Source organism: Silurus meridionalis, chromosome 24, assembly GCF_014805685.1.
Source record: "Silurus meridionalis isolate SWU-2019-XX chromosome 24, ASM1480568v1, whole genome shotgun sequence".
NCBI lineage: Eukaryota > Metazoa > Chordata > Actinopteri > Siluriformes > Siluridae > Silurus > Silurus meridionalis.
In genome coordinates, this window is record NC_060907.1 from 63,643 (window position 1) to 135,184 (window position 71,542).

A 71,542-nucleotide genomic window follows, 5' to 3' on the forward strand; every position below is an offset into this window, starting at 1 on the left:
CCGTGGAGCCCTCTCAGCCTGTGCTGTACGAGGAGCTCCTCGAGGTCGTGACACGAGCCGTTGCTAAGCTGGATCTAGCTTGGCGGTGGAGCAGCAGAGACAGCGCGCGCAGTAAGCTGGATGGCGTTTTCTGCGTCCTGTGTCGCTTCCTCGGCGCGGGGCCTGCCGTTTTCCTGATCTGCCGCCGGTGTCCAGTTCTTGGGAAACCCCATACTCAGCGCGTGCTTCGCCACACCACTCCTCGATTTATGCGAATGTGGTTGGGGCTAAGGCGTGCGGCTATGGGGCGATGCGGCGTGTCGAAGAGGCTAGCTAGCTACCTCTCTCCTAGCGTGGCATCGTCGCTAAAGGCTCCGGTGTTCCCTACTAAACCGCTCGTGCTACATCGGCTTTAGTGGGGAAGGCTTCTGTGACAGCGGGTCAGGCTGCGGGATGTCTCCACACCATGGGTGTGTTGCAGGCATACCAGGCTGACCTGCTGCGTGACAGATGAGGACTTAGCTCCGGGGCCACCGACATTAAGGAGTTACGTCGCGCTGCCGACCTAACCCTTCGGACCACGAAGCACCGGCGCGGGCCGTTGGTCGGTCCATGGCGGCCCTGGTAGCCACAGAGCGGCATCTGTGGCTCACCCTGTCCGACCTCCCGGACAAGGATCGAGCTGTGCTCTTGAGCGCACCGATGGCTCCTCCTGGTCTGTTTGGTGGCGCCGTGGCGGCGGTCGTGAACAGGTTTCAGGAGTCTAAGAAGCAGTCGGCGGCGTTTCAGCAGTACCTCCCTCGCCGGTCACGTGGGGCTGGTCGGCGGCAGCCCCAGCCTGGTCCTTCCGGGCACCGCGAAGCTCAGAAACAGAGCGTCGCCACCCGGTCTCCGCGGGCGGGTCCTAAAGGTCCCAGGCGTCGCTCTGGGCCCAGAAGGAGGCGGGCTGACCTGAGGTCACCCTCGGCTCCAGCAAACGGGCCGTGGTGCGGAAATCCTGACGATTTTCGGTCGAGGGGGCGGAGTTCGCCTCACGCTACGGTGCCCGTCCCTCCCCCGCACCACCAGGAGGCCGGGCCGTGGACTCTGCCACAGGATGTGCTTCAGAGCGCGGCCGCCCTCCAGCGGGTGCCTCCCTCCACTTCTGCCCAAAGTCTCGGTACGGATGGGGGAGCCCCGCCGCCTCTTCGAGGTGTCTTCAGCTGCAGGGCCCGCCCCAGCTGCTCTGAGTGGGTCAGAGGCCAGTCCCGAGGGGCTGGTTCCCCTGAGGAACTTTCTGGCAGCTTGGGAGGTGCTGCCAGGAGTCTCCCAGTGGGTCCTGCGGACCGTAGAAGGGGGTTACGCACTGCAGTTCGCGTCCTCTCCTCCCCGTTTCAGCGGGTGTGTCCCACCCTGGTGGGTCCCGAGCAGGCTCTGGTCCTGGAACAGGAAGTGCGCACGCTCCTGGGGAAAGGGGCCATCGAGGTGGTTCCCCCCTCGGTTCGAGAGTCAGGCTTCTACAGCCCGTGCCCGTTGTTCGAAGAAGGATGGGGGGTTGCGTCCCATTCTGGATCTTCGCTCCTTGAACCGCTCTCTCAGGAGACTCAGGTTCAGGATGCTCACCCTCAAGGGGGTCGTGACGCTTATCAGGTCCGGGGACTGGTTCGTCACTGTAGATCTGAAGGACGTACTTTCACATCTCCATCCTTCCTGCACACAGGAGGTTCCTGAGGTTTGCTTTCGGGGGCGTAGCATACCAATATCGGGTCCTCCCGTTCGGTCTGGCACTCTCACCCCGCACCTTCACGTTGTGCGTCGATGCTGCACTGGCCCCGCTGCGGCTTCAGGGCATCCGCATTGTGAATTACATCGACGATTGGTTGATCATGGCTCCCTCGGAGCACCAGGCGATTCGGCATCGAGATGTCGTCCTCTCCTGCATGAAGGTGCTTGGGTTTCGGCTAAACGCCAGGAAGAGCGTGCTTTCTCCTGCACAGAGAACCACCTTTTTGGGCGTGGTATGGGACGCGGCCAGGATGCAGGCACAGTTGTCGCCTGCTCGGGTCGAAGTCATCCTTACGGCCGTCAGGAGGGTGCGGGAAGGCCAGCCACTCACTGTACGGCAGTTCCAGAGGCTGCTGGGGCTCATGGCGGCGGCATCCAGCATAGTTCCGCTCGGGCTCCTGCACATGAGGCCCCTCCAGTGGTGGCTCCGGGGCAGGGGGTTCTCCCTCAAGGGAAACCCGCATCGCACTATCAAGGTCTCGCGGCGTGCCCTTCGAGCCTTGGATGTCTGGAGAGACCGGACATTCCTGTCCCGTGGCCCGGTGTTGGGGGTTCCGTGTCGTCGCGTGACGCTTACGACGGACGCCTCCCTCACAGGGTGGGGAGCGGTCATGGGTGGCCACTCCGCCCAGGGTTTGTGGAGCGGCCCACGTCTCTCGTGGCACATAAATTGCCTGGAGATGATGGCGGTGTTTTTGGGGTTAAAACACTTTCTCCCGGACCTGAGAGATCGCCATGTGTTGGTCCGTACGGACAACACAGCGGTAGTCTCCTACATCAACCACCAGGGGGGTCTCCGATCTCGCCCCTTGTACAAGCTAGCACGGGCGGTCCTCTTGTGGTCTCAGGACAGGTTCCTGTCCCTGAGGCCATTACATCCAGGTCGGTTGAATGTCAGAGCAGACGCCCTGTCGAGGCAGGGGCCGAGGCCTGGGGAATGGCGTCTCCACCCCGAGGTGGTGGAGCTGGTATGGCGGAGGTTCTACAGAGCCCAAGTGGATCTTTTTGCGACCCAGGAGACCTCGCATTGTCCCTCTGGTTCTCTCTCTCACCCAGCCCGTTAGGGCTGGATGCCATGGTGCAGTCGTGGCCGAGGCTACGTCTGTCGCCTTCCCCGATCGCTCTGCTCCCAGGAGTTCTGGAAAGGGTTCGCCGGGAGGGAGTCCGTCTCCTCCTGGTGGCGCCTCGATGGCCGAGCAAGCCGTGGTTTGCGGATCTGGTGCCCCTACTCGAGGGCCCTCCGTGGGAGATTCCACCCAGGAGGGATCTTCTCTCTCAGGCGGGCGGGACCCTGGTTCACCCCGCCCAGAGTTGTGGAGGCTGTGGCTGTGGCCCCTGAAGGCGCGGTTCGTGGCAGCCGGTCTCTCCACCAGTGGTAGAGACCCTTCTCCACTCAGAGCTCCCTCCACGAGGAGGTCGTCGCCACGCGCTGGCGACTGTTCACGTCTTGGTGCGAGCACCGTGGCCTGGATCCTGTTAACTGCCGGTTGGGTCCGTTCTGGGGTTCCTACAGGAACAGTTTTCAGCAGGGTTAACCCCCTCGACCCTGAAGGTTTACGTGTCGGCCATCGCGGCATATGGCTCCCCGCCTGCGGGGCAGTCGCTGGGTAGACACCCACTGGTAACACGTTTCCTCCGTGGCACCCGGAGGCTGCGGCCCGGGACGCGACCCAGAGTGCCTGTCTGGGATCTGGCTGTTGTGCTGGCGGCTCTTTCTGAGCCCCCCTTCGAGCCGTTGGCCGATGTGGCCCTTAGGTTTCTGTCGGTTAAGACCACCTTTCTGTTGGCGATTTCCTCCCTGAAGAGGATTGGGGATCTGCAGGCTCTGTCCATGGCCCGTCTCGCCTGGGTTTGCCCTGGCATGGCCAAGGTGTTTCTCTACCGAAACCTGGAGTGCGTGCCTAAGGTGCCTCGGCCCCTCACGCCCTGTCGTGTTGCAGGCATTCTGCCCTCCTCCGTTTACTGCCCCGACCAGGGCGACAGCACCGACTGTGTCGGTGCGAGCACTGGATACTTACCTCCGCGGGGCGAGTCCTTGGAGGAAGTCGAACAGCTGCTTGTCTGCTATGGCCCTAATAGGAAAGGTTTCCGGCCAATAAGCAGACATTGAGCAGATGGGTTGTGGATGCGATTGTGTCGGCTCACGAGTCCTCTGGCCTCCCGCACCGCTTGGGGTTCGAGCTCACTCCACCGGTGTGGCGGCCTCTCGGCCTGGTCTGCTGGGGTCCCACTCCAGGACATCTGTGTGTGGCGGGTTGGTCCACCCGCTGACCTTCGTCAGGTTCTCGACCTTGACCTCAGAGCCACCCGGGCTCCTCTGTTTTGCGTGCTGGTGCGAGGCCCTCACTCTCTAGGCAGGGTCTGGTCAGTGTGGCGTGATTGGACACTCGTTCCCATAGCGTTTCGGCGCAGCTCGAGTTCCTGAAGGGGCGTCTCTGGGTTCGACCGTAACCCTAGTTCCCGAGGGCGAGGCGCTGCGTCTCCGTGCCACACTTCCTGCATCCCTGCGGCGCTTACCTTCTCTCGCAGGAGCTAGCGTCTGGTCCATCTCGCAGCCATTTGTAGCTTCCTGTTTCTGGCGGCGTCGCCCGCTGATGGCGTCACGTTCCAAACGCCTATTGGTCAGATTACACACGTGGTTCAGGCGGCGGTCACGCGGGGCGTTCCCATAGCGTTTCGGCGCGGCGTCTCGTTCCTCGGGAACTAGGGTTACGGTCGTAACCTAGAGACGATCATGTTCATGACACGAGATATGAGTGCTTTGTGACTGGGAGGTAGGCCAGTGCACAATGTGGATACTCGGCAGCGGCTCTGCACAATTTATCCCACTCAACCCCAACCTTAACCCTAACCCTAACACTCTAACTCTAACCCCTAACCATAACTCCTAGCCCTAACCCTCTAACCCTAAACCTAACCTTTTTTACCCTCCAAACCCAATACCCTTCCCTTAACCATAATCCCCTCCCTCATCTTTGGTGGGGATACGAGTGATTCTGGTGTTGCGGTCCCCTAACCTAACCCTAAACCCTAACCCTAACCCTCTAATTCTAACCCCAACACATAACCCTAAACCCAACACCTAACCCTAACTTCTAACCCTAACCACTACCTTAACCCCAAACCTAACCCTAAATCCCAACCCTAGCCCTAAAACCTAACCCTAACCCCAATAGCTAGTCCCAACCCCAAATCCTAACCCTAAATCCTAACCCTAACTGCTAACCTTAACCCCAACCCTAACCCTAACCCTAACCCTAACCCTAACCTGAAACCTCTAACCAAATAATAGCAGCAGTCAAAAAACTTATACTTTAAGGCTCTTCTCTGTTCTGGCACCGAGATGGTGGAATGAACTTCCCTTAGATGTCCGTACAGCGGAGTCTTTAAGCGAGGGTTGAAGATCTACCTCTTCCTGAAACACTTAAATTAGCACTTTCCAACTTTGCTTTGTAGAATTCAATAGTTATATTTATATTCAGTTTGTAATATAGCATACCAGTGTAGATTTATTCATCGCTAGAGACTCAAAGCACTTTTGTACGTTGCTCTGGAAAAGGAAGGGGGTTAAATGCCGCAAAATGTAAATGTTTAGTTAGTCATTGTTACTTTGCTCCCTTTTTATTTAATCTATTTCTAAACATTAACACCTGAGAAGAATGGAATATCGGTCACGCTGGTGCGGCGCTGAAACCTAATCGGTTAAAAATGGTATTCGCTTCTATTGCTATTCTGATGATACAATTAAAAATAAACTAAATTAAATTCATTTTTATTTGTATAGCACTTTTAACAATGAACATTGTCTTAAAGCAGCTTTACACAGATAAAGTGGTGATAACAAATTAATATGTTCTTTCTAAAAGTAAGTTTGTCCCTGGTGGCAAGGAAAACCTGCCCAAAATGGCATAAGAAAGAAACCTTGAGAGGAACCAGATTTAAAAGGGAACCCATCCTCATCTGGGTTGCACTGAATGTCCATTTATTGCAGGTATACGATGTTGCGGGGTACAGTGATGGTGATCAAAAGCAAACTGTAGTCTGGAGTCAATGTAGCAGTCTGTTGACATTAACTGCAATCCAAATCCATCTTCAAAGCTCCTGTTCTTACTCCGGAATTTTATGGAACCACCCAAGGCGTTGATGAGAAACCGTCCCCAGCTGCACAGAGTGGCCTCCAAATGAAGAGAACACTATCCAGAGGCAGGCCTGGATGAAGTGGGAAGATCCGCCGATGGAAGAGGGGCAGGAACAGTGGTCACTGGACCCTCAGGAGCATGTTTAACACAACCGAGAGAGAGAGAGAGAGAGAGAGAGAGGGTGACAGGAATAGAAGGATATGGATTATTATGTGTCCTTATTGTTGTATGAAATTTAAGGTCACTGTGCAGTTGGGATTCCGGCAAGACCTGTATGGCAGCATAACTAAAAGGGAGAACCAGAAGGTAACACAGACATGAGGATCTCTGGGATAAGAGAAGACCCACCACACCACCATCAACAAACCTAAATGAACGTGTGAAAATGAGGGGACGACAGCATACAAATATCCCAGTTCACCAAACACTCTATATCTTCATGATCCCTCCAGATCTGCTCCTTTACCTAAGAAAAATCTTCAGATGAAAGGCTTGACTAAATAAATACGTTTTCATCCTCAACTTGAACACTTAAAACTTTGAGGCAAAATAAGAAGTGCACTGTTTTGCTTAGTTTGCAGCAAAGTAATTAATTATGCATTGTTAGTTTAGGTCAGTTACTATTTTTAGCCTTGTGAACTAAATTTCCAGGTAGAAACATGGGACTAAACAAGTGCATTATAGGTTTCACTTCTGGAGAAAGAATGGAACAAAAGAAATAAAATTAAAGAAAAAATAAATTATAAAAGTAAATGTAAAAATGTCTAGGGTTAGGGTTACTCAAATAATAACAGAATATAGTAACAATATTTAAAATTTTAATTAATATAATCATATTCATAAATATATAGCAAAGACAAATTGCAATTTTGGTTTTGAAAATCATACTGAAGAAATAATGGAGAAGTAAACGATTTTTAACAATTTATTATTCGAAATATATTATTTTATCTATAATCATTAAGAGATTTAATATGAATGGCCTTAAATTAATTATAGCCCAAACATTTACAAGCATAAAGAAACAACATACATTCACCGAAAATCTATAATAATAATTCATTTAAATATGCTAAAGAATATATTTATTCCACTAGCATACTGAGACATGAGTTTATGAGTACATGAGATGCATAGTGAATAAAACATTATACATGATTATAAAAATTATTAATAGTATGAAAAATATTATGTTGTGCTAAGAGTTTGTGTGAAAGTCAGGAGTCCTACACAGAGAAGGTATTGTGCTCCTGCATGTAATATAGGTGCACTTGAACCTGAAAAACACACACACACACACACACACACACACACACACACACACACACACATACACACACAGACAAACAATTGGACCAAAGCATCTGTTTTCTTGTTATTACAAGAAGACTATGAAACATATAATTTTTAATACAACTTTTAGTATTTAAATTATTCATTGGTTTATTTTCTTTCCACTTTACTGGTGTTTATAATTACAACAAAATCAGAATGTTAGCCAAAACTTCTCTATCCCAAGCAACAGATTCCAGTTTTTCAAGAGATATTCTTAAACCCACAACCCAAATTATATTCAAGGATTGAGCAAGCAATGTGTAGATCAATTATTTTGTGGCAGTAGCCACTTATGTCTCGTGTTTTTTGCGAATGTGAAAGGATTCAATGAGAAACCTGTTATTTCTTCCCCTGAACCAATGGCTCTCCTACACTAATTATCATAATAACATGGCTGATACCATAAAAGATGTGTATGATAATGTCAATTAAACAATTGTATATACTTGATATATTGTGTGAAAATGCAGCAAATGCACAATTAAACATCACTGGTTATAGTGTTAACTCTGGCTTACTTTAGTAATGTGCTATCTCATTAACTGAGTTCTTACCCTGAGTTGTGGTATTAGAAGAAGTTGTTTGGTTTGTCTGACTGGTGGTGACAGTGGTGACTGATGATTGAGAGGTCACAGAGGGGGGGTTGCCCCCAGTCAGGCCAATGCTCAAAATGTTCAAATCCTGCTGGTACTGCTGAGCCACCCAGGACCGAACCACAGTGGAGTTCTCAAATAACTTCAGATCAGCCACATTCACCCCAAGTAGACCTTGCACTGTGCTCACATTTAGGGCCTAGATAGATATGAACAAAGATATAAACAAAAACAAATCAAATTAAAATTTATGGCATTTGGCAGTCACCCCCTGATCCAGAGCGATTTATATTTATCCAATTTAGAAAGCAGTGGCAGAGTGGTGAAGTTGGGATTTGAGAAAACGATGTTTCATTTCAATTAAAATTTTAGAGAAGTTAAAAAAAGAATGCAGGCAGGGCGGAGTGGAATGATAGCTGAATTGATTTGTGATAGAAAGGTATGTGCAAGAGTGCAAGGAAAAGTTTATAAGATGGTGGTGAGACCTGCTATGTTGTATTGTTTTAGAGATAGTGGCATTTGCAAAAAAGACAGAAGGCAGAGCTGGAGAATTTGAAGAGGCTGAGATTTTCTTTGGAAGTGATGAGTATATACAGGATTAGAAATGAGTTTATTAGAGGGAGCACACATGTAGGTCGTTCAGGACACAAGGTGAAAGAGTCTAGATTGAGATGGTTTGGTCATATGGAGAGAAAGGACATGGGCCATATCAGTAGAAGAATGCTGAGTATGGAGTATGGAAACACCATTCAGGATATAAAGAGGAAGGCCAAGAAGTAGGTTTATAAATGTGTTAAGGGAAGACATGCAGGCAGATAATTTGAAAGAGGCAGATGTAGAGGACAGGGTGGTGTGGAGATGGGCGATCTGCTGTGGTGAGCTGAAATAAGAAGAATATGCTTTAATCAAGCATATCTGAGCAGATCTGTCCAATTAGTTGCATTGGTGTTTCATACCATGATAACAGCTGGGTCTAGATTCAATAAGGTGGTGATGTCCATGCTGACATTTTGGGAAGAAAGAAATTGTATATCCTGTACAGGAGCACCACCTGCAAACAACACACACCCTCATATATTTTAGTTATAGTTAGCACCTTTGAGTAATAAAGGACTATAATAGAGCTTGACTTTATGGTTTTATGATTGTGACTAGTAGGAAGATTAATTATTATATATATTTTTTTGTTGATCCTATTTGTTTACAACATTGCCAATTCCCACCCATTAATTAGTCATTTAGACACAAAAGACAATTCCAAATTGCTGCTCAAGCTGCAATACATGGCTGTGAACTCAAAGAAGAGCACTATCTGCCTTTTCCAAATACATAAGCTGTCAGCTAGTCGCACGTACACTTCTGGGGTTGCCACTTTCAATTTTTTACAGTATAAATAGACGCCAACCACATGCGTTCGTCACCAAATTGTCTCGTTTGGCTCAGTGATTGTTAGAGACCTTCCAGCCTTTCTTTTCTCCTTGTGGAAAGTTTATATTTGGCTTTGGTTTTCCCTGGCTTCTCAGACTCTTGCTTTCTCTTGCCCTCAGATTAGCTTTCCTCCATTTACTCTGTATGCCGACTCACTGCCTCGGACTGTGTTTAGACAATCTTTCTCTCTCTCTGTCCCGCCCCTTGCTTCATGCTCCTGGCATCTCAGTTTGTTGGATTTAACCCTGTGTGTGACAGGACCTGTTCATAAGTGTTGATTAATATTTGGACAGACTCTTTACTCAGCCTGTTTGCATTTTCTATTGGACTTGCGTTCATCTTCTGGTGGCATCCTGCTTTTGGTTCCTTCCTGCCAGCCAGTCCTGACATAAGCCCATGATTTGCTGAAATTGTCCTGTTTGATAAAGTAATCCCTTCATACATTCACAGTGTTTCACTTTGTTTGGAAATCATGTTACCCAGATAAGGCCTGATGAGTTGGTAAGTGTTGTTTTGTCCGCTGAATGAGGATTTGGCAATGATGTACAAAGCAGATTTCTGTTGAATGGAACATGAGGACAGGTCCAAAGTGAATGCATTCCTGCACAGAAAAAAGGGACTTGAGAATGCATCAATAAAAAAAAACAAAAAAAACATTTGTATTACTGAGTACAGGCCTGAAGAGGTATTACCTTCTCCTGCAGTACTTAAATTCACATGTTTAGAAAAATGTACTTTTCTACATGTTTTAGAATGGTGTTATTCTTTGTGTCCTATTTAACCAGCATCAGAATGTATTATTGATAGACACTTCAAAGCGCTTTTGTAAGTCACTGTGGATAAGGGCATCTGCCAATTGCCATTAATGGAAATGCAATTTTCATTTGCCAGTAATGGCAAGACACAAACTTAAGAGGGTACAAGGCTTACAATTCTATAATAATTGCAAATTGAGGAGCACTAAATCCACTTTAGTGGACATATATTTTGGAGATGGTCAAATAAATTTTTTTTTTTGCCTTTTATCTCTCATGGTCTGCAGAATGACATATCAGGTAGAGAGCTAGGATTTGTTTTGTCCCAGGGGTTGTGAAAATAAATTGGCATTGCCTGCAAGTAGGAATGCTCCCTGGTTTGATAAAATGGAGGTATGTGACATTGGGTGAGTGGTAAAGTCTATGAATGGAGAGGAGTTGGATGGAACTTGCAGTTAATGTTTGATAATTCTAACCTGATCACAGCAAAGTTTTCTATGTATGGTTTATTTGTCTTTAGGGAATGGTGAAAATTCCCTTTCACTCATATGTTTTACAGAGTACACTCCAAAACTGAAGATTCAAATTTAAAAATAAGTGTACTTACTTTAAGCTCTCAGGAGTGATATTTTCCAGTACACTGACATCCAAAGAACAAATGTTGGAACCAACTGCATTTATTTCAGCACTTCCCAGAGTGTGATTAGCCATGTTCAGATACCCCATAATCACCGCTTTACTCTACAAAAACATGCAATTAAATCATTTAGCAAATACATTTAACTATAAGCATTACTGGCATGTTAGTTTCTTAATGATGCTCTCTCTCTCTCTCTCTCTCTCTCTCTTTTCTATCTATCTAACACACACACACACACACACACACACACACACACACACACACACACACACACACACACACACACACACACACTTCTTTATTACTTCTTTATTCTTTAATCTTTATTACCATCTCTGATGCCCAGTTTCCATTATCTGACTTCATCAAAGAGGACAGTGTGTCAATTACTGTAATCTTCCAATTGCTGATATCACTGATAGTTGCCACACGAGAAGTGGGACCCATTAGCTGTAGCACCCTATCAGTAAGGCCTGATGGGTAGATCTACAACACAAATACACACACTCATATTTAACAAATGTTCAGAGAAATTCTTCTCTGTCTTACACTGTTTATAAATCCAACGTTCACTGCTGCTGACCTGGTTTAACTTGTTTAAAATGATAGTCAGGAAACTGGGGTCCACCACTTTTTCGGTGATTGCTGCCAGGTTGTCTTGAAGGACAGTTACATTTAAACACAAATCAAACTGAGTGGAGTCATATCCCACAGGAAATGATGCATCTGCAATTATCATGTTTGTGATGTAGCCAGTAGTGCATTCTGTTAAAACCAAAAAAGGGAAATTACATGAAACATGGACTGTAACCACTATTAATAAAGATATCACCTTGTTGTGTCTGAGTTTTGTCTTTATGTTTTAAGCACTGTTACCTGCAGCACGACGGACTTTGGACACTTTGGAATTACATTCCATAAAAAAGTTCCTCCGTTTCTGTATTGGGGTCTTTCGATCCCTCAGGAAGGGCATAAATGACTTTAAAAATTTCTTTTTTAGATCCTACAAGGCAGACAAATAGAAATTGTCTAATTGTCTAAAATGCTTAATTAACACAGGAAAAACAACTAAACAAAAAAAACCAAATAAGCATAAAATATAAAAGGCATTTAGGCATTATATAGGAAAAGATTTACATACAAAATTGAACTGTCCCCAGAAGTCTGATTTGAAATAGAGAGGCAGGATGCCGAGTTGCCCCAGAGTCTGTGCATTCCACTTCGACGGATTGCTGATTAATATCAAACAATACTTATGAGTTTTTCAAAAATACTATACAATACAATGCGCACACACACACACACACACACACACACACACTTTAATGTACTTAAAGTTTACAAACTATTAAAACAGCAATGTACAAAAAAATGTCCTTAAATTATCTAGTAAAAAGTTGATCTTTGTACTAAATTAGGAGGATTAGGAGAGTAGTCTCTTCATGGTCATGATAACTGAGCATGTACTCTAATCTGACAAAACATTAAAATCACTTGCCCAATATTGTTTAGGCCTCTTTTGTATTTTGAATACACAAGACCTCTAAAGGTGTATGATATCTGCCACAGCTACACAGCTATGTAGCTCCATACAGAGCAACCTCTGCTGCTCTGTGTTCTTCCTCCTTTCTGTCAAACCCAGGATCAAAATTTTTTTATCAATTTTGGGCTACAGTAGCTTTTCTGTGGTATTAAACCAGGCAGGAAATTCTTTTCTACAGATATGCATAATTGGGAGCCCATGTCCCTGTCACTGGTTCACCAGCTATCCTTCCTTGGAACAGTTTTGGTGAATATTAACCACTGCATACTGGAATTAACCCCACAATGAATACTCTGACCCAATAATCTAGTCATTAAATTTGCCCTTAACCCTAACCCACTTAAATCTCTAGACCTGCCAACTTTTCCTGTTTTTACTAAATCATCCTCCTGACTGTTTACTTGTTGCCTTAAATGTATCATCTCATAACAGGTGTCAATTTAACAAATAATCATGTTATTTGTGTCACCTCTTAGAGTTATGGCTTGTGGCTTAATACCTTATAAAAAAAAATAGTAAAACTGAAATTAATTAATAAATTCAGATCAAAGAAATTGTGCAATATATTGAATAGTAAAATATTGCACATTTACTTTTTTAAGATCATAAAAAGGTTTTTTTTTTTTCAATAGGAAATAAACTGTCAGGGAGCACCCTGCATCTTCACCCGCACCAGCCCTGCCAGCACGGAGCTGCTCGCCTGATTACTAACATAAACAAAGTATTATTTTTTTTATTTCTGCAAAAGTATTAATCTATAATAATCTTTTTTCATCAATTTTAATTACATCTTAAGTATTTGTGCTGCACCCAACATTCAGCACGATTTATTTAATTATTTAGTTAATAATTTAGTTTATGGTTTAGTATACATGTTATGGTTAAATAGTATATGGTTTAGTATAGCTTAGAATAGCCCATTCAGCTAGTAAAACTGACCCTTAAATTGTTTGTTTTTTTCTGTTTCTGTTGCATATTTCGTTTAAAGTTCTGTCTCACCCATAAGCAGTGTTTCCACTGAGGAGCAATGACTGTACACTGTTGATCTGAGAATCTGAAAGATCTCCACAATTCTTCAGATTCTCCAAAATGACAGGGTCAGAGTTATAGATATAGGAGGAGTCCAGTGTGCAGGCCATATTCCCCAGAACCTCCACATGATCCCTGGTCAGACTCATACCAGATATACCCTATAAAGAAAAATCATAAAGCATAAAGGAAATTCATGCAGAAATATAATTTATGATGTAATTAGGCAAGTATGTTTGTTTCAAGTTTATTTCTATAGCGCTTTTCACAATGGACATTATCTCAAAGCAGCTACACAGAATAAAAAAATTAAAGTGAATGATGTGTGTATAACCCAGTAATTAGTGTTGCACAAGTGAATGTACTCTTAGTGCTGGTCCCAAACCCGTATATATAGGGAGGGTTGTGTTATGTAGGGCATCCAGCGTAAAACATGCTAAATCAAATATGCGGATCATGAATCAGAATTTTATACCGGATCGGTCGAAGCCTGGGTTACCAATGACCACCACAGGTATTGTTAGAGAGGAGTAGGAGAGGACAAAGACATCTACAGAGTCAGCAGGTAAAGGAGAAATGTAGGAGAGTGGAGGTTTGGGTTGGTACTTTAAATGATGGTACTATGACTGGTAAAGGGAGAGAGGGAGCTGATATGATCGAAAGGAGAAAGGTAGATATATTGTGTGTTCAGGAGACCAAGTGGAAGGGAAGTAGGGCCAGGAACATTGAAGGTGTTTAAACTGTTCTTTTATGGTGTGGATGGAAAGAAAAATGGTGTAGGGGTGATTCTGAAGGAAGAGTACAGTAAGAGTGTAGTGGAGGTAAAGAGAGTTTCAGTGATAACCGAGAAGCTGGAAGTTGAAGGCGTGATGATAAATGTCATCAGTGCTTATGCTCCACAAAGGGGTTTATGTGGAAAGGACACTTAGTCCTTGCTCTGTGTTCTGTTATGTAGCTTTATATTGTGTTGTAGCTATATGTTGTTTAATGTAGCACCAGGGTTCTGGAGGAATGTTGTCTCATTTCACTGTGTACTGCGTCAGCTATATATCGTAGAAATGACAATAAAAGCTTTTTGACTTGACTTTAATGGCCATGTTGGTGAAGGTAACAGAGTTGAAGGGTAGGTATGGTCTTATGGAGAGGAATGCAGATGGTGGTAGATTTTGCTTAAAGGATGGAAATGGTAGTGGTGAACACGTTGTTTTAAGAAGAAGGAGGATCATAGGGTGACTTATAAGAGTGGAGAAAGGTGCACACAGGTGGACTATGTTCTATGTAGGAGATGCAACCTGAAGGAGATTGGAGACTGTAAGGTGTTGGCAGGGGACAGTGTAGCTAGACAGCATCGGATGGTGGTCTGTAGGATCGTTTTCGAGGTGAAGGTGAAGACTGTAGTGTTAGTTTTAGGGAAAAGGTCAGACAGGGGCTTGGTGGTGTTGAAGAGGTGCTAGATGATTGGGCAACTACTGCAGAAGTGATAAGGGAGATTTGTAGCGATTGGACAGGCAGAGGGACTGAGCTGGGAAGGATGTGCTGAAAGTTAAGCAATAAGGAATAGAGATGGAAATGTGTTGATTAGTGAAGAGAGCGTGTTTAGAAGGTGGAGGGAGTATTTTGAGCAGCTGATGAATGAGGAAAATAAGAGAGAGAGAGAGAGAGAGAGAGAGAGAGAGAGAGAGAAAGGGTTGGATGATGTGGAGATAGTAAAGCAGGAAGTGTCAGGATTAGTAAGGAGGAAGTGAGAGCAGCTATTAAGAGGATGAAGAGTGAAAAGTCGGTTGGACCAGATGACATAACAGTAAAAGCATGGAGATGTTAAGAGAGATGGCAGTGTAAGAATAAGGGAGATGTGCAGACCTGCAGTAGCTACAGGGGAATAAAGTTGATCAGCCACACTCTGAAGTTATGAGAAAGAGAAGTGGAAGCCAGGCTGAGAGAAGAGGTGACCATCTTTGAGCCACAGTATGGTTTCATGACAAGAAAGAGCACTACGGATGCAATATTTGCTTTGAGAATGTTAATGGAGAAGTATAGAGAAGGTCAGAAGGATTTGCATTGTGTTTGTGGATTTAGAGAAAGTGTATGACAGGGTGGAGAGAGGAGTTGTGTTTTTGTATGAGGAAGTTAATTCAGAAAAGTATGTGAGGTGGTGCAGGACATGTTGTCAGCAGTTCAGGTTTAGGATCCAAGGTGGATGCGAAGAAGAGCCGCACCAGAAAAGCGAGTCTGCAGAGCGCGAGGAGAGCCAATTCGGGGAGCCGATTCAGTGAGCCGCAGGAGTGATTTGTGATAGAAGACTATCTGTGAGAGTGAAAGGGAAAGTTTATATGACTGTGGTGAGACCTAAAATGTTGTATGGTTTAGAGACAGTGGCATTGAGTAAAAGACAGGAGGTGGAGCTAGAGGTAGCAGAGCTGAAGATGTTGAGATTTTAAAGACTTTTTATCTGAATTATCAGATATGTTGTCTTTTCTCTGCCTCAGATTTGAAAGAATTCTTCTCCTGGGTGATTTCAACATCCATATGGATGTAAAAGACTCCATATAACTAAAGACTTTTTGTCCATATTGGAGTGCTTTTGAATTAGACCAACTCGTGGACTGTCTGACACATGACAAAGGCCACAATTTAGACCTCGTGTTTTCCAACGGTTCATTTGTGTCTCATCTGTCAACTTCTGATTTAGGTCTGTCTGATCACCGGGCTGTCTTTTTACCTGTCGTGAACACTACCTCTTCTCGCATCATTTGATGATTAATTTCATGATTTTTCAGACTTTATTGACTCTTCTTTGAGTTGTGATTCTCTATCTGATACAATGACGGCTTTGTGTGGCAAAATGGAGCGTTGATGGTGCATTTCAGGTTTAACTGTTCATCACTAGGCCTGGAAAGTCAGCTTACTTGAATATAAGGCTGAAATGGTGTCAGCCAGATCTGTATATTTTTTTCAGATAATTGTCAATAATCAGAAAAACCCTAAACAACTGTTTCACTCAATCAATAAGCTGCTTAAAAATCACAGCCTCTCTAATGCTCCAGCTTCAACTCACCTTTAGAGTTTTTTAAGCACCAAAATTGAAAATATACGTAATCAGATTGTTAACACTGCTACCTCATCCTTAAGTGTGTCTGCATTCTCTGGTATCTGTCTTTCTAACTTTGCTGTTCATGACTCCCAGTCATTACGTAATATGGTTTAAAAACTGAAAGCCTCAACTTCCAGAGTTGATCCGATACCATCTTGTTTTTTTAAATCTTGTTTTGATTCCCTCTCTTCTGTTGTTTTGAGCATTATCAATAACTCTCTGTATACCGGTGTTGTGCCAGCAGCACCTAAAACTGCTGCTGTCACCCCAGTACCAAAAACTAACAACATGAACTTTGATAATCCGAAAAATTTTCGTCCCATCACTAATCTTCCATTCATCGCCAAAATATTAGAACAAACAGTGGCTTCTCAACTAATTTCCCATCTCTCTACTAATGATCTTTTTGAGCCACTTCAGTCTGGTTTCCGTAAACTCCACAGCACTAAAACGGCGTTAGTTAAGGTCACTAATGACTTGTTAATGGCTTCTGATTCCGGCCGTCTATCTATATTGATTCTTCTTGATCTTAGTGCCGCTTTTGACACTATAGATCACGAAATTTTGATCAACCGCTGTCTTTGGGGTTTCTGAATCTGCATTGGAGTGGTTTAAGTCTTACCTTTCTGACCGTAAGCAGTTTGTTGTGATGGGTGATTGCAAGTATGAGGTTGGTGTGGTGCAATCTGGTGTTTCTCAGGGATTGGTTTTGGGCCCATTACTTTTTAGTATTTACATTTATCCATTTGGCCAGCTTTTAAGATCGCTTGGTCTTAACTATCACTTTTATGCCGATGACACTCAGATCTATATACATTCTAAACCTAATGTCAATATGCCTGTGTCTTTTCTCTCTCAATGTTTTACTGAGATTAAGAAATGGATGTCTGAAAATTATCTTTGTCTGAACAGTGACAAGACTGAAGTGATGCTTATTGGTTCACCTCATCAGTTGTGTAAAGCAGAGTCCGTAACCTTTAGTTTGGATAACCCTAACCCTAACCAAAAAATATGGGGGTGATATTTGACGCCAATTTAACATTTGACAATTATCATGTTCGTAGCACTCTCAAAGCGTTGTTTTTTCATCTCAGAAACATTGCTAAATTACGTCCCATGCTGACTCTCTATGGCTGAAAAGTTGATCAACACTTTTGTATTTTCACGTCTTGACTACTGTAATGCTTTGCTGGCTGGAGTTCCTAAAGCTACCCTAAGTAAATTACAGTTGGTACAAAATTCAGCTGCTAGAATTCTGACTAGGATCAGTGCAAGTGAACACCCCCTACACACCCCCTACACACCTTCACGTGCTCTACGCTCTTCTGAAGCTGGTCTTCTAACTGCCCAAAAAACACGGCTAAAAACTTCGGCTTTTTCTTCTTCGGCTCCCAAACTGTGGAATTTCCTCCCCTCAGAGATTAGGATGGCAGAATCCCTGGGTGTTTTTAAATCCCATCTTAAAACATACTTTTTTAGGGTAGCTTAGGTGACTTCTTTGTTTGTTATTTATTGGGTTTTTATTTTCTGTATGGTTAGTTTTAGTGTCTGTAATATTATGTGTATCTTTTAATTTTATCTTTTATGTCAAGCGCTTTGAGAAACTTATTTTAAAGGCGCTATACAAAATAAAATGTATTATTTATTTGGGAGTGACGAGGATGGACCAGATCAGAAACAAGTTTATTAAAGGGATAGTTCATGTAGGATGTTTTGGGAAAAAAGTGAGAGAGGCCCAATTGAGATGGTTTGGACATGTGCAGAGGAGGGACATGGGGTATATCAGTACAAAATGCTGAGGATGAAGCCCTCAGGATGGAGGAAAAGAGGAGGATGTTTCTGGAAGTGGTGAGGGAAGACATGCTGGTTGTTATTTTAAAAGAGTAAGATATAGAAGACAGGGTAGTATGAAGAAGAATGATCCACTGTGGCGACCACTAACAGAAGAAGCCAAAAGAAGAAGAAAAAGTTTCCTTTTCCTCTTTGAAATTGTAAAAAAATTAATTTTAATTTTAAATAGGTAATTGTACAGTGTGTATGCTTATTACCAGGCAGTCCTGGGCATTTTTGAACAGGGTAGCTGGTTTGTTGAGAACAGTTGAAGGAACAGAAAAATCTGCTCTACCCAAAGCAGTGAAATATGATCTGCAATTCCCACGTTGCACTTTGTCATAGCTATATTTACACACACACACACACACACACACACACACACACACACACACACACACACACACACACTTTTAAAAGATTCACATATACAATTTTAAACAATTTAGCCAAAACAGATGCAACATAGCAACCAAAACATTAAAATATGGTCTGCAATTTTTACACACCTGTAGTAGAGGAGCATATCAGAAGGAACATCAGTGAAGTTCACAGAGCCTTCTTTAATGTTGTTGTACATGCAAGTCAGCTGAAATTAAATTATACAGGGTATTATATATTCTGCATCTTTCTTTACTTGATTTCAATTTTACACCCTACTCTAAGGGAAGGGATAACTTTAGGGGATTTTAGAAATGTTTAAAACAATTGCAAAATTATTATTCTTTTTTTTTTATATAATTTATAATATTTTACATTAATGCTAAAGAAACCAAAGTATGAAAAACACATTTATGGAATTAAGTAATACACAAAAAACTAACCATAAATAACCCAGAATATGTTTTATATTTTAGATACAAGTAGCTACAATTTGCTTTATGATAATTTGGCAAACTCATAGCATTCTCTCATAAGATTCACAAGGGTGTCCCCTGAAATGTTTTACAATTCACAGGTATGTTGGTTCATTTGTGACATTGCATGCTTCCCTTATATGTTTTAAAGCATCACTTGTCTTGTGTAGAAGAAGGTGTGTCAATCTGAAACATCTCAAAATATTTAAATGTATCCCCAAGAGCATTCTTCAAAACTGCTCTTGAAACACAAGAAATTTACATTGGATCAGTGGAAAACTGTCCTTTGGTATGATGAGTCCAAATTCAAAATTTGTGGTTTTAGTCACTATGTCTTGTTAGACATCAGAGGTTGAACAAATGGTTCCTGAATGTGTGGTTCCCACTGTGAAGCATAGAGGAGGTGTGAGGTGCTTTGCTGGGGACATTGTAGGCGATTAAGTCAAAATTGAGGCCACACTAACCACCATGGCTTAAGCAACATTTTGCAGTGATATGCCATCCCATAATTCATAAACATTTTGTGCTGCATTGTAAAGTTAACAGTACTGTATAATATCGTGACAATGGCCCCTCAAGACGATTAAGAAAGACGGGAAAAAGAAGGAGATGATTACTGTAGAAAGGAAAAAGGAATTTATCGCGAAGCGTGAACAAGGTATGCATGTGGCAGACCTTGCAGAACTGTACAATTGTACAACATCTATGATCTATGATTTTCAAGAAGTAACCCATTCCTCCTCTTCTCTTGTCTCCCTCACACCAGCCACGACTCTCCAAAAGGTAAAGTGCGAGTTAATTTGTCAATTATTTCTTATGTCAATAATTATTAATTTGTATTCATTTCTGATGTTAGGGGTTATAATTTGTACAATAATTACCATTACAAAACCTTTAAAAATTAGTCTATATGTGTATTTATGGACATGTGGAACGCATCGAGTGAATTTCCTTTATTTTATTATTTTCGGATACAAGCGTTTTACATTGTAAGCTCACTCCCAGAACGACTCAAACTCGTGACCTGAGGTACTACTGTAGAGACACCAACCTTTGTTAAATTTAGAACTATAATCAGAGTTACAATGTGGAAAGTCTAGGAAAACAAGTTAGTTTCTGTTCTCATGTGCATATATTATTATATAGCATCTGCTAAACAAGTCCCTGTAAATAAACTGTTACTATTGAAACAATAAAACAAAAATCTGCTAATCTGTAGTCTGCTTTTTAGCAAACACTTGATCATTACCAGGCAGCTATATAAATAGAATCATAAAATCAGATTTTAGAATGTAGGATTACACATTGAAAGCATGGATAGTCTTAAAAAAATGAGTATATAAATGCATGAACCTGACTCTCTTTCAGAAGAACTTTGTCTCTGTCTGCTCGTGGTCTACAGGCTTTCACAAGATCTTTGATTTTCTGCCTTGGGAGAGTCTGAATTGAACTGCAGGTAAATCCCTGCAGTACTGATGCTGACAGACTGGAAGGGATGCCACACACACACACACACACACACACACACACACACACACACACACACACACACACACACACACACACACACATTTAAAAGCCTAAATATTTAATAACAAAAATGCATATAAAAACAAGACATTAAAGCTTAGCTAGATACTTAAATCTGTGGTCACACTGTGAACTTATTCTGGCAATAAATATTTCTAAAATTAAGCAATGTGTATAGGAATGTGTGTTTTTAACTCACTCTTCTGGATTATCACTGGCACTGGTCACAGCACCAAACAACATCATAGCCTAATAAAAACAAACATAGAATTCAAAAGTGATTTATTTTTACATACAAATCCAATTCCAAAACAGTTGGAATAATGTTATATTGTTAAAAAAAAAAAACAATATGCACATATCCAAAACCATTATATTGTATTACATTTTTTTGTTTAAACTGGAAAAAAGGCCATTTTAACAAAAATAAATGAATAAATGTTATTTTTAAAATTAATAACAGCAACATGTCATGAAAAAGCTGGGACAGGACCATGATTATCACTGTGTTGCATTCCCTCTTCTTTTATCAACAGTCTGTAAACATCTGGGAACTAAGGAAACCAGTTGCTGGAGTTTTAAGAGAGGAATGTTGTCCCAATTCCTGATATAGGATTAAACTGCTCAACAGTCCTGAGTCTTCGTTGGGGTATTGTATCGTTTGTGTGGATACACCAAATATGGTTAATTGTTGAAAGGACTGCAGGAAGGGCATTTCAGCACCTGGAAATTTTCTACTATAAAGTCATGCTGTATGATGTGCATGCTGTAAATGTAGTACGTTGTTTAGCATTGTCCTGCTAAATATACAAGGCCCTTACTTGAAAAAGACATCTGGATAGGAGCATATGCTGCTCTAAAGCCTGGGTATATCTTTCAGAATTGATAAAGCATTCCCAGATGTACAAGTTGCCAGTTCCACAGGCACTAATGCACTCCCATACCATTCATTGAACTGAGAGCTGATAACAAGCTGGGAGATCCCTTTCCTCTTTAGTCCAGCAGACACAGTGCACATGGTTGGCAAAAAAAAAGGCAAATTTTGATTTGTCTGATCACAGAAAAGTTTTAAGACCAAGATGCAGACAACGCGAGGCCCAGCATCTTTCCAGATTTCACGATTCGGTAGTAATTTCTCCACTAATTGCAAGTTTATTCACTTAGAACTGGCTTGCACATATCTCATACAGCTGGCAAACACTAATAGACATCAGTCACAACTACAGAGAGAGACTTTGAACTCCCTCTGGAAACCACTTGAACACATTGGACCGCTAATCCAGCTTGGCTGGTAGTAAAACCTCAGCGCCGGCACCGAGACCGTAAACAAACGAGGGAGAGGCGAAACGGCATTAGGGCTAGGCTAAGACTAAACCCACATCAACCATCTTTTCCAAACATCTTCCTTGTTAATGTACGGCCTTTTGCAAACAAAATGGATGAACTGCTGCTCCAGATAACATCACACAAGTGGATTAAGGAATGTAATATGATTTTTTACGGAAACATGGCTTAATGACAACATTACCAACAATGACATAGAGCTCAGAAGCTACCATTGTTGCTGGAGATTTCAACCACTCCAGCCTGAGATCTGTACTACCAAAATTTCATCACAATATCTCCTGTTCTACCAGAGGGAACAACACACTGGATCAGGTATACACAGACATACATGGGGAATTATATGTGTAAAGCTGCTTTGAGACAATGTTCATTGTTAAAAGCGCTTTACAAATAAAAATGAATTGAATTGAAATCGCCTCCCCACTTGGGTCAGTCTGATCACCTCTTTTTGTTCCTGCTACCCAAATACACACCACTGATCAAACAAGTGAAATCAGCTGTGAGGACAGTTAAGGTGTGGCCAGAGGGAGCATTTCTTCTCTACAGCAACAGTTTCAGGATACTGACTGGAACATGTTTGCCTCACAGGCCACACTGGATTCTCACACAGACATGGACATTTACACATAATCTGTTTTGGACCATATTAACACGTGCATTAACAATGTCAATACCGTCGAACACGTGAAACGCTTTTCTAAACAGATGCCGTGGAGGAACTCCATCTTCTGTTGAAAGCAAGAGATGCTGCTTTTAAATCTCAACCGCTGACTCTTCTACTGCTCACAGTTCACTTTCAGGCTCAACAATGGACGTCCATTCAGCATTTCGCAGAGTGCATGCACGCAAGGCAGCAGGTCCGGACGGCATACAGGGACGTGTTCTAAGAGGATGTGCTGGACAACTGGCACAGGTCTTTACTGACATTTTCAACCTGTCACTGGCCCAAGCCACGGTTCCTACATGCATTAAGACTACAACCATCATACCATTTCTATGTTCTATTGTGAAAAAAATGTGGGTTTATGAGATTTGCAAATCATTGTAATAAATCTGTTTATATGTACATTTCACATAGTGTCCCACGGGTTTTGGAATTGGGATTGTATATTAAGACATCCTAAGTATTACAGAAGCAGTTTATATGTTCCACCATTTAAATTCCTTTCTACAGTAGTAAACTGTGTTGATTATTTTACCTGTTCTTGACTCCAGCTCTTGTTATTAATGAATGAAACATCAACAAAGCTCACAGATGTCAAAAGAACAACTGGGATATACATAGCCAATGCATCTGGGACATTTTCTATCACTTTTGTCTGATCTACAGTGATGATCTGGAAAAAATGTCGAAATAAATAAATGTAAATACAATCACACATAAAGTAACAACATACATACAATGATTAGTTAATTATATGTATATATTTGTATACCTTTTTTTGTGGTTTCCCTCATTGAAACTTAACTGATTAAACTGCTTTAACTAAACAAATATGAATGAGCATTCAACTGAATGTTTCAGCTGGCAACACTTTATTTATCATTATTATTTATCATTAAATGATAGATTGAGTAGCTTCACATTTCTTGCCAAACCATATGAGAAGACATGGTTTCTCTATCAACATCCTATGGTCATGGTGAAGATGTTTCTTAGTTTCAGAAGGGTCAAATGGCATACATAAGGAAAAGAAACAACTAGGTAGATAGAAAACTGAAACCAGAAAAATATTTTTATGAAACTTCCAATGCATTATTAAAACCTATACAATAGCGGTGAACCATCATCTTCAAAGAAGGAATGTGCAATAAAATCTTGAATGATCATGATCACAAGTATAAGATCACAAACATTTGGTGAAATCAAATTGTACATAATAATTACACCATTGTTATAATAGTGAATGTTTTATTATAATAAAATTTGACACATTGTAGCATATATGCCTATGTATATGTGAGATGTGTATACCTGCTGGACATATGCTTCTTGTAGAATGACTGGAGCTGACAAAATGTTATTGATGAATTTTTGATTCTGGGATAAAGACAAAAGCTGAGAAGATGGGATGCTGGAGATGGTTGCAGAGGGAACTCCTTCAATTAGTGTGCCCAGAGACAACAGAGAGGATGAACCGCTAATCTGTTAACCAAAAAAAATAGCCAATCAGACAAAAAATTGGGCTGAAGGTCACCCTTTCTCTTTTATAATTATGCTATATTTACATTACAAAGCAGTTGCAGCTGTCTTTAAAAATGTTCTCACATTTTAGGGGGTTAAAATTAAACTTGATAAATAACTCTGTTAATTGGTCATCTATGTAGATCTGCAACATTTGCATTTATTAAGAGAGACAATGTTATTTGCATCTGGAATCTGTCAAATATCAAAAAACTAATTTTGATACCTACATTCAAAGTACTTCTGAATTACAAGAAGATAAAAACAACCTGATTCCTGACAGGAAGACACTCTCAACATTATAGAATAATATTTATTTTTGTGTTAGGTAGTGAGTGGTGTGCACTTACATCAAAGCCTGCACTAATGATGCTCTGGATGAGGGCATTTGCTTGTCCCTGGTCCCAGCCATTGATGTTACCGAGCACAGGCAGAGCATTGCTTATCGCACTGTAGGGGGCGGAGCTTATCTGACCAACAGTTAGTCCACCACTCTGGCTGCCAAGCAACTGAATTGTAGGTCCAGACACAGTAGAAAACTTCTCCACAAGTGTGGCTGTGATCTGAATGAAAATGAGTATGTGTAACTTGTGATAAACATTGAATATTCATAATGTATGTTGACCTACTAATTTATTTATATATTCAAATGGTAAAAATCTGTTTTCATAATTGGGACTGGAAATGAAAATTGACTCTTTACCTCTGGATTAGTTTTACTGCAAAATTTGTTGATATTTGTTAGAATGGTCTGAGTATCTTCAACTCCAAAAGGAACAAACACAGAGCCAGGAGCATTACAGATAAGTGCACCTGGTAATCTGCACACACACTTTATTTTGTTAATATTTTGTTTTGTAACACAACCCTGGCTTGTCACACTACCAAATCTTTAAACAGTTTTGAAAAGAAAAAAAAAAATGTAAGCAATAATAATTAGCCAGTAAAGATTAAATTATGGACTTTGAAATTTACATTTCAGCATTTTGTAGTGTATGCATAATGCTTTACCTGAGGGGGTTAAAGTTGGAATTCTGAATGTATAATTGAGTTGTGTAATATTCTGTGACATTGACTGCAATTTTTGAATTGTTAAACAATTGAAGATTTTCTGAATTCTCCACGAACAATCCGAGCTACAGAACGAAATACAAAAAACACACAATCAATATATTGTGAGATAATTGTTTGTTTTCTTTTTCATACTATATATATATATATATATATATATATATATATATATATATATATATATATATATATATATATATAAGATAGTTGATAGTGCTTTCAGACATCTTTTTGTTTGTGTGTGTTTGCTACCATGTCTCCTGATAGGAATGATTGAAGATCAGTGAGGGTGATGAAGGTGATGAAGAATCCGATATTATCGACAAACCAGGCAGTGGAGTTCAGAAGAGGATCTGAAGAGTTATAGCAGCGAGGGCTGCCATCTGCAAATTACACATAAACATAGTTTTGCTGAGACACACATATTGTACATACACATGTACCGGAAACAAAAGTGAAGTACATTTAATCAGAGAGAAAGAGAGAGGGATAGAAAACTGGAAGAAAAGAGTTTATACTTACTGCCGCTGCTTAAATACTCTTTAATAGAGCTGTACACATCAGCTGGGGTGAAATCAGCTGCAGCAAAGGTGTAGTTGTAACCTAGGATGGACACCCTGCTCACAAACACACATATAGAGGAAATGTTTTACTAGGGATACTTGTTTTTTAAGCCAACAAAGGTCTGTGTTTGTGCTGAGAACCCTGTGTAATGCTGAATGCAACAAAGACTCACAGTTTCCTGTATGACAGACAAGAGGCACCACTGAGCTGGGTGGAGCTGATGAGCTGAGAGCTGAGGTAGGGCAGGTAGTGAAGCAGTGTGACATTAAACCACTGTTCTACATCAGCCTGAGATGAGGCACTAAGTGCACGAGGCCACACACACTCTAATGTTCGGCTGGCCAGAGCTGAGGACAAAACAGGCTCCTGTAAAGAGATACAGGGATTACTCTATCTGTTAATATAACAAAAAAGTAAGCAACATGCATGGGCAACAGCAAAAGTGAAATGAAGAAAATACCATCTCCAGGTACTGAGTGGTTCTGTTGTAATTGTTAAGTAGTGTGCAGAGTTCAGAACCATTAATCACTGGGTTTGTGCTTTTCAGATACTCGCTGAGTTCTTCCGTTGAGATGGAGCTCAAAATCTAGAGGACACAGAGGAGGGACACCACACTCATTACAGAGGAAGGAGTGGTTAACTTACTGTTTACTACGAAAACTGTTATTGAGCGTTTCACTGATGTGAACAGTGTTCGAGAGCAGAAGTACCTCTGCCTGTCGATCAGCCGGAATAAGGGACAGGAAATCATTTAGGTCAGGGAATCCAAAACTGAGGAACAACTGTTTCAGGAACATGTAGAAGCTCCCACTGCCATAGCAGCTCAAGCCTGTTAGGCAACAGAGGGCACTAATGAAAATGTCTGTGGTGTATTCAGATTGATGATATCAGTGAATGTTGAACATTCCTTTGACCGAACTCATCATCAGTCAGTCAAATCAACTTATCACCCTCTACATACAGCATAATACAAAATACACACAAAAGTACACACCTACACACACACACACACACACACACACACACACACACACACACACACACACACACACACCTTGGCTGGACTGGTACTTCAGATAGTCTTGTATGTAACTGAAGATAGTGTTGGACTGTGTTACAGAGAGGTTACTGTACACATTATTAAGGCCTTTCACTCTGTAAACACACCAATAGAAATAGACAAATTACAAATGAAAAGAAAAAAAAAATGAATTAAATTGAAAGTAAAAATATTAGATTTCTGAGTTCATGTCGAGGAGAAGCTCACATCTCTCTGTAGGAGTTACAGCTGATGTTCATGGGGATGATCGACAGGGTGCTTGGACCAGTCACAGGAAGGAAGATGGAAAGGTAAGTCTGGAACCACAGTGCAAAGTCCTTCGAGCTGAAACTTTGGAAGTGAGGCGCCAGATTCATTAACGTTATGTTCAGAATGGTGTCTGATGTTGCTGAAGGAATGCTAGTCATGTTCATCTGCAAACACACATCAGCATCCATTAAAAGTCTGCAAATACTTGGACTGCATACATTCGTATGCACAGAATAAATGTCTTTTATTTTACAAGAAAATAGGCTACAGAGATCCTCACTTGTATTGCAATCTGGCTGAAGGCTGTGAAGAAGCTGACAAGTTGATTCAGATCTAAAGATGTGATCATACGGCCAAACACCTCTCTAAACACAGAGTCATTTCCCAACACTCCTGCATCTGGCTGCAAAATGAACTCAGCTTTCTGCTCACTGGACAGTAAACCGAACACTGCAACCTGCAGGACAAAACATTCATGTCAGACATTCTGTTCACAACAGGTCTACAAGGAAAACAAGCAACACTGGTACAGCAGCTATATGTTCTCTCAGCCAAAACCCAAAGACCAACTGTTCCTACTACACTCTTGTGAACACAAACGAAACAAGTAATTGCTGCAATTGTGATGTTACTCACACTGGAGAAATTAGCATTTAGAATTTGGAGCTCCTTTAAGGTGGCATAATTGCTGAAATTGCCAAGGTTCTTTTCAAACCAGTCATTGCTGCCAGAAGTGCTGGAAACACAGCCAGGATCTAAAAGGATCAGAGATCATTGGATTAATGAATCAAATTATTCTTAATTGTCTTATATATTTTCATCTAGGTAAACCATCGTTTTAAACTATTCAGACTAAAACAAGTCACAGACTGCCACGTGTCTGTTTCAGGTTTCTAAACATATAAAGGAGACTATGTACCTGGCAAGTCAACTCTTGACAGGAAGGGAAAGATGAATGAAGTAAAGACCCACTGCTTCTGTTTCTTTGTCATAAGTGATTCCTGACTACCGAGAGCCTCCACCCTAATTTGAATGGAACAGATTAGATTTTCACATGAACTACATCATCTTCATGTCTTAAATAACACATCTGGAGTTTCTAAATTCCAGTGACCATACTTACACAATTTGGTATGTCTCACAGCTGAAGTTTTTGGAACTGAGGTTGAACAGAAAGTCTGTGGACACTGATGACAAAAACAGTCTAAACCTTACAAGAAACCAAATCCTGACAAAAGTGACATTCTTTATTTGTGCTATGGTAAAGTCCTTAATTATAACTTCCCCAATGGCATCAAGTATATTTGGATCAGCATTGGCACGGCTGAGGGTCTACAAGAAAGAACATACAATACACATATCCAAATACATTAATATTATAAGTATTAAAATTATACTTTAGTGCTGCCCAGATTTCATTCATACCATATTGGAAATCCGGTCCAAGGCTTCATCCAATGGTCCTGTGAATTTGTAAAAAAACAGTTTCCAAACTTCTTCTGGGTACTTAATACTGCCTTCCATTTCACATATTAGCAGTTTGGCTAGTTCATCAGTGGACAAAATGGTAACCTTGAAACACAAGAACATAAAACATTAAAAGTTTTAATGTAGATAAATGACTACAAAACTATTATTTGTACAGGGCTGAATTCAGAAAATATTTGTATAATTTTGCTTGTAGTCAATCGATGGCTTACCGAAGAACAGGCATAGTAAGTGATGCTAATGTTGCAAAGTAGTGCAGAAATATTTCCATCCAAATGTGTACTCTCAAATGTTTGACTGTGGAAATAAATAAATAACATGAAAATTATTTATTCTGTCACTACTTTTTAAATGACACTTTCTTTTATTAACCACAACTCACCTGTCAACATTTTGACATGGGTTCACAGTAATGTTGACAAAGTTTTCAAATAAAGTGGTGGCTTTTATATTTAAAATGGTAGAAGCAGTGGTGCTGATAATGGCATTTTCAGTAAAAGCTGTGTTTTCAGCAGAAATGGTTGTAAGCAGGGCATTGCTAGTGGTAGATATGCTGACATTCGTTCCAGCAGCAGTGCTTATTTTAAAGCTTGCAGTAGTGGAAGCATTGGTTGTAAGGGGGGCATTACTAGTGGCAGACATATTGTTATTGGTTCCAGCAGAAGTGCTAATTTCAAAGCTTGCACTGGGAGAAGGAGTGTTTGTAAGGGGAGCATTACTAGTGGCAGACATATTGTTATTGGTTCCAGGAGAAATGTTGGTTTCAAAGCTTGTCGAGGAAAAATCAGGAACTGGAAGAAGGTCATTGCTAGTGGAAGATTTGTTCAAATTTGGTCCAATAGAAGTGCTGATTTCAAAGCTTGTCATGGGGGAAGCACTAGTGATAAGGGTATTGCTGGTGCCAGAATTGCTTTGAAAAGAAGAGGTGATTTCCATATTTGCAGTGGTCGAAGCATTGACAGTATAGAAGGGATTGCTGGTGGCAGTGGTATTGACATTTGTTCCAGCAGAAGTGCTGATTTCAAAGCTGTTAATAGTGGAAGCAGTGGTTGTAAGGGGGGCATTGCTAGTGGCAGACATGTTGTTATTAGTTTCAGGAGGAGTGTTGGTTTCAATGCTTGTCAAGGGGGAAGCAGTAGTTGTAAGAAGAGCATTGCTAGTTGTAGACATGTTGACATTTGTTCCAGATGAAGTGCTGATTTCAAAGGATGCACTGGGGAAAGGAGTGGTTGTACGGAGGGCATTGCTAGTGGTGGACATATTGACATTTGTTCCAGCAGAAGTGCTGATTTCAAAGCTTGTAGAAGTGGAAGCAGTGGTGGTAAGGAGTGCATTGTTAGGGGCAGACATGTTGTTATTAGTTTCAGGAGAAGTGTTGGTTTCAATGCTTGTCAAGGGGGAAGCAGTAGTTGTAAGAAGAGCATTGCTAGTTGTAGACATGTTGACATTTGTTACAGCTGAAGTGCTGATTTCAAAGGATGCACTGGGGAAAGGAGTGGTTGTACGGAGGGCATTGATAGTGGTGGACATGTTGACATTTGTTCCAGCAGAAGTGCTGATTTCAAAGCTTGTAGTAGTGGAAGCAGTGGTGGTAAGGAGTGCATTGCTAGTGGCAGACATGTTGTTATTAGTTTCAGGAGAAGTGTTGTTTTCAATGCTTGTCAAGGTGGAAGCAGTAGTTGTAAGAAGAGCATTGCTTGTTGTAGACATGTTAACATTTGCTCCGATAGAATTGCTGATATCAAAGGTAGTCATGGTGGAAGCACTAGTAATAAGGGATATGTTAGCAGTTGTCATGTTGACACTGGTGCCAGAATTGTTTTGAAAAGAAGAGGTGATTTCCATATTTGCAGTGGTCGAAGCATTGGCAGTATAGAAGGGATTGCTAGTGGCAGTGGTATTGACATTTGTTCCAGCAGAAGTGCTGATTTCAAAGCTGTTAATAGTGGAAGCAGTGGTGTTAAGCAGGGCATTGCTAGTGGCAGACATGTTGTTATTAGTTTCAGGAGAAGTGTTGGTTTCAATGCTTGTCAAGGGGGAAGCAGTAGTTGTAAGAAGAGCATTGCTAGTTGTAGACATGTTGACATTTGTTACAGCTGAAGTGCTGATTTCAAAGGATGCACTGGGGAAAGGAGTGGTTGTACGGAGGGCATTGCTAGTGGTGGACATGTTGACATTTGTTCCAGAAGTGCTGATTTCAAAGCTGTTAATAGTGGAAGCAGTGGTTGTAAGCAGGGCATTGCTAGTGGCAGACATGTTGTTATTAGTTTCAGGAGAGTGTTGGTTTCAATGCTTGTCAAGGGGAAGCAGTAGTTGTAAGAAGAGCATTGCTAGTTGTAGACATGTTGACATTTGTTACAGCTGAAGTGCTGATTTCAAAGGATGCACTGGGGAAAGGAGTGGTTGTACGGAGGGCATTGCTAGTGGTGGACATGTTGACATTTGTTCCAGCAGAAGTGCTGATTTCAAAGCTTTTAGTAGTTGAAGCAGTGGTGGTAAGGAGTGCATTGCTAGTGGCAGACATGTTGTTATTAGTTTCAGGAGAAGTGTTGGTTTCAATGTTTGTCAAGGGGGAAGCAGTAGTTGTAAGAAGAGCATTGCTAGTTGTAGACATGTTGACATTTGTTACAGCTGAAGTGCTAATTTCAAAGGATGCACTGGGGAAAGGAGTGGTTGTACGGAGGGCATTGATAGTGGTGGACATGTTGACATTTGTTCCAGCAGAAGTGCTGATTTCAAAGCTTGTAGTAGTGGAAGCAGTGGTGGTAAGGAGTGCATTGCTAGTGGCAGACATGTTGTTATTAGTTTCAGGAGAAGTATTGTTTTTAATGCTTGTCAAGGGGGAAGCAGTAGTTGTAAGAAAAGCATTGCTAGTAGTAGACATGTTAACATTTGCTCCGATAGAATTGCTGATATCAAAGGTAGTCATGGTGGAAGCACTAGTAATAAGGGATATGTTAGCAGTTGTCATGTTGACACTGGTGCCAGAATTGTTTTGAAAAGAAGAGGTGATTTCCATATTTGCAGTGGTCGAAGCATTGGCAGTATAGAAGGGATTGCTAGTGGCAGTGGTATTGACATTTGTTCCAGCAGAAGTGCTGATTTCAAAGCTTGTAATAGTGGGAGCAGTGGTTGTAAGGGGGGCTTTGCTAGTGGCAGACATGTTGTTATTAGTTTCAGGAGAAGTGTTGGTTTCAATGCTTGTCAAGGGGGAAGCAGTAGTTGTAAGAAGAGCATTGCTAGTTGTAGACATGTTGACATTTGTTACAGCTGAAGTGCTGATTTCAAAGGATGCACTGGGGAAAGGAGTGGTTGTACGGAGGGCATTGCTAGTGGTGGACATGTTGACATTTGTTCCAGCAGAAGTGCTGATTTCAAAGCTTGTATTAGTGGAAGCAGTGGTGTTAAGCAGGGCATTGCTAGTGGCAGACATGTTGTTATTAGTTTTAGGAGAAGTGTTGGTTTCAATGCTTGGCAAGGGGGAAGCAGTAGTTGTAAGAAGGTCATTACTGATTGTAGACATGTTGATATGTGCTCCAATAGATTTGCTAATATCAAAGCTAGTCATGGGGGAAGCACTAGTGATAAGGGAATTGTTAGCAGTTGTCATGTTGACACTAGTGCCAGAATTGTTTTGAAAAGAAGCGGTGATTTCAATATTTTTAGTGGCAGAAGCATTGGCAGTATAGAAGGCATTGCTAGTGGCAGTGACATTTGTTCCAGCTGAAGTGCTGATTTCAAAGCTTGTAGTAATTGAAGCAGTGGTTGTCAGGGGGGCATTGCTAGTGGCAGACATATTGTCATTGGTGCCAGTGTTGGTTTCAAAGCTTGTCAAAGGAAAAGCGGTAATTGTTAGAAGGTCATTGCTAGTGGAAGATTTGTTAACATTTGCTCCATTAGAAGTGCTAATTTCAAAGCTTGTCATGGGGGAGGTACTAGTGATAAGGGCATTGCTGATGGTTGTCATGTTGACAATGGTGCCAGAATTGTTTGGGAAAGAAGTGGTGATTTCAATATTTGCAGTGAGAGAAGCATTGGTAGTATAGAAGGCATTGCTAGTGGCAGTGATATTGACATTTGTTTCGGCAGAGGTGCCAATTTCAAAGCTTGCACTAGTGGAAGGATTTGTTGTAAGGAGGAAATTACTAGTGGCAGACATGTCAGCATTTTTTTCAGCAATAGTGCTCATTTCAATGCTTGTCACGAGGGAAGCATTAGCTGTAAGAAGAGCATTGCTAGTTGTAGACATGTTGACATGTGCTCCAATAGAAGTGCTCATTTCAAAGCCAGTCATGGGGGTATTAGAAGGGGCGGTTGTGTCGGCCGTTGTTCCAACAGTGGAAATGTCTTTGAAACTTGTAACAGGGGAAGCATTGGTGCTGAGAATGGCATTTGTATCTGTAGATGTGTTGATAATTGTTGTCATTGTGTTGACACTGGATATGGTAGTGTCAATAGATGTCATGGAACTTGTAGTGATGACTGTGGAATAATTATTGCTCTTTGAGTTGATAATGCCAAGATTCAGCATATTTAATTCAGATGGGATCTGTTGTGATACCCAAGACTGAACTGCTGAAGAATTCTCAAACAGTTTTAAATCTGCCACATTTAACCCCATTAGAGACTGTACAGTTTTGACATTCAGGGCCTAACAAAAACACAAAAGAGGATTTTCTCAGTTAATTAACTCAGTTAATAAACTTGTTATATATCTCAATGTATATTCCTTTCTGCTTTATAGAAAAGAAGTAAAGTAAATATTTTTTGTTTGTATTCATACATAAAGAACAGCCAGGTTCAGTCCAATGAATGTTGTAATGTCCATGCTGATGTTATGAGTTGAAAGGTCCTGTATGTCCTCCACAGAAGCTCCGCCTAGACACACACACACAAATGTATATATGTGTGTGTGTGTATGTATGTATGTATAAACATTATGACTAGTGAAGTAAATAACATTGATTATCTCTTTATCATGGCACCTGCCAGTGGGTGGGATATACATCTGGATCCGATCAGGAATAACATTATAACCACCTATGTAATATTGTGTTGGCCCCCCTTTTGCTGCAAAAACAGCCATGACCCATCAAGATATGCACTCCACTAGACCCCTTAAGTTGTGCGGTGCTCCTAGCACCAAGATGTTAGCAGCAGATCCTTTAAGAACTGTTGTGAGGTGGGGCCTACATACATAGGACTTGTTTGTCCAGCACAGCCCAATGCTCAAGATGCTCAATTGGATTGAGGACAAAATGTTCACTTGCTGCCTAATATATCCCATGCTCTAACTGGTGCAATGATGAAGAGATAATAATGTTATTGAATTTACTTGTCAGTGGTCATAATGTTATGCCTGATAGGAGTATTAGTGAACATTTTTCGCCAAGACTCATCGATGCACGTGAGGAGCAAAGGCTGGCCTACTGCAACAGACCAGCTACTGCAGCTCAAATTGCTAAAGAAGTTAATGCTCTAACGATTACGACTGTTTTGACAACAAAAGGGAACCGATATAATATTAGGCAGGTGGTTATAATGGTATACCTGATCAGTGACAATAAAGTTTTACCTGGTTGTGTATAACTAAGTGCATCAATCTACAAATTACCAAAACATAACAAAACAATTATAAAATAATGGAAATGCAATCTGTATTGCATTATGAGATTATAGTAAAGTCAGTGATAATTATTATTTGTAAGTTCAACCTGTCTGGCATCAACAATGATGTTGAATGTACATTCGTGATTTTATGAGCATGTAAATTCAGACATTGTGGAAATGTTAAATGATTGGGTGGTGGGATGATAGCATGTATGAGCAGGAGTGAAGTTCATTTCATGTAAATATTAATTGTCTGGAGAGAGAATATCAAACAATTATACATTTAGTTAGTGGTTGTTTTACCTAGATAAGGTATCAAGAGTCGGTAATATGTTGTGGCATTGCTGCGAAAATTGCTAAATGAAGATTTGGCAATGATGAACAGAGCAGATTTTTGTTGGATTGAACATGAAGTCAGATCTGGAGGCAAGACCATCCTGCATAGAGAAAAAAGGAAACATCATGAACACTACAGTACTCAAATCATTCTTAAATCTCTTTTTTTTTGCTTTTCTGTGTTTATGTATGTATGAACATGTTTGTGTTACTTACTACTTACATTAGACTTTCAGCAGTGATATTTTCAAGTACATTGATGTCTAATGTACAGATGTTAGAACCAATGACATTTAATTCAGCACTTCCCAGAGAGTGATTATCCATGCTCAGATATTTCATGATGATTGCTTTACTCTAGAAAAAAAAACACAAACAATATTCAGGTAGCAAGCACATAATTGTCTGAGCATTAGATATGTTAAGACCCTTAACCCTCAAGTGCTCAGTTGTATAAATTAGATAATTGTAAGTTGCTCTGGAATAGGCATTTGCCAAATGTCATAAATGTAATTGTGTTTCTCTTTTCTCTTTCTCTCACAGACGCTCTTTCTTTCACTCTATACCAAATCAAAGATGCTCTCTCTTCTTCGCTATATAGGTTCAAACATGACCTAGCTCTCTTTTTCTCTCTACATAGGATCACAGATGTTTTCTCTTCCCCTCTATATAGGGTCACAGATGGTTTTACTTTCACTCTATAAAGGATCACAGATGTTTTCTCTTCCCCTCTATATAGGGTCACAGATGGTTTTACTTTCACTCTATAAAGGATCACAGATCTTCCTCTATATTGGGTCTCTCTCTTCCTCTCTGTCTTGCTCTCGTTCTCTGATGGATTAGAGATTCTCTCTGTTTCTCTGATTAAAGGATTGCAGGTGCTCATGATTTCTCTCTTCCCATCTCTCTCAGAGGAGAGGAATGTGGCATTAAGATAAATAATAAATAAATGGCAAAAAAATACTTTAAAGGTCTCTCTCTCTCTCTCTCTCTCTCTCTCTGTTTCTCATAAACATTTAAACTTACACTCACACACTTTTACATCCATCCATTACCTTTTCTGGTTCCCAGCTTCCATCATTTGAGTCCAGTAAAGAGGACAGCGTATCAATTATAGTAATGTTCCATTTGCTAATAGCATCAATAGATGCTACCCGAGACGTGGAACCTAGTAGTTGCAGCACATCATCATTAAGGCCTGATGGATAAATCTAGATATGCAAAAATTTAAAAAAATTTTATTATACCACCTGGCACACAATATCCAAAAGTTTATTTGGGTAAATCCAACATTCACACAAAGTCTGACTTTGAACTTATAACCCAAAACAAACCTTGATTGAGAGATTATTCATTTTGCAAACATATAGCATGCAAGAATCATATTTAAACACACACTGCAAAAAATAACAGAATACTATGGTAGAAAAGCACAAACAACCTTGTATTTCTCATAATACCTGGTTTAACTTGTTCAGAATGACATTCTGGAGGCTGGTGTCCACCACTTTCTCAGTAATGGCTGCCAGGTTGTCCTGTAGGACATCGATGTCCAGATACAGATCAAACAGCGTGGAGTTAAAGCCGTAAGGAAACGATGTATCTGCAATTGTTGCTGCTGTGATCTTGCTCACTGTTAGACACAGAAGGTTTAGAGTTACTCAGTAATGGACAGAATCTAAAACCTGTCCATGTACCTTAATGTGTACCATTACCTGTAGTGCTTTCTGAGTTGCATTCTGTAAAGAATGCACTTAGTTTCTTTATTGGGAGCTTCTGCTTCCTCAGGACTGAAAGAACTTTCCTTTTTACATTCTATAAACAATGCACACATACACACACACACACACACACACACACACACACACACACACACACACACACACACACACACACAAACACACAAACACACATTCAATTAGTCCAGATAGTATAACACTGGGTTAATAAATCAATCAAAATCATAAATGCAAAGCTGAACATGTTTACATACAAAGCTAAGCTTGTTGCAGAGGTCTGATTTGAAATAAACAGCCAGCATGCCGAGTTGTTCCACGGTCTGCTCATTCCATGTTGATGGATTACTGATTAAATAAAAATAATGTCAAAGATATAATACTAATAATATAATACAAATACAAACACACATTATTTATTTTGTTTCATGACCTTTTTAGGCTTTTCAATTTAAATGTTAAAATGTGATTTTTCTTTTCTACAACTCTACCACATATAAAAGATATGTGCTAATGCACAAGATGTTCTGTCTTACCCATAAGTAGTGTTTCCACTGAGCAGCAGTGACTGTATAGCAGTGATCTGAGAATCAGAAAGATCTTCACAGTTCTTTAGTTTCTCCAAAATGAGAGGGTCAGAGTTCTGAATGTAGGAGAATTCCAGTGTGCAGGCCATATTCCCAAGAACATCCACCTGATCCCCGGTCAGGCTCACACCAGATATACCCTACAGCATCACAAACCATAAAGTAGTGTCACACAGAATCTCTAAAAATGGGGGACTTGTGAGGAATCCAATATTTTGTTTCAAAATACTTGTCTTTTATATGAACTTGAACATTTTTTCTAATAAATTAACCCGATTATATGTTCTTGATAGATCACAAAACACTTATGGAAGGGAATTTGCTGATTGCAATAGATGAATATTTCAACACTGGAAGTTCACGAGACACAAATCGAATGTAACATTTGGTGCAATTTAGTGATAGGTTTTCCAAGATTTAATTGCTAAGAATGAATGTGTTGGGCTGTAAACATGTTACTGTGTATGTATTACCAGGCAGTCCTTTGCATTGTTGAACAGGTTGGTCATTTTGTCAAGGACAGGAGAAACAACATAGAAATCTGCTTTGCCCAGGGCACTGAAATATGACTGGCAGTTCACCTTCGGTATCTTCTCATAGCTACAACACACGGATAGCAAACAACCCACAATCTTAATTTCAGACACATGAAACCATCAAGTGGGAATGCAGGAGACATGTGTATTATCTTTTATAGTCAGTATTTTGTGTGTGTGAAAGTGTTCCACACCTGTAGTACAGTAGCAGGTCAGAGGGGACATCAGTAAAGTTAACAAATGGATCTTGTTTTACGTAGTTGTACATGCAGATCAGCTGAAACACAGAATGCATTGTGATTGTGTAGTTTCTCGTTTACTAGTCAAGGTTTGGGTCCACATGCTGTCTCTGTCTCAGGCTTTGTGCAGAATGTGAAAGAATATCAGAGTGTATCTACCTGAGCCTCTTCCAGGACAACCTTGTCTCTGTCTGCACGTGGTCTACAGGCTTTCACTAGATCTTTGGCTTTTTGTATTGGCAGAGTCTGAACTGAACCACAGGAGAATCCCTGCAGTACTGATGGTGACAGACTGTGGGGAGAAACACCCACACACACACACACACACACACACACACACACACACAGAGTCAAACACAGACACACACTCAATGACTAGTTTATTGACCAAATTGCAATCTTAGCAAGTCAGGTTGTGTGTGAGTGTCTGTGTGTTTGTGTGTGTGTGTGTGTGTGAGAGAGAGAGAGAGAGAGAGAGAGAGAGAGAGAGAGAGAGATTCTGTGTGTTTCTAACTCACTCTTCTGGATTATCACTGGCACTTGCCACTGCACCAAACAGCATCATAGCCTGGTAGGAATGAAAGACAAATCATTGCATTTATGGGAATACCAGTATAAAAAAGTGATTTACAAAGTGGGTCTGTTCAGTTACCTGTTCATGACTCCAGCTTTTGTTATTGATGAGTGAAATTTCCACAGAGCTCAGTGATGTCAATAGAACAAGCGGAATATACATCACCAGTGCATCTGGAACATTCTGTATCACTTCAGTTTGGTCTACAGAGATTACCTGGAAAAAAAGTGTTGGAGCAGACTTCAACATCAACAAACTATTGATTCCATACAATTACAAAGCTGTATAGGAGACAGTCACAGAAATGTACATAACAGTAATGTGTTTGTGTGTATGCATGCGTGTATGTGTGTGTGTGCTTGTGTAAAAAGAGTGTATACCTTTTGGACAAATGTCTCTTGCAGAATAACTGGTGCTGATAAAATGTTATTGATGAACGTTACATTTTGTGATAAAGACATAATCTGAGAAGATGGGAGGATGGAGATGGTTGCAGAAGGAACACCACCAATAAGTGTTCCCAGTGACAAGACTGAGGAGGCACTGTCGATCTGTGAGATAATACATAAAAGAAATCATTCTGATATTTCCACATGAACGCAACAAGAGAATGTTTAAATTACAGGACTTTGAGAAATAGCGTGTAATTAGTTAATATATCAAAAGGAAATACAATTTTGTTCTTCACAGGTTGATTTTGTGAAATAGCTTCAACTTGATGTGATTTCATTTCCAGCAGCATAGACTGTCATTCCTGACAATTTTGCAATGTACACTCACATTAAAGCCTGAACTAATGATGCTCTGGATGAGGGCATTCAATTGGCCCTGGTCCCAGCCACTGATGATACTGAGTGTAGACAGTGTAGTGTTTAACACATTGGAGGGGGCAGAGTTTATCTGGCCCACAGTCAGGCCCACGCACTGGCTACCCAACTTTTGGATGGCATCTGTTGTTATATTGGGGAACTTTGCTACCAGCACCGCTGTAACCTGAAAAGAGAAGAGGATTATAGATAACGGGTACTGCTACACTAGCTGATTAGTAAACAGGCAGAGACTTATTTATTGATCACCTCTGGATTAAATTCTGTACAGAAGTTGTTGATCTTAGTGAGGATGGTCTGAATGTCTGCATCTCCAAGAGGAACAAACATGGAGGAAGGACTTTGACACAGCAGCTCAGGTGGCAATCTATAAGAACACAAATACGCTTTTAGAATGCTTTATACAAGGCTGGATGAAGAAATAGAAGAAGTAGTTGATAATGTGTAGAGTCTAGTGTTACCTGAGTGGGCTGAAGTCAGGATTCTGGAGGTACAACTCTCTTGTGTAGTACTGCAGGACACTGGCTGAAATGTTTGCATTGTTGAACAACTGAAGATTTTCAGAGTTCTTCAGGAACACACTTGACTAAAGAACATAATAAACCACACATTAATACGTCACTATGAGTGTGTGTTGCAGGATGTATTTAGCTGATATCGGTCCAAATTACTAAAATAGATAATTACACGTATGCTTGTGTGTGTGTGTGTGTGTGTGTGTGTGTGTGTGTGTATGTGTGTGTGTGTGTGTGTGTGTGTGAGTGTGTGCTACCATGTTTCCTGATAGGAATAATTGAAGATCAGTGAGGGTGATGAAGGTGATGAAGAATCCGATATTATCGACAAACCAGGCAGTGGAGTTCAGAAGAGGATCTGAAGAGTTATAGCAGCGAGGGCTGCCATCTGCAAATTACACATAAACATAGTTTTGTTGAGACACACATATTGTACATACACATGTACCGGAAACAAAAGTGAAGTACATTTAATCAGAGAGAAAGAGAGAGGGATAGAAAACAGAAGAAAAGAGTTTATACTTACTGCCGCTGCTTAAATACTCTTTAATAGAGCTGTACACATCAGCTGGGGTGAAATCAGCTGCAGCAAAGGTGTAGTTGTCCCCTAGGATGGACACCCTGCTCACAAACACACATATAGAGGAAATGTTTTACTAGGGATACTTGTTTTTTAAGCCAACAGACAAAGGTCTGTGTTTGTGCTGAGAACCCTGTGTAATGCTGAATGCAACAAAGACTCACAGTTTCCTGTATGACAGACAAGAGGCACCACTGAGCTGGGTGGAGCTGATGAGCTGAGAGCTGAGGTAGGGCAGGTAGTGAAGCAGTGTGACATTAAACCACTGTTCTACATCAGCCTGAGATGAGGCACTATGCACGAGGCCACACACACTCTAATGTTCGGCTGGCCAGAGCTGAGGACAAAACAGGCTCCTGTAAAGAGATACAGGGATTACTCTATCTGTTAATATAACAAAAAAGTAAGCAACATGCATGGGCAACAGCAAAAGTGAAATGAAGAAAATACCATCTCCAGGTACTGAGTGGTTCTGTTGTAATTGTTAAGTAGTGTGCAGAGTTCAGAACCATTAATCACTGGGTTTGTGCTTTTCAGATACTCGCTGAGTTCTTCCGTTGAGATGGAGCTCAAAATCTAGAGGACACAGAGGAGGGACACCACACTCATTACAGAGGAAGGAGTGGTTAACTTACTGTTTACTACGAAAACTGTTATTGAGCGTTTCACTGATGTGAACAGTGTTCGAGAGCAGAAGTACCTCTGCCTGTCGATCAGCCGGAATAAGGGACAGGAAATCATTTAGGTCAGGGAATCCAAAACTGAGGAACAACTGTTTCAGGAACATGTAGAAGCTCCCACTGCCATAGCAGCTCAAGCCTGTTAGGCAACAGAGGGCACTAATGAAAATGTCTGTGGTGTATTCAGATTGATGATATCAGTGAATGTTGAACATTCCTTTGACCGAACTCATCATCAGTCAGTCAAATCAACTTATCACCCTCTACATACAGCATAATACAAAATACACACAAAAGTACACACACACACACACACACACACACACACACACACACACACACACACACCTTGGCTGGACTGGTACTTCAGATAGTCTTGTATGTAACTGAAGATAGTGTTGGACTGTGTTACAGAGAGGTTACTGTACACATTATTAAGGCCTTTCACTCTGTAAACACACCAATAGAAATAGACAAATTACAAATGAAAAGAAAAAAAAAATAATGAATTAAATTGAAAGTAAAAATATTAGATTTCTGAGTTCATGTCGAGGAGAAGCTCACATCTCTGTAGGAGTCACAGCTGATGTTCATGGGGATGATCGACAGGGTGCTTGGACCAGTCACAGGAAGGAAGATGGAAAGGTAAGTCTGGAACCACAGTGCAAAGTCCTTCGAGCTGAAACTTTGGAAGTGAGGCGCCAGATTCATTAACGTTATGTTCAGAATGGTGTCTGATGTTGCTGAAGGAATGCTAGTCATGTTCATCTGCAAACACACATCAGCATCCATTAAAAGTCTGCAAATACTTGGACTGCATACATTCGTATGCACAGAATAAATGTCTTTTATTTTACAAGAAAATAGGCTACAGAGATCCTCACTTGTATTGCAATCTGGCTGAAGGCTGTGAAGAAGCTGACAAGTTGATTCAGATCTAAAGATGTGATCATACGGCCAAACACCTCTCTAAACACAGAGTCATTTCCCAACACTCCTGCATCTGGCTGCAAAATGAACTCAGCTTTCTGCTCACTGGACAGTAAACCAACACTGCAACCTGCAGGACAAAACATTCATGTCAGACATTCTGTTCACAACAGGTCTACAAGGAAAACAAGCAACACTGGTACAGCAGCTATATGTTCTCTCAGCCAAAACCCAAAGACCAACTGTTCCTACTACACTCTTGTGAACACAAACGAAACAAGTAATTGCTGCAATTGTGATGTTACTCACACTGGAGAAATTAGCATTTAGAATTTGGAGCTCCTTTAAGGTGGCATAATTGCTGAAATTGCCAAGGTTCTTTTCAAACCAGTCATTGCTGCCAGAAGTGTTGGAAAAACAGCCAGGATCTAAAAGGATCAGAGATCATTGGATTAATGAATCAAATTATTCTTAATTGTCTTATATATTTTCATCTAGGTAAACCATCGTTTTAAACTATTCAGACTAAAACAAGTCACAGACTGCCACGTGTCTGTTTCAGGTTTCTAAACATATAAAGGAGACTATGTACCTGGCAAGTCAACTCTTGACAGGAAGGGAAAGATGAATGAAGTAAAGACCCACTGCTTCTGTTTCTTTGTCATAAGTGATTCCTGACTACCGAGAGCCTCCACCCTAATTTGAATGGAACAGATTAGATTTTCACATGAACTACATCATCTTCATGTCTTAAATAACACATCTGGAGTTTCTAAATTCCAGTGACCATACTTACACAATTTGGTATGTCTCACAGCTGAAGGTTTTGGAACTGATGCTGAACAGAAAGTCTGTGGACACTGATGACAAAAATAGTCTGAGCCTTATCTGGAACCACTTGCTTATGAAAGTAGCATTCGTTAACTGTGCTGCTGTGAAGTCCTTGATTATCACCTCCCCAATGGCATCAAGCATATTTGGGTTGAATTGAATGCTGCTGTTGGTCTGCATGAAAGATTACATGATTCAATGCATAGTTAACCAAAATGTTTTGCTTTTTTTTCTTAAACACCAGGTAAATGTTCTTACTATGCTTGAAAACCTGTCCAGTGCATTCTCCAATGATCCAGCAAAATTCTGGAAGAAATGCTTCCAAAGATCTTTAGAGTAGGTCAGGTTATTTTGCAGTTTGCATGTTAACAATGTGAGCAGATCATCAGAGGACAATACAACACTTAAAAGACAAAAACAGGTTTTTGTGGTCAACTCATTTTTGGAGTAACAATACTGAACTTAAAGCGAGATATTTTGTTCACAGAAGACTTACTGATGAACATGCATAATCAGAAATGTTGAAGTTGCACAGTACTGCAGAAATGTTTCCAGATGCAAAATCTTTAGAAAGTGGGTAACTACGCAGAAAAAAAAACAACAGAATTACGCTTTAAAACAACTTAAACATGGTTTCTATAAACTTGATTCTTTGATAGTTTTATAAACAAGCTCACCTGTTAACACCATAACAAGGGTTGCGGTTGATGAGGCCAAGAGTCAGTGTGTCCAAATCAGATTGGTTTTGTTGTGACACCCAGGATTGAATGGCTGAGGAGTTCTCAAATAGCTTCAGATCAGCCATGTTTACCCCCAATAGAGCCTTCACTGTGCTCACATTCAGGGTCTGACAAACACAAATTAGTTTAACTCAAGTTCATATTCGATTTTCTATTTGTCACTTTATGTAAATCAAACACCTATTCTATTCCTTTTATTATTTATACCTGGAGAACTTCGGGTTTCAGACTAATGAATATGTTGATGTCCATGTTGATGTTCTGGGTGGAAAGTGCTTCTATATCCTCCACGGGTGCTCCACCTAGTCATAGAGACACACATACACACACACACACACACACACACACACACACACACACAATAAGAGATTTTAAAGTGTGATAATGTGAGTAACGGTTCCAGCGGCAGTGTACCTGATGCACCAGCAGAGGGAACTATCACCTGAGTAAAGAACAGTTCTGGTTCTATCGGTTAGTTGCTGTTATTAGCATTTCTATCCAGTGGTCATGCTTAATCCAGTGCAAAGTACTGTGTTTGCTAGCCATCACATTACCAAACCTATTGTTTTCTTGTTTTCATTGTGTATCGGACTCTTCTACGTTGTACGTCTCTCGTCTCTTTTTTAATTGCTAGAGTTGTTTACCAACTCTACCTTTGCCTAGCCCTTCTGTTTTTTTTGCCACTGGTGTTTTCAATAAACCGCACATGGATTCAGAACCCTTTTACCTCCACCTCGGCATCACAGAATACTTTGCCCGACGGGAATCCAACAGATTTTCATCGGTTGGAATCGGTTGTCACATACCAGGGAGAAATGCTTGTGGCTTACCTCATGAAGTTCAAGGCTCAACAGGCTGCTAACACTCACCTCCTTCAAGCTATTAATGCCATGCCTGCCAGCCAACATAAACTACTGAAGATGGCTCTTTTGGACAAATTTGATGGTTTCACAAATTACTGTTGCAAGTTTCTTTGGCAACATAAGGTATATTTTTCCCAACACCAAGTCAAGTTTACTTCTATAGTGCGTTTTACCGTGGACATTGTCTCAAAGCAGCTTAACAGAATGTAAGAGTTAAGGTGAACAATGTGTATTTATCCCTGATGAGCAAGCCATGGAGATTGTGGCAAGCAAAAACAACCAGACGTTTATAGCTAGGATTCCACTAAATGCGCTCTGACGCTAACCTTGCTAAATGGCAAAGTGCTGGAATGGGTTTCCGCATTATGGGGCATTGACAAAAGTGGTTAAAAGCTCTTTAGCTCACTTCACACAGCTGCTCAAGGATGTGTTTCAATACCCAGCAGAAGTCAAATTTATCCACCAAATATGCCATGAAGTTTCGTACCCTTGTCACGCACAGCAGCTGGAATGGCATGGCACTCCAGGCAGGCGGTAATTGCCTGCAAGGACCAGAACAATTCCTTGTTCCAATACATCACCACAACCATTCAACTGGACAATCTCTTACAAAATCAGTGCCACACTCGAGAGTTTTACCCTGCTCAAACAATGCCATGCCTGTACCATGCGAGGTTGCCAGTGTCACATAGCCCATTGAGCTTGGTAGAACTCTTGTCTGTCCAGAGGAGCGGAGGCATCAAATGCACCTCAAATTATGCTTCAATTGTGGACAAGAACCCAGCGTTGTTTGCAGTGTCCTAAGGTGAGCTTCAAACCTTGTCTCTACAGTCATTGACTATCGCAACCTGCACTTGATTACAGTGCGTTATCCATATCCACTCCTTCTGGTGCCATCCACCCTCAAACAGCTCAGAGAGGCACGATATTTTACTAAACTCGACCTCCGCAGTGCCTATAACTTGATCCGTATTAAAGAGGGGGGACGAGCGGAAAACTGGCCTTGACACGACCAGAGGGCACTGTGAATATCGAGCGATGCCGTATGGCCTGGCCAACATGCTGGCGATATTTAATTCATTCATGAATCAAATTCATAGAGACATGCTAAATGTATTTTTATTGTGTATGTATAGGATACACAGGGAAACCAAACCCTCTACCTCTGCCTTGGCATCATATTGTGTGTGTGTGTGTGTGTGTGTGTGTGTGTGTGTGTGGTTACTTTTAATACCAACTACTTCTTTTAAAAGACGTATTTGTTTGTGTGTCTTATCTTTCTTATAAGTGGACATTTGTTTTACCTAGGTAGGGTGTCATGAGTTGGTAGTACGTAGTGGCATTGCTGCGGAGATTGATAAATGAAGATTTGGCAATGATGTACAGAGCAGATTTCTGTTGAGTCGAACACAAAGTCAGATCTGGAGGCAGGACCATTCTGCATAGAAAAAAGGAAACATCATGAACACAACCATACCCAAATCATTTTGCTTTTGCATGCTTTTGGATGTATGAACATGTTTGTGTGTGTAATTACATTAGGTTCTCAGCAGTGATATTTTCCAGTACATTGATGTCTAATGTACAGATGTAAGAACCAATGATATTTATTTCAGCACTTCCCAGAGAATGAATATCAATGTTCAGATATCTCATGATGATTGCTTTACTCTAGAAAAAAAAACACAAACAATATTCAGGTAGCAAGCACATAATTGTCTGAGCATTAGATATGTTAAGACCCTTAACCCACAAATGTTTAGTTGTATAAATGAGAGAATTGTAAATTGCTCTGGAAAGGGCATCTGCCAAATGCCATTAATGTAATTGTGTTTCTCTTTTCTCTTTCTCTCACAGACGCTCTTTCTTTCACTCTATACCAAATCAAAGATGCTCTCTTCTTCGCTATATAGGTTCAAACATGACCTAGCTCTCTTTTTCTCTCTACATAGGATCACAGATGTTTTCTCTTTCACTCTTTAAAGGATCACAGATGATTTTTTTCACTCTATAAAGGATCACAGATGTTTTCTCTTCCCCTCTATATAGGGTCACAGATGGTTTTACTTTCACTCTATAAAGGATCACAGATCTTCCTCTATATTGGGTCTCTCTTCCTCTCTGTCTTGCTCTCGTTCTCTGATGGATTAGAGATTCTCTCTGTTTCTCTGATTAAAGGATTGCAGGTGCTCATGATTTCTCTCTTCCCATCTCTCTCAGAGGAGAGGAATGTGGCATTAAGATAAATAATAAATAAATGGCAAAAAAATACTTTAAAGGTCTTTATCTCTCTCTCTCTCTCTCTCTCTCTCTCTCTCTCTCTGTTTCTCATAAACATTTAAACTTACACTCACACACTTTTACATCCATCCATTACCTTTTCTGGTTCCCAGCTTCCATCATTTGAGTCCAGTAAAGAGGACAGCGTATCAATTATAGTAATGTTCCATTTGCTAATAGCATCAATAGATGCTACCCGAGACGTGGAACCTAGTAGTTGCAGCACATCATCATTAAGGCCTGATGGATAAATCTAGATATGCAAAAATTTAAAAATTTTATTATACCACCTGGCACACAATATCCAAAAGTTTATTTGGGTAAATCCAACATTCACACAAAGTCTGACTTTGAACTTATAACCCAAAAACAAACCTTGATTGAGAGATTATTCATTTTGCAAACATATAGCATGCAAGAATCATATTTAAACACACACTGCAAAAAATAACAGAATACTATGGTAGAAAAGCACAAACAACCTTGTATTTCTCATAATACCTGGTTTAACTTGTTCAGAATGACATTCTGGAGGCTGGTGTCCACCACTTTCTCAGTAATGGCTGCCAGGTTGTCCTGTAGGACATCGATGTCCAGATACAGATCAAACAGCGTGGAGTTAAAGCCGTAAGGAAACGATGTATCTGCAATTGTTGCTGCTGTGATCTTGCTCACTGTTAGACACAGAAGGTTTAGAGTTACTCAGTAATGGACAGAATCTAAAACCTGTCCATGTACCTTAATGTGTACCATTACCTGTAGTGCTTTCTGAGTTGCATTCTGTAAAGAATGCACTTAGTTTCTTTATTGGGAGCTTCTGCTTCCTCAGGACTGAAAGAACTTTCCTTTTTACATTCTATAAACAATGCACACATACACACGCGCACACACACACACACACACACACACACACACACACACACACACACACAAACACACAAACACACATTCAATTAGTCCAGATAGTATAACACTGGGTTAATAAATCAATCAAAATCATAAATGCAAAGCTGAACATGTTTACATACAAAGCTAAGCTTGTTGCAGAGGTCTGATTTGAAATAAACAGCCAGCATGCCGAGTTGTTCCACGGTCTGCTCATTCCATGTTGATGGATTACTGATTAAATAAAAATAATGTCAAAGATATAATACTAATAATATAATACAAATACAAACACACATTATTTATTTTGTTTCATGACCTTTTTAGGCTTTTCAATTTAAATGTTAAAATGTGATTTTTCTTTTCTACAACTCTACCACATATATAAAAGATATGTGCTAATGCACAAGATGTTCTGTCTTACCCATAAGTAGTGTTTCCACTGAGCAGCAGTGACTGTATAGCAGTGATCTGAGAATCAGAAAGATCTTCACAGTTCTTTAGTTTTTCCAAAATGAGAGGGTCAGAGTTCTGAATGTAGGAGAATTCCAGTGTGCAGGCCATATTCCCAAGAACATCCACCTGATCCCCGGTCAGGCTCACACCAGATATACCCTACAGCATCACAAACCATAAAGTAGTGTCACACAGAATCTCTAAAAATGGGGGACTTGTGAGGAATCCAATATTTTGTTTCAAAATATTTGTCTTTTATATGAACTTGAACATTTTTTCTAATAAATTAACCCGATTATATGTTCTTGATAGATCACAAAACACTTATGGAAGGGAATTTGCTGATTGCAATAGATGAATATTTCAACACTGGAAGTTCACGAGACACAAATCGAATGTAACATTTGGTGCAATTTAGTGATAGGTTTTCCAAGATTTAATTGCTAAGAATGAATGTGTTGGGCTGTAAACATGTTACTGTGTATGTATTACCAGGCAGTCCTTTGCATTGTTGAACAGGTTGGTCATTTTGTCAAGGACAGGAGAAACAACATAGAAATCTGCTTTGCCCAGGGCACTGAAATATGACTGGCAGTTCACCTTCGGTATCTTCTCATAGCTACAACACACGGATAGCAAACAACCCACAATCTTAATTTCAGACACATGAAACCATCAAGTGGGAATGCAGGAGACATGTGTATTATCTTTTATAGTCAGTATTTTGTGTGTGTGAAAGTGTTCCACACCTGTAGTACAGTAGCAGGTCAGAGGGGACATCAGTAAAGTTAACAAATGGATCTTGTTTTACGTAGTTGTACATGCAGATCAGCTGAAACACAGAATGCATTGTGATTGTGTAGTTTCTCGTTTACTAGTCAAGGTTTGGGTCCACATGCTGTCTCTGTCTCAGGCTTTGTGCAGAATGTGAAAGAATATCAGAGTGTATCTACCTGAGCCTCTTCCAGGACAACCTTGTCTCTGTCTGCACGTGGTCTACAGGCTTTCACTAGATCTTTGGCTTTTGTATTGGCAGAGTCTGAACTGAACCACAGGAGAATCCCTGCAGTACTGATGGTGACAGACTGTGGGGAGAAACACCCACACACACACACACACACACACACACACACACACACACACACACACACAGAGTCAAACACAGACACACACTCAATGACTAGTTTATTGACCAAATTGCAATCTTAGCAAGTCAGGTTGTGTGTGAGTGTCTGTGTGTTTGTGTGTGTGTGTGTGTGTGTGTGAGAGAGAGAGAGAGAGAGAGAGAGAGAGAGAGAGAGAGATTCTGTGTGTTTCTAACTCACTCTTCTGGATTATCACTGGCACTTGCCACTGCACCAAACAGCATCATAGCCTGGTAGGAATGAAAGACAAATCATTGCATTTATGGGAATACCAGTATAAAAAAGTGATTTACAAAGTGGGTCTGTTCAGTTACCTGTTCATGACTCCAGCTTTTGTTATTGATGAGTGAAATTTCCACAGAGCTCAGTGATGTCAATAGAACAAGCGGAATATACATCACCAGTGCATCTGGAACATTCTGTATCACTTCAGTTTGGTCTACAGAGATTACCTGGAAAAAAAGTGTTGGAGCAGACTTCAACATCAACAAACTATTGATTCCATACAATTACAAAGCTGTATAGGAGACAGTCACAGAAATGTACATAACAGTAATGTGTTTGTGTGTATGCATGCGTGTATGTGTGTGTGCTTGTGTAAAAAGAGTGTATACCTTTTGGACAAATGTCTCTTGCAGAATAACTGGTGCTGATAAAATGTTATTGATGAACGTTACATTTTGTGATAAAGACATAATCTGAGAAGATGGGAGGATGGAGATGGTTGCAGAAGGAACACCACCAATAAGTGTTCCCAGTGACAAGACTGAGGAGGCACTGTCGATCTGTGAGATAATACATAAAAGAAATCATTCTGATATTTCCACATGAACGCAACAAGAGAATGTTTAAATTACAGGACTTTGAGAAATAGCGTGTAATTAGTTAATATATCAAAAGGAAATACAATTTTGTTCTTCACAGGTTGATTTTGTGAAATAGCTTCAACTTGATGTGATTTCATTTCCAGCAGCATAGACTGTCATTCCTGACAATTTTGCAATGTACACTCACATTAAAGCCTGAACTAATGATGCTCTGGATGAGGGCATTCAATTGGCCCTGGTCCCAGCCACTGATGATACTGAGTGTAGACAGTGTAGTGTTTAACACATTGGAGGGGGCAGAGTTTATCTGGCCCACAGTCAGGCCCACGCACTGGCTACCCAACTTTTGGATGGCATCTGTTGTTATATTGGGGAACTTTGCTACCAGCACCGCTGTAACCTGAAAAGAGAAGAGGATTATAGATAACGGGTACTGCTACACTAGCTGATTAGTAAACAGGCAGAGACTTATTTATTGATCACCTCTGGATTAAATTCTGTACAGAAGTTGTTGATCTTAGTGAGGATGGTCTGAATGTCTGCATCTCCAAGAGGAACAAACATGGAGGAAGGACTTTGACACAGCAGCTCAGGTGGCAATCTATAAGAACACAAATACGCTTTTAGAATGCTTTATACAAGGCTGGATGAAGAAATAGAAGAAGTAGTTGATAATGTGTAGAGTCTAGTGTTACCTGAGTGGGCTGAAGTCAGGATTCTGGAGGTACAACTCTCTTGTGTAGTACTGCAGGACACTGGCTGAAATGTTTGCATTGTTGAACAACTGAAGATTTTCAGAGTTCTTCAGGAACACACTTGACTAAAGAACATAATAAACCACACATTAATACGTCACTATGAGTGTGTGTTGCAGGATGTATTTAGCTGATATCGGTCCAAATTACTAAAATAGATAATTACACGTATGCTTGTGTGTGTGTGTGTGTGTGTGTGTGTGTGTGTGTGTGTGTGTGTGTGTGTGTGTGTGTGTGTGTGAGTGTGTGCTACCATGTTTCCTGATAGGAATAATTGAAGATCAGTGAGGGTGATGAAGGTGATGAAGAATCCGATATTATCGACAAACCAGGCAGTGGAGTTCAGAAGAGGATCTGAAGAGTTATAGCAGCGAGGGCTGCCATCTGCAAATTACACATAAACATAGTTTTGTTGAGACACACATATTGTACATACACATGTACCGGAAACAAAAGTGAAGTACATTTAATCAGAGAGAAAGAGAGAGGGATAGAAAACAGAAGAAAAGAGTTTATACTTACTGCCGCTGCTTAAATACTCTTTAATAGAGCTGTACACATCAGCTGGGGTGAAATCAGCTGCAGCAAAGGTGTAGTTGTCCCCTAGGATGGACACCCTGCTCACAAACACACATATAGAGGAAATGTTTTACTAGGGATACTTGTTTTTTAAGCCAACAGACAAAGGTCTGTGTTTGTGCTGAGAACCCTGTGTAATGCTGAATGCAACAAAGACTCACAGTTTCCTGTATGACAGACAAGAGGCACCACTGAGCTGGGTGGAGCTGATGAGCTGAGAGCTGAGGTAGGGCAGGTAGTGAAGCAGTGTGACATTAAACCACTGTTCTACATCAGCCTGAGATGAGGCACTAAGTGCACGAGGCCACACACACTCTAATGTTCGGCTGGCCAGAGCTGAGGACAAAACAGGCTCCTGTAAAGAGATACAGGGATTACTCTATCTGTTAATATAACAAAAAAGTAAGCAACATGCATGGGCAACAGCAAAAGTGAAATGAAGAAAATACCATCTCCAGGTACTGAGTGGTTCTGTTGTAATTATCAAGTAGTGTGCAGAGTTCAGAACCATTAATCACTGGGTTTGTGCTGTTCAGATACTTGCTGAATTCTTCTGTTGAGATGGAGCTCAAAATCTAGAGGGCACAGAGGAGGGACACCACACTCATTACAGAGGAAGGAGTGGTTAACTTACTGTTTACTACGAAAACTGTTAATAAAATTCATCCCCTCGACACAGACACTTATGGCAACAATAACAAGAACAAGAGTGCCACACTTTTAAAATGAATGCTAATAAAACTGTTATTAAGAGCACCAGTGTAAATATCACCAGCACAAAAATAAACATTTGTAATTAATAACAGTTCTAACAGTTTTTAACATCCTAGCTACAACTCTGTATTGACATTTGTTACACTTTAAAGTCTTATGTCCAGGTGTATCAATGTATCTCTGCCCTAATGTTGTCTATTACTTTTTGGTATCAAAATGATCTGCTCTCTATTTCTTAAACAATGACTGTAAAAATACTGTACTGCTTTTAATACACTTTAGATAAAACATCAGTTCTCCAGACCAGCCATAATCATGCAAGCAGAGTTTTTTCCCTCTCAAAAGTTTATGCCTTGTAATGGCCATTTCACCAAAGATGGGTGTGGCTAGGGGACCTTCAAATGTCTTGAACCTCCACCAATTATCGCTTAAACCCTCCTTTGAGACAGGACTCAAACCCTTTGAGACAGATCTTCTGGCAGCTTTACCACATTCGGACTCTTTTTCAGCGACAAAGCTAATGCTTTGGAACCATTTAGTAACTATCTAAATGTGTGTTTAGGTTCGAGCCCCTTTATTAAGGTGAATTTTAATTCCTTGACGATTCTAACTAGGTTGTGGTCAATTTGATGTTAAACTTGCCATGGAAACCATTGCAACACCTCCAGAAAACCCTGCCTGTGAACACAAATTTATGCAAAGCTCTACTATGAAAGAAGACACCAGATATAAACATGTTACAGAGATTCCACCACTTTGTGTCTAATGCTTATTCAATGAGCACCAAGCTGCATCTTTGATTTAATGGGAGTGCCTTTGTGCCTATGGAATGTGCCAGTAACATCATGAACATTTAGAAAGGCTCTGTCAATGCTGAAAGATATTCACGGGTTTTAGAGTAACATATGCGTCCAACCAGATGTCTTTTTAAGGGACTTTTGAACAGCTAGAATCCTGTATCAAACATGAATGGCGCAACATTCCTCTCCCAAAACCCCAGCAAATGGACTTCTCAGTTCCCAAATGTATATGGACTGTTGTTAAAAGAAGAGGAGTGCCATTGCTAAGCTAGATCTGGCTTGGCAGGCCAGTAAACAGAAAGTCCCTCCATCCAGTAAATCCGATGTGTGCTTGCTTCAGCCTATTTTACAACCTCTGCATCGAGGTCTGCCGTTTTTTCCGGACCTGCACACCAAGCTGTCCAGGTCCTGGGCGAAGCCTTATTCGGGCCACCTTTTAGTCCTAAATTTGCGTTATATGCTAACGTGATGGAACTGAAAGAACGTGGTTATGGGTCAGTGCCCTGAGTTAAAGAGATGCTGGCTAGCTATCTCTCCAAGAGTATCGCATTGACCCCAACATTTCCCACTAAGCCCCTGTGTAACAAGTCAGCACTGGTGGCTAAGGCTTTCACCTCAGCAGGACAAGCTGCTGTGTGCAGAGTTACAGGCATATCAGGCTGACCTGCTGCGGGAGATAGACATAGGAGGCATCTCGGGCGGCCAGAAGTCCAGGAGCACCAACGTATGGCAGAACTAGCTCTTAGGGCAACTAAAGAGACCACTTCGGCCATTGGCCGGTCTATGGTCATCCTAGCCTCCATGAAGAGGCACCTGTGGCTTACCCTTTCAAAACTTTCCGATAAGGACAGTGCCAACTGGTCTATTTGACAACTCCGCAAATATGGTAGTCGACAGACATGTCTAGGTGGGTCCTGGGTACTGTAGACAGAGGCTATACAATTCAGTTCGGGTCTCATCTGCCCCAGTTTGATGGAGACAAATGTATTCATGTATCCATCTTCCTTCTCACAGGAAGGTTCCGAAGTTCCCGGCGTTTCGGGACCGAAGTGTACCAATATCGGGTAATTCCGTTTGGTCTTGCCTTCTCACCCGCACCTTCACGAAGGCATCCATATCCACATATGAGACCCTTTCCTTGGTGGCTCAGGACCTGAGGGTTCTCTCGGAGGGACAATCCGCTCCATATAATCAAGGTCAGCAGTGAGCCCTATGTGCCTTAGATGTATGGAGAGATCGCGGGTTCCTATCTCAAGGCACCGTGTTGGGAGTTCCTGGTTGTCGCATAATGCTTACGACGAATGCATCCCTCACAGAGTTGGGAGCTGTAATGAGTGGTCACTCCGATCAAGTTCTATGGGAAGGGCGCCATATGCTGTGGCACATCAATTGCCTAGAGATGCTGGCCATGCTTCTAATATGCTCGAACAACACCTCAGTGGTCTCTTACATCAACCACCAGGGAGGTCTGCGCTCAAGCCTCATATACAAGCTGGCATGTCAGATCCTCCTGTAGCTCTCCTTGAGCGCAGCATATATACCAGGCCATCTGAATGAAGCAGCAGACGCCCTTTCAAGACAAGGACTGAGGCCCAGGAAATGCCAGCTCCACTCTCAAGTGGTGGAGCAGATCTAGGAGAGATTTGGAAGGGCCCAGTTAGGCCTGTTTGTGACTCAAGAGATGTTGCACTGTCCTTTCTGGTTTTCCTTACACCTCCAGCCCCTCAAGGGTTGAACGCCTTGGCTTGGCCGAGAGCTATCTGCTCACGCTGTTTCAGGCAGTTATGGAGAGTTTGCTGGGATGCAGGCCATCTCCTCCTGGTGGCCCAGTGGTGGCCGGGCAGACCATGGTTTGTGGACTTAGTGGCCCTTCTCAAACACCATCCCTGGGAGATTTCTCTCAGGAGGGAACGTTTCTTTCAGGCAGGGGGCACAACAATTTTCCCCTGCCCAGAGTTGTGGAGGCTGTGGCTGTGGACCCTGAGGGGACACAGCTCAAAGAGTCTGTCTCCACCGAGGTGGTAGAGACCATCCTCCAACCCAAAGCTCCCTCCATGAGGAACCACTGCAAACACTGGACATTTACATCCACAGGATGAGTTTGTGGAGGAAGTTGGAACAACTGTTCATCTGCCAAAGCCCTCCTAGGAGAGGCCTCCCTGCAAACAAGCAGATGCTTAGCAGGTGGATTACTGATGCTATTGCATCCTCCTATGGTCCTCTGGTCACCCTGAACCCTTCAGAGCACACTCAACGCAGTGTCTCGTTCCTTCAGGGAACCAGGGTTACATATGTAACCTAACGATGTTTCAATTTTTTTATATTTTGAATATATATGTAATATATTTCTATGTTCTATTGGGAAAAAATATGGATTTATGAGATTTGCAAATAATCACATTCTGTTTTCATTTACATTTCTTTTTATGTATAAGAATTTTTCATTTATAAGCACAGCATATTACACATATATATTACATATATATACATATATATTTTTTGTATTATTTTGTCATTTCCATTTCCAGAGAGTGTTCTTACCTGTGTAGTTGTCTGAGCTGTGCAATATCCTGACAAGCAGAAAAGAATTATTGAAGATATTAGTTTCAATATTTCTAGATGAAATATAACATGAAATAAATTAATAAGGCAACATCATTTAACTAAAATAATATATTTTTTAAATTACAAAATGTAGTAGTTCCTTGAAGAAGATATAGTTTACAGTTTAATAATTGCTAAACAGATGCTTAAGAGAAGTCAATAATAATGAGTTAATAGTAGATGGTTAATATTGAAATTCTTAACATATCACATTGAAAACTGTAGAATTTATTTTCTTTTATTGTTTGCTCTGATATTGAGATTCATATATTAATTTCTTTATGTATTATACACAAGCTTTTATTTTTCACAAAAACATTTATAATATTTCATTTGATCAAATAATTTATTACCCATAAAATATAAAATATAATATACTGTATTAGTATTTTAATTGTATTTTTTTTTATTTTAGCAGTTTATTTTATAAAGCAATATTTTCTAAAGCAGTTCTGGATAAATCCATTTACATTTATATTTATGCATTGGGTCGGCAACCCCTTATCCACATTAAATCTAAAGTGCTTTGATGTATCTGTCAATAAATAAATTTGAATACTGGTTCATTTGAACACACAGTAAGAATAAATTTAAATTAAAACATTTGTTGTTTTTCTCATTAGAAGTGCTTATTTTATAATCTGTGGAAAAATAGATGTTTAAATATGCTTTGAAAACTGATAAAAAGGCAGCTGTTTGGACATCATCTTTGGAAGTTTGTCCTAACACCTCAGTGCCAGAACAGGGAAGACTGGAAGCATGTGTTCTTTGTACCCTGAATGATGGTGGGACCAGTCGAGCAGTGGTGGAGGGTCAGAGGGAGGGGGGTGCAGTGTGGGGGTTGATTTGTTACATTTGTAATTTGATTATGTCTTATCTTCTTCTTCTTCTAAATATTATTATTATTATTATTATTATTATTATTATTATTATTATTATTATTATTATTATTATTATTGACGTCCTACCTATGAAGAGAGCACAGATGATGAGTGCTCGGGGGCTGATGTTTCGTCTCATTGTTGTTTTGTTTGTTTATCAGCACATTGTTCATCCGTTCTGTAGGAAATAGGTCCGTCCTGTAGGAATTTTATAAAAGTATACATTTAAACGTGTCTGCATTGAACAACATTAAATTTAATCTACATTCACCTGTAAACAGCATCAAATTGCAATCTATTTACTTTAAAGCTGCTTTGTAACAATGTCCATTAAAATAGCACTACAAATAAAATTGAACTGAATTGAATTAAACAGTACAGAAAATCCAGAGATCGTTCTGATTCATTCTTTAGTGTATAATAGTCTGATACACTAAAGTATCCAGTGACTGACTGCTGGTCATGTACATATTACACATATCTGGGTTCAAGGTGAACATTTTATTTATAATGATGTAGTTTTCACATTTTAAAGTCACATGAACATAAAATTCAAGCTCATTGTTACTGGCTGATCTTTGTAAGGTTTATTGTAGAAGTATTTCCTCATATGTGAATTAGGTAATTCATTCACACCTTCTTAAACATTGCATGCAGTAAAAATTCTAACATTGCAGTTATTTCAATGTTATGCAGAAACTAAGTAAAATCAGAAACTGAAATATGTAATCCATAAATAATTGCCTCTGAATGTCTCTATGTTATGTACGTAACCCTAGTTCCATGAGGAAACAAGACGCTGTGTCTGAACGCTTTGGGAACGTGACTGCATTTTCCATGCTCTGAGTAATGAGTCTAATCAGTCAAAATTAAAGACAGGCTGTCACCGGCGGGGTGATGTCATGACTAGGGAGTATAAAGCGCACCTGGAGAGAAGACAGCTTCAGCTCCTGTAACCGTGAAGGAAGCGCTGAGGGGGTGCCAGAAGTGTGGCTAAAGACGCAGCGTCTCGTTCCCTCAGAGAACTAGGGTTACATACGTAACCTAGAGACGGTCCCTTTCAGGAACTCAAACTGCATCGGAATGCTTTGGGAACAAGAGTTCAATAACACCACACCAACCAGGCCCTGACTAGAGGTCAAGGTTGTAAAACCTGGCAAAGGTGAGAGGGGTACACCACCCGCAGCGTCGCAGAGGTCTTGGAGGGACAATCGTTAAGGGACCAAGCGTTAGAGGCTGCCACACTCTGGGTAGAGTGAGCTCTGACCCTGAAAGGAGTGGGGAGACCAGAGGACCCATAAGAAGACACAATAGCGTCAATAATGAACAGGAATGCCTCTCCTCAGAGGGCCGTAGCAGATGAACAGTCTCGAAGGGCTCAGAGTCCCGAACACTACAGCCAGGTCCCAACCAGGCACTGTGGGAGGCAGCAAAGGGTGCCATGAAAAAAGCTTGTCAGGAGTGGGTCTCTGCCCTGTGAATGCCCGGGGCATGATACGCCAAAACGGCGGATGCGTAGACTTTAATGGTGGAAGCCAACTCTTTTGCGAACTACTCCTGTAGAAACTCCAGCACCGAACCAACTGGGCAGTGGACTGGGTCTAATTTGCGCCGAGAGCACCACGCAGTGAACAGATGCCATTTCGCAGCATACAACCTCCTCATGGAGGGAGCTCTGGATTAGAGAATAGTCTCTACCACCTCGGTGAGAAGACCCGAGCCTCTGAGCTGTGCCCCTTCAGGGGCAACAGCCACAGCTTCCACAACTTGGGGCCAGGGTGAACTATTGCGCCCCCTGAATGAGAGAATAGATCCCTCCTGAGAGGAATTTCCCATAGAGGCTGTTCAAGGAGGGTCACCAGGTCTGTGAACCATGGACGGCCTGGCCACCGTGGGGCTACTAGGAGGAGACAGACTCCAAATTCTCTCCAGAACTACAGAGACCAGAGACTGACCGCGTAGCCTCGCTCTACAGTATGCAAGACCCAGAGGGACATGTCTGGCAAAGCCCTCCAGGCTGCCAGGTTCTCCCTTAAGGGTATCAGTCTCTTGAGACCCGAAGGAGAGAGTGGGGATCCAGCAGCATGACCTTGTTCCTGTACAGTATTTCGGACAGGGTAAGCCAGAGGTGTCTCTCGGTGGCTACTAGGGTGGCCATAGACTGGCAAATGGCCTTGGCAGTCTCCTTTGATCCACCATATGGCAGATCTCAGAAAACTGGCTGCCCAAAGGATCTCCCAGATCCAGCTCCCGCAGAAGGTCGGCTTGGAATGCCTGCAGTACCGACATGGTGTGCAAACATTCAGTGGCCTGACTTGCCGAGGCAGAATTCTTACCCACCAGTGCAGAGGTAGTGCACAGGGGCTTGGTGGGTAATGTCATTGGTTTTAGGGAAATGCCACACCTGGAGAGAGATAGCGTTCTAGCGTCTTTTCAACCAAAAGCATTACCATAGCCATAATTCCTAAGACCCGTGATGGAATAAACCAGATGAGAAAGTCCACCCCCAGGACCTGGACACCTTGGTAAAAATGGTAAGCCCGACACAAAGGCTGTGACACAAGGAACAAAAATCGCTCATCGAGTTTGCCTGAGGGAGGGGCCAAGCTAAATCAAGCTTCTAAACTGCATGTGTTAAAACCTCCAGGAGCTCCTCACTACTTGGTTTGTAAGAGCCTGCCCGCCCTCTCCTCGGAGGAAGAAAGCGGAGCTGCGTGCTCTCGTGACGGGGGGAAGACATCGCCGAGAGGCATGCCTCCGAAGCTGCACAGGAGTCAGACCAAGTAGAGGAGGTAAAGGAAAGGGACAAGCCCATCTTCAAACCTTCTGCGAGATCTATAAGCGAACCCCAGGAACCGGAGCACCGCTACAGCACAGTGCTGGCAATCGCATGCTCTGCTTCCAAACAAGCCACACACAGGCTGTGTATCCCTTCCCGTAATGAAACGAGGAAACGTGCTTGGTTTTCTTGGATGCCTTCATTGTTTTGACAAAACAGACAGGCAAACATTAAATTTCACACAGAGCACTTCATGAACAAACAGAAGCTGAAGCCGTTTTCTCTCCAGGTGTGCTTTTTACTCCCTGGTCATGATGTCACTTAGACTCATTATTCAGAGCATGGACAACGCAGTCACATTCCCAAAGCGTTCAGAAACAGCGTCTCATTTCCTCACAGAACTCGGGTTTCATACGTAACCTAGAAACATGCCTGAAAGGGTTCCTGAAAGGGAACATAGCCTGGCATTTCTAAACACATTTAGTGTCATTTTTAATTATAGTCATTTTCATGAGTTTTTTGAGGGATTTGCAGCAAATCAAAGTCCTTTTTTATAGTCCTTATTTATTTGTAAAATAGAACTAATTTTACACATTAAACAAACATTTTTTCATAAATCTTTTAACATTCAATTCAAAAATGTATGTTTTACATTTAAATGATTTTTATTTTCATAATCTTATACTTTAGAATATGTTTTTGCACTCCATGTATTATTGATTTATATTATATGTTGTAATTTGTTCTCATTAATCTTTTATGCAAAATTATCAGTTTAAAATGAACATTGCACCTTTGACCCTCAGGGAACTTTACACAGAATGTTTTATAAGCCATTTTCATGCACTGTTAGTGTGACTGTGCTGCTGTGCTCACAGTTAGATTTTGCCCCAAACACAGGACTGTCCACATTCCAGAACATTTTCATACTTCATGTTGAGTTATTTGAAAAATTGTGCCAGAGCAGAAGATGTAGATGTGAAGCTACATGAACCATGCATGAATAAAAAGAGAGATGAAAATACCAACAATGCAAAGCAGTACACCTGTTTTCTTTCCCTACCTCTATGAACACATTTACTTCAGCATTAACACACAGAAGCAAGTAATATGTTTCTGACAAAATCACTGAGATAAGTATCAGTCTGCGGCTATTCTGTCACTGAATCAAACTAAATATAACCTTAATAAACATTCATAAAAAAGTTTCATATATTTATATTATTTTGGAATTTATACTGTTAAATGTGTGCTAATTTATATACAATTCATAGAAATATGCAATTTCTTTAAAAAAAAACCTTTACTTTCAATCATGGATTAGATCAACATTCATTCGGCTGAATTTTATAAACAATGACATAAAAGTCTGTTATTTCAGGCCATTACACACAAATCAGTGATGCTGAAATTACTGCTAATGTTAAATAACAGGACAAATGTTGGTGAAGGATAAGTTAAAATATAGCATTTTAAATAAAACAATTTATTCCTGGTTAAAAGTGAAATGTAATAGATGTTAAATATAAGGGCAGAGTGCTCCTATCTAACCCTAACCCTTATCTAATGTCATCACTTTTATATTTTACTGGTAACAAACTTTTTTTTTCCAAAAAACTCTCACAAAACACACCTAACACAAAGAGCCTGATTAAAACTTAACATCTGTTTGTATTAATATCCTCCAAAACTAATATAAAACAGGGAAAGATTTGTTGTACTGGTGTATGTTTGTGTGCCAGTGTGTGCAACAGAGATGTTCTTACCTGTGTTATAGAGCAGGTGTGAGAATAGCAGTCAGGTAAGACAGATGGAGGTTAAATGTGTGTAGAGGGGTGGAGCAGATCTTCACCCATGCACACTGCATCAGTCAGGCTGTGGGTTTGGTTTGATTGTGTGTGACTCATAACTACATATTCACATTAAAGTTGCCACACTGAACCTCATTTCTCTCAGAGCTCTGTCCTCATGTGATCATGAGAATGTTTGCCTTGGCACTGTTACCTCTCTGAAGCTCATTTAGAAGAAATTAAAATCTACACACAAAGTTCTGGAAAGCTGCTTTGTCTCTATTCTTAAAAGTGATATATGAATAAAATTAAATCCCCTACATGTGTGAAATAATCCTAGTTACAGACTCTTAGAAAACAGGTTATTTGAAGAGTTCTTTGATCAATTAAGTGTACTAACTTTCTAAAAACATTCCTATTTGGAATTCTTTTTGACAAGGAAAACATTCTTTACAGAATCCCTCAGGGTCCCTCACCCTGGAAACTGGTTCTTGTGCAGACTCTAGATTTGACTGGGAATTTCATGATCATGATGGAATTCACATCACCTTATTTAAAAGTTGAATGATTTAAAGAGCAGACAGGTATAAAATGCCCAATGCAATACAGCCACTCTTGCAAAAAAGTTGGGTCACTATGTAAAATGTAAATAAAAACAGAAATGTAAAAACAGAGTGCAATAATTTGCAAATATAATAACCACATATTTTATTCCCAATAGAACACAGAAAATATATCAAATTAATGAAACTACAGGAATGTACCAAAAATAATTTTTTATTTAACTGCTGCAACCCGAACTGTTGATACAGAATTCTAGCTGCTCAACTGTCCTGGGTCTTCTTTGTTGTACATTTAATTTTATTGTGCACCAAATGCTTCCAAATAATGAAAGGTCTATACTGCAGGCAGGCCAGTTTAGCACCTGGACTTCTCTACTACAAGGCCACGATATTGTAATAGATGCACGTGTTGCTAAAATATGCAAGGCCTTCCCTAATAAGAATGTTTTCTAAAAGCATATGTTGTTTTGAAACCTGTATGTTCATTTTAGCACTGATAGTACCTATCCAGATGTGCAAGCTGCCCATTCCATAAACACTGATGCACTCCCATTCCATCAGAGATGGGTTTTGAACTGAATTCTGAAAACAAACAAGATGGTCCCTCTCCTCTTTAGTACAGAAGACATAGCCTCCATAATTTCCAAGAAGAATTTCAAATTTTGATTTGTCTGACAACAGACCACTTTTCCACAGTCCATTTTAAATGAGCTTTGGCCTGTAGAAGACAGCTTTTTCTTTGCATGCTAGAGCCTTAACCTGCATTTGTGGATGATTCAATTCAATTCATTTTTATTTGTATAGCACTTTAAACAATGAACATTGTCTCAAAGGAGCTTTACAAAGATAATGTGGTGATGAAAATTAAGAAGATTTTTATTATAAGTGTACGTTTGTGTCAGGGATTCCCCTGCCACGCCCCCCTCGGCCGCTGTCAGAGATGCATCCTGCCACGCCTTCCTCGGCCGCTGTCAGAGATGCACCCTGCCACGCCCCCCTCAGTAGCTCTCACGGTGCCTCATTATCCCGTGCCTGCCCGATCACCGACAGCTGTGACTCGTTAGGATTCAGACTATATAGACTCACGCTCGAGTCACAGGCTGTCGGTTCTTGTATTGTCATGCTGGTGATACCGTGGCTGCTCGACCGCCAGCATTCCCCGCTGGTTCCGTTTTCCCCATGGATTACTCTTAGCCGCTGCCGTTTACTTTCGTTTCGGACTCCAGGTTTTGGTTTGGATTGCTCGTCTCGAGCGGACATTCTTTGTTTGTTTTCTCGCCTCGGCAGCAGTGAGTGTTTTGCTTGTTGAACTGTTTTGTTTGAAATAAATCGACTATGATTGACTTGCTTCCGCTTCCGCGTCCTGTTCGTCAGCCTGACAGAAGAACCGACCAAAACCGAAAGCGGAATCGCCCTCCCGCGATTTCGGCCGCGATGGAGCGGCAGCCGAACCCCGCCTCGGATTTTCGCCGGGAATTCCAAGCTGCTTCTCGCGGCTCAAAGCCACAGAAGCCGGAGCATGAAAGCGCTGTCCACGCCTTCGCGAGCGCGAGGGGATTTCCGGCTCGCTTCTCCGGGAAAGGAGAAGAATTGGGCGGGTTTCTGAGGAACATCGGCGAGTATGTGGAGGAAAATTCTTCCCAGTTTTCCTCCGAAAGAGCCAAGATCGCCTTCTGCGTCTCTCTCCTGTCTGGTGATGCTCTCTCTAAAACCAGCAGGATATGGAGCGCCAATGGGGGCAATTTCGGCTCACTCGCCGAATTTTGCGAGCTTCTTCTTGGGATGTGTGGGATGGAGGTGCTCGGTTCCATCCCTGGGCATCCAAGAACGCGAGGCTCAGTTCCTGGGTTTCCACGGACACATGGCCCTGCCCCTGGTCAGTACAAGCGCGCTGCTGTGTTCCGGGGTTCTCGTGGACGCTCTGCACCATCTCCGAGCGTCTGCGAGCGCGCCCTGGCATCCCAGCATTCCCATGAGCTGTCCGTGCCGCCACAGAACATCTACAAGCGTGCTGCCCTGTTTCGAGGTTCCCGTGGGCGTGCCTCTCCGCCACAGTGTCTCCACGAGCGCGCCTCTACGCCACAGACCCGTCACGAGAGCCGAGGCGCCACAGACCCGTCACGAGAGCGCCGGGCCGCCACAGACCCGTCACGAGAGAGCCGAGGCGCCACAGACCCGTCACGAGAGAGCCGAGGCGCCACAGACCCGTCACGAGAGCCGAGGCGCCACAGACCACACGAGAGAGCCGGGCCGCCACAGACCCGTCACGAGAGCCGAGGCGCCACAGACCCGTCACGAGAGCGCCGGGCCGCCACAGAGTCGTCACGAGAGCGCCGGGCCGCCACAGAGTCGTCACGAGAGCGCCGGGCCGCCACAGAGTCGTCACGAGAGCCGAGCGCCACAGACCCGCCACGAGAGCCGAGGCGCCACAGACCCGTCCACGAGAGCCGAGGCGCCACAGAGTCGCCACGAGAGCCGAGGCGCCACAGACCCGCCACGAGAGCCGGGCCGCCACAGACCCGCCACGAGAGAGCCGAGGCGCCACAGACCCGTCACGAGAGCCGGGCGCCACAGACCGTCACGAGAGAGCCGAGGCGCCACAGACCACACGAGAGAGCCGGGCCGCCACAGAGTCGCCACGAGAGAGCCGGGCCGCCACAGACCCGTCACGAGAGCCGGGCCGCCACAGAGTCGCCACGAGAGCGCCGGGCCGCCACAGAGTCGCCACGAGAGCCGGGCCGCCACAGAGTCGTCACGAGAGAGCCGGGCCACCACAGAGTTCCGCCGAGGGTGCCGCTCAGCCTCAGAGTCCCACAGAGAGCTCGCTCCCGGTCCAGAGTCCCACAGAGAGCTCGCTCCCGGTCCAGAGTCCCACAGAGAGCTCGCTCCCGGTCCAGAGTCCCACAGAGCTCGCTCGGTCCAGAGTCCCACAGAGCTCGCTCGGTCCAGAGTCCCACAGAGCTCGCTCGGTCCAGAGTCCCACAGAGCTCGCTCGGTCCAGAGTCCCACAGAGCTCGCTCGGTCCAGAGTCCCACAGAGAGCTCGCCGCCGCCTGGCCGCGAAGGGACGCCTTACAGCCGCCACGCAAAGAAGACGACGGCTCGCCCCCAAGTTCTCCTCAGGGTGAAGGCTCGCCCCCAAGTTCTCCTCAGGGCGAAGGCTCGCCCCAGGTCCTCCTCAGGCGACGGCTCGCCCCAGGTCCTCCTCAGGCGAAGGCTCGCCCCCAGGTCCTCCTCAGGGCGACGGCTCGCCCCCAGGTCCTCCTCAGGGCGACGGCTCGCCCCCAGGTCCTCCTCAGGGCGACGGATCGCCTCCAGGTCCTCTTCAGGTCGACGTCGGGCCTCCAGGTCCTCTTCAGGTCGACGTCGGGCCTCCAGGTTCCCCGCAGGGTGAGGCGGGCCTCCAGGGTCCCCGCAGGGCGGCGCCTGGCCTCCAGGGTCCCCGCAGGGCGGCGTCTGGCCTCCAGGGTCCCCGCAGAGCAACGTGGGACCTCCAGGTCCCCCTAACGCCGGCAGAGCTCTCCAGAGGCCCTCCGAGGGTGTCGTTCCGGTTCAACGTCCGAGCTCTCCAGAGGCCCTCCGAGGGGGTCGTTCCGGTTCAACGTCCGAGCTCTCCAGAGGCCCTCCGAGGTGTCGTTCGGTTCAACGTCCGAGCTCTCCAGAGGCCCTCCGAGGGTGTCGTTGCGGTTCAACGTCCTGCCGAGGGTGCCTCTGTGTTCCTGGTCTCCGTGGAGGACGTCTCTCCGCTCCAGGTCTCCAGGAGGTTGTCTCCGCCTCCTGTCTCCGCCGAGGGCGCCGCCGCCTCCTGTCTCCGCCGAGGGCGCCGCCGCCTCCTGTCTCCGTCGAGGCGTCGCTGGCCTGCTCCTGATCCCGCCAAGAAGGCTGCTGTGCCCTGGGCCCCTTCCGATCCTCCCCTGCTCTGCTGCGATGCTCACAGGGCCTCCTTTGTCCCGGGTCGGTTGGGGAGGCCTTCCTCAGAGTGCCCCGGCCCGCCTGGCGTTGGTGGGTTTTGGGGCGTCGGGTGCCGCCCTGGAGGGGGGGGTACTGTCAGGGATTCCCCTGCCACGCCTCGGCCGCTGTCAGAGATGCACCCTGCCACGCCTTCCTCGGCCGCTGTCAGAGATGCACCCTGCCACGCCCCCCTCAGTAGCTCTCACGGTGCCTCATTATCCCGTGCCTGCCTGATCACCGACAGCTGTGACTCGTTAGGATTCAGACTATATAGACTCACGTTCTCGAGTCACAGGCTGTCGGTTCTTGTATTGTCATGCTGGCGATACCCGTGGCTGCTCGATCGCCAGCATTCCCCGCTGGTTCCGTTTTCCCCATGGATTACTCTTAGCCGCTGCCGTTTACTTTCGTTTCGGACTCCAGGTTTTGGTTTGGATTGCTCGTCTCGAGCGGACATTCTTTGTTTGTTTTCTCGCCTCGGCAGCAGTGAGTGTTTTGCTTGTTGAACTGTTTTGTTTGGAATAAATCGACTATGATTGACTTGCTTCCGCTTCCGCGTCCTGTTCGTCAGCCTGACAGTTTGTCCCTGATGAGCAAGCTGGTGTTGACTGTGGCAAGGAAAAAACCCACAAAGATGGCATAAGGAAGAAACCTTTAGAGGAACCAGACTCAAAAGGGAACCCATCCTCACATGTCACATGTTAGCTCTCATATATAATATAAAAAAATATTTTATTTAATAAAGATATCTAGGTTAAACAGTTACAGCTTTTTCATTCATCTCCTTTAAAAAAAAAAACAATTTTGTTAACTTAATGTGTAATATTATTAATTAAGTAATAATGGCATTTATTAATAAATAATTCTGTAATTTTAAAGTATCCATTTCAGAATGATGTGGTTAAATTAAATGCTCACACATTGGTGACAGACTTCAAACTGCTCCTCCAAGCTGAAAATATGATGGAAAAATCTATTATAATAATAATAATTTCAATAATAAATAAATTAAAGTTAATGATCAGAATAAGGCCTAACTGAAATGTGACTGTTTTAGATTAACCTTTTTTCCACATACACAGCTTACACATTTCTTTCAAATAGTAATCAAGTAATAAAATGTGTGCTATGTATAATTTCACTGTCCTTACTGCAACTCTACTCTGGATATGGTCCTTGGTGAGAATCACAGTCAGATCTATCTCTACTAAGTTCTTTCTGCTTCTGAAAAAAATAATTCAACTGTACTACAAGCACCATGTATCTGTTAAGAAATATTTTAAACCTGAACTTCATGAGCTACAGAATCACTGCCATGGCCAGTCTAACAGCTAACACCCATGTCCTTTATTCTCCTAGCTGACAGGTAACACCCTTCTCTTCTATCACATGAACAGCACATGATTATAATGCAGGAGAAAGCTAATTTGTCTGAATACATTGTTAATAAAATCTAATTCTTTAACATAATAAAACACTAAACACCACACTAATAATCCTTGCATTATTGTGTTAAATATATAATAATAATTATATTAAAATAAGTGTTTTTTCAGCTATTACATACATGACTTTGGGAAAAGCTTTGTTAAATGAGATGAATGGGATCATTTCCAGCCTTCGTTTCTGGATATTTAAAAAGAATATCTAAATGTGTTAACATGATTTTTGCAGCCAGAGCTAAATAATTGGAACAGATATTTACTTGAATTAACTTCAAGACTAACACTTTATACTTAATAGTGTATTCCTTGCTTTCAGTAAACTGCATAAAACGAGTGACCCACAGACACCAAACTGTTACCTCCTTTTATGATGCTTCTCCAGGTTTGTATCTCAGCTTCTGTCAGTTCTTTTTAGCTTTGCATTTTATATTGGTTTTCACTTCAGCCTATTCATATTGTTTACTTATTTAAACAGCAAATTCAGTCTTTACTGGAGAAACCAAGATTATGCACTCAGGCCTATCAACTGTTTAAACAGTCATTCTAAAAAAACCACACAGGGGCAAAAAAAAGGATTCTTGCCAATATTTCAATATTTTTGATCATTTAAAAAAAACATGATTTCAAACAAAATGTGCTCTGTTCTATGTTGTTTATTCATTCCTTCAAATGCATCTGAGAATGACAAATAAATCATTCAGTAGGTTTAAGGCAATAAAATAGAATGTATTTTATTTATATATAGCACTTTTAACAGTGGACAATTTCCTATAAAATTTTTGATATTAAATGAAAAAGAGATGAAATGGTTAGAAATATAAAGTTTTAACTTAAAGCTAGTCTCTTAATCTAAAAAAATAAGGAAACTCATCTTAATCTGAGTGGTACCAAATGTGAATTCATTATAGTTGTATTATTGTTGAGGTGTTTTGTTAAGCAATAGGCACTTAAATGTTCATTGTGATTGTAGTCCTAAGCATCTGTAGCAGACTATTTACATTATTTACAGTATATATTCATGCCTATAGTTCTTAAGATGCTCAGAAAATATAACATATAACATATTCAACCATCCACAGCAGCAGCAGTGAGCATTCTCCAATTGACAAAAACTCCATCCAGAGGTAGAGTGTCTTGAAGTTGTTATTTTAAAGCAGCCTCACAAGTTATGCTTTGTACATAACAGAGGGAAGTAATTTTAATTGTAATTAACATAAGTTAGTGTATATTGACACACTGTTTTTGCAGTTTTAAACACTAAAACTCTGCTTATAACACTGTATTGTAACACCGGTTTAAAACATTGTTTGGTAGAAACTGTGATAAAAAAAAGGTTTCAAATAGAGCTTCGACCCCACCTTTACTCTGGTATATTTTCTACCTGGGTGGTATGATTTCTCTACATTGTAAGTACATAGAGTTTTTGCCTGCAGGCACCTGAGTTTTTTTTCTAGAGAATTCCTTCACACACACACACACACACACACACACACACACACAGGATTACATAAATACCCATTGACATTTTGTTTGTGTACTTCTCACTCTGACATTAACCTCAAACTATCCTCAATATTTTTCGTTTTGTTTTCAGTTGCTACTCAGATAAATACATTTGTCAGACTATAAACTATATGCATTATAACAAAATGTGTTTACTATAATGTATATATTTAATAGTGTGAAAATGTTAAAAATCTGAGTAGCTACTGAAAAACGAAAAGAGTTTCAAAAAAGAGTTTCGCTCTGAACAACATCTATTTAAATGCTCTAAAACATTAACATAATACATCTTTTATAATACATTTACTCCAAATTGCTGTGGAACAGGTTTTGCCTTGTGAAACAGGTTTTATAACAAATTCCTGAATCATGGAGGACCAAAGTGGTGTGTGGTGGCTGTACACTAGGCAGTGTTGTGTGGTGGCTGTGGGCAGTGGTGTGGTGGTTGTTGGCAGTGGTGTGTGGTGGCTGTACATTAGGTAGTGGTGTGTGATGGCTGTGGGCAGTGGTGTGTGGAGGCTGTACAGTAGGCAGTGGTGTGTGGTAGTTGTGGGCAGTGGTGTATAATGGCTGTACGATTTGCTAACAGCTGATATGTTGTTAACAATCACCACTGCACTGTCACTTTTCTTCTGTGTTTTGCACTATTTTGCACCACTTTAAAATCATGCATCCTTGCACCACCCAAAAACTCAAAAAATCATTACACTTCTGTATGTCCATCCATATTTATTCTGTTTATTCTGTGTAAATATATATAGATGTATATATTCATAATGACATTCCTTTTGTACAGCTATATCTGTCATACCACTTCATACTGTATCATACCTATATAAAAACCACACTATACTTTCTTTCGGCTTCTCCCATTAGGGGTCGCAGCCGCATGTTTTATTTGGCACATGTTTTTACATTGGATGCCCTTCCTAACGCAATTGGATAGGAGAGGGGATGTCTGAGGCGCTGCTCGAGGAAGCGGAAGCGTGACAAGCAGGCGGGTGTCCGTGCTAGGCTAAATGTTACACCTAGTTGGCCAGCTCTCCCGTCCCTTCTTCTTTCAAACTTCTGCTCCATGGACAATAAACTGGATTACATCCGACTCCAGCTGACCACCAGAGTGGTGGTGGGTGTGTGTTTAGATCAACATGGAATGGTGCAAAATCTCTGTCCTTGTCTCACGCTACTGCTCATCGCTAGTGGAGTTTGTCAAGTTAAGAAGCTTTTATTGTCATTTCAACTATATATAGCTAATGCAGTACACAGTGAAATGAAACATTGTTTCTCCAGAACCCTGGTGCTACATTAAACAACAATCACAGAAACAGAAACACAGGGCTAAGGACTAGTAAGTGTCCTCGCCACATAAAGTATGTGTGCAACCTGGTGCAAATAGTGCAAAGACAACACAAGACAGTGCAAGACAACACAGGACAGTTCAGGACAAAACACAAAATAGCTCTGCCAGTAAACCTGTTGTAACAAGACAAAGTGAACAAAATTGAACAGTAGCCAAAATGTAAACAAAATGTTGTGCAAAAGAACAATATAGCAGCAGTTCAGGAAAGATGTATGCTCCTAGGCGCCGCCCAAGTGGCAGCCTGTTGCAGCAGCTCCTGTTAAGTTTGTGCTTTTTTAATTTATTTTATAGTGTTCTGGCACTTTGTGTTTTTCTTTTTAAGTGTGTGCGTGTAAATTTTGAAACTGCACAATGGGCATAAACAAAGACACCGAGTTTGCTTTACTTTTCCTACTTTTCCTGCTTTTTTGGACTTTGTTCAGTCGCGTCTGGAAACTCTGTTCACAGCCACGGTCCTATTGTTTACACCAGGGATCAGCTGTTAGCATTCCGCAACACGCCGATGCTACTAGAAGAAAAACCGGATATTCCCCGCGAGCTAAGAAGGAGACAACGGGGGAACCGTGCTGGAGCTATGTGTCAGAATAAAAAGAGACGTTACAGACCAACTCTTCTGTCCATCGTTATGGAAAATGTACGATCTTTACCCAACATGGAGATCGGTAAGAGAAAGGGAGGAGGACTGGCAGTGTTTGTGAATAATAGATGGTTGAAAACTGGACACATCACGATTTAAGAGCAGATCTGCTGTAAGGATATTGAGCTTTTAGCCGCTAGCATGAGGCCGTACTATCTGCTGAGAGAATTCTTGCATGTAATCGCGATAGCTGCGTATATTCCCCCCTCTGCTGACGGTGAATCGGCATGTGATGTCCTGCATTCTGTTGTTAGCAGACTGTTAACACAGAGTCCAAAAGCCCTTCTCATTATCTCTGGAGATTTTAATCATGCCCCTCCATCCTCCACTCTGCCAACATCCACCCAGTATGTTTCATGCCACACCAGAGACAATAAAATACTGGATTTATGCAAACACAAAGGAGGCTTATACATCAGCACCCGAGGATCAGTTGCAGCAGAACAATGTCAGCGGTGTGTGGAAGGGGCTCAAAACCATCACTGGTCATAAGGAACCCAGCTCTCAGGCTGAGGGTGACCAGCAGTGGGTGAATAATCTTAACCTATTCTTTAACAGATTCGATCAGCTACCCTCCCCTGCCCCATCCAGTCCCCCCTGCTGCAATCCCCTATCTCTGCTTCCTCTGTACTGCTATCAGCTCACAGTCAATACACAACACACCTAACTCACCTGGAAAAGGCTGGGAGCACTGTGAGAGTCATGTTTTTTGACTTCTCTAGTGCTTTAAACACCATCCATCCTGCGCTCCTGAGGGATAAGATGGTGTACATGGGAGTGAACCATCATCTGTCTGCCTGGATACTGGACTACCTCACAGACCAACCACAGTATGTGAGGACTCATGACTGTGAGTCTGACATGATTGTCTGCAACACTGGAGCCCCACAGGGAACGGTTCTAGCCCCGTTTCTCTTCACCATCTACACTGCAGACTTCATGTTTAGCTCAGCAACCTGTCACCTACAGAAGTTCTCTGATGACTCTGCCATCGTCGGTCTGATCACGAATGATGATGACAGAAAGTACAGAGGACTTATACAGAACTTTGTGGACTGGTGCCTACGGAGCTGCCTCCAGATAAACACAGGGAAAACCAAAGAACTGGTGGTGGATTTCCGTAGGCACAAACACACTTCATCGTTTCCATTGGTAAACATTCAGGGAAAGGACATTGTGAGAGTGGACTCTTACAAATACCTGGGTGTTCACCTAAACAACAAACTGGACTGGACAGACAACACTGAGGCAATTTATAAGAAAGGGCAGAGCAGACTCTTTCTGCTGAGGAATCTAAGGTCTTTTGGAGTGCAGGGAGAGCTACTGGTGACCTTTTTTGACTCTGTTGTGGCATCAGCCATATTCTATGGTGTGGTCTGCTGGGGTAGCAGCATCTCTACTGCAGACAGGAAGAGGCTGGACAAGCTGATCAGAAAGGTCAGAAGCTTAGTCCTGTGGATTCCCCTGGACACTGTACAGGAGGTTGGAGAAAGGAGGATGGTAGCAAAACTATCATCATTACTGCAGA

General features: G+C 41.9%; 3 protein-coding genes across 3 annotated transcripts; all 3 read right to left on the minus strand.

The window, feature by feature from the left end:
* Positions 1-6,794: 6,794 nt before the first annotated feature.
* On the minus strand, positions 6,795-40,307 carry LOC124378249. The gene is made up of 54 exons (XM_046837821.1): positions 40,182-40,307; positions 39,964-40,058; positions 39,695-39,825; positions 39,384-39,508; positions 39,172-39,289; positions 38,876-39,088; positions 38,476-38,646; positions 38,174-38,311; positions 38,040-38,089; positions 37,681-37,813; positions 37,477-37,559; positions 37,220-37,346; positions 36,696-36,886; positions 36,417-36,507; positions 36,139-36,238; positions 35,884-36,056; positions 35,479-35,634; positions 34,647-34,780; positions 34,391-34,524; positions 33,261-33,355; positions 30,912-33,128; positions 28,860-30,646; positions 28,690-28,774; positions 28,415-28,561; positions 28,113-28,321; positions 27,909-28,012; positions 27,626-27,744; positions 27,270-27,446; positions 26,948-27,153; positions 26,735-26,835; positions 26,391-26,509; positions 26,141-26,266; positions 25,853-26,046; positions 25,639-25,733; positions 25,369-25,499; positions 25,057-25,181; positions 24,749-24,866; positions 24,396-24,608; positions 23,836-24,006; positions 23,060-23,197; positions 20,713-20,762; positions 20,337-20,469; positions 18,636-18,715; positions 18,345-18,471; positions 13,176-13,366; positions 11,775-11,865; positions 11,510-11,636; positions 11,217-11,398; positions 10,964-11,119; positions 10,601-10,734; positions 9,718-9,839; positions 8,767-8,861; positions 7,772-8,009; positions 6,795-7,159 (listed from the first exon to the last, which is right to left on the minus strand). The coding sequence occupies exons 3-54, from the start codon at positions 39,695-39,697 to the stop codon at positions 7,071-7,073; spliced, it is 10,632 nt and encodes a 3,543-aa protein (XP_046693777.1). The 5' UTR covers positions 39,698-39,825; positions 39,964-40,058; positions 40,182-40,307; the 3' UTR covers positions 6,795-7,070.
* A 3-nt stretch (positions 40,308-40,310) lies between these two features.
* LOC124378563 lies at positions 40,311-42,854 on the minus strand. Its single transcript, XM_046838288.1, has 9 exons — positions 42,717-42,854; positions 42,424-42,632; positions 42,220-42,323; positions 41,937-42,055; positions 41,663-41,757; positions 41,046-41,146; positions 40,718-40,836; positions 40,468-40,593; positions 40,311-40,373 (listed from the first exon to the last, which is right to left on the minus strand). Exons 2-9 carry the CDS (start codon positions 42,600-42,602, stop codon positions 40,311-40,313), a joined length of 906 nt encoding a protein of 301 aa, XP_046694244.1. The 5' UTR covers positions 42,603-42,632; positions 42,717-42,854.
* An 85-nt stretch (positions 42,855-42,939) lies between these two features.
* LOC124378564 (mesothelin-like protein) lies at positions 42,940-53,618 on the minus strand. Its single transcript, XM_046838289.1, has 21 exons — positions 53,595-53,618; positions 51,438-51,563; positions 51,150-51,343; positions 50,932-51,026; positions 50,663-50,793; positions 50,350-50,474; positions 50,138-50,255; positions 49,842-50,054; positions 48,636-48,767; positions 48,432-48,514; positions 48,175-48,301; positions 47,651-47,841; positions 47,370-47,460; positions 47,098-47,197; positions 46,843-47,015; positions 46,439-46,594; positions 45,599-45,732; positions 45,366-45,499; positions 43,406-43,500; positions 43,136-43,305; positions 42,940-43,039 (listed from the first exon to the last, which is right to left on the minus strand). Exons 1-21 carry the CDS (start codon positions 53,616-53,618, stop codon positions 42,940-42,942), a joined length of 2,712 nt encoding a protein of 903 aa, XP_046694245.1.
* Between the last annotated feature and the right edge of the window lie 17,924 nt (positions 53,619-71,542).

What these genes read in the sequence shown, in the direction of transcription:
- LOC124378563 (XM_046838288.1), bottom strand. Translation starts at nt 42,602, where the DNA reads ATGCTTGATGCCATTGGGGAGGTGATAATCAAGGACTTCACAGCAGCA. An exon ending in GTCAAGAGTTGACTTGCCAG is followed by an intron (nt 42,056 to 42,219) that starts GTACATAGTCTC and finishes TGATCCTTTTAG; the next exon opens with ATCCTGGCTGTTTTTCCAAC. An exon ending in CCACTCAGTACCTGGAGATG is followed by an intron (nt 40,374 to 40,467) that starts GTATTTTCTTCA and finishes ATCTCTTTACAG; the next exon opens with GAGCCTGTTTTGTCCTCAGC.
- LOC124378249 (XM_046837821.1), bottom strand. An exon ending in TCCAACTTTAACCCCCTCAG is followed by an intron (nt 24,867 to 25,056) that starts GTAAAGCATTAT and finishes GTGTGTGTGCAG; the next exon opens with ATTACCAGGTGCACTTATCT. An exon ending in CAAAGTCCGTCGTGCTGCAG is followed by an intron (nt 11,399 to 11,509) that starts GTAACAGTGCTT and finishes TGGTTTTAACAG; the next exon opens with AATGCACTACTGGCTACATC.
- LOC124378564 (XM_046838289.1), bottom strand. Translation starts at nt 53,618, where the DNA reads ATGGATGCCTTCGTGAAGGTGCGG. An exon ending in TGTCTGTCATACAGGAAACT is followed by an intron (nt 51,027 to 51,149) that starts GTGAGTCTTTGT and finishes GTTTGTGAGCAG; the next exon opens with GGTGTCCATCCTAGGGGACA. An exon ending in CCTTGTTATGGTGTTAACAG is followed by an intron (nt 43,040 to 43,135) that starts GTGAGCTTGTTT and finishes TTTTCTGCGTAG; the next exon opens with TTACCCACTTTCTAAAGATT.